The sequence below is a fragment of the Bufo bufo genome, chromosome 4, assembly GCF_905171765.1.
Source record: "Bufo bufo chromosome 4, aBufBuf1.1, whole genome shotgun sequence".
NCBI classification, from domain to species: domain Eukaryota; kingdom Metazoa; phylum Chordata; class Amphibia; order Anura; family Bufonidae; genus Bufo; species Bufo bufo.
The window spans coordinates 219,767,358-219,839,446 of NC_053392.1; the positions used below are offsets into that span (position 1 = coordinate 219,767,358).

The window sequence follows — 72,089 nt, forward strand, 5'->3', positions numbered from 1 at the left end:
TTTTATTCTCTGGTCCGAGGAAGGGTATGAAAGCCTCAAAAGACACTCTGGGTCGTTGGATTAAAACAACCATCTCAGATGGTAAAGAACCGCCTCGGCCGTTGAGGGCTCACTCCACGAGAGCAACTTCTACATCTTGGGCCGAAAGACAGCAGGTTGATCTCCTAGACATCTACAATGCAGCTTCCTGGACTTCATCCTCTACGTTTGTCCATCACTACAGGCTCAGCAATGGACACGAGAACTCAGCCTTCAGCACAGCAGTTTTGTCAGCAGTAAAAGAAAGCTTTCCCCCCCTTTAATTTCTATGTTATATCCCTTCTGTGCTGCTGTAGGACGAAGAAGAAAGTTGGAATTTTACTTACGTAATTATACTTTCTTTGAGTCCGAAGGCAGCACACTAACCCTCCCAATAAATTTTACTTGCATGAGTTGGTCTACGTTATTACTCAATGGATGCAGTGCCTTGACGTCTTATATAGAGTGCCTACGGTATTGCCAATTCTGTTAATTGTTTAATTGTTAGATTTTTCTAGGTGGGCGGTCCTATGATAGAGTGACGGGGACGGGAAATATCCCTTCTGTGCTGCCTTCGGACTCGAAGAAAGTATAATTACGTAAGTAAAATTCCAACTATACTAGTTATTTCTTTTCTTATAATCATTCAGTTTTTATTTATATGAACGCTGTGAAGGTGAATCCTTCATTCAATCCATTGGGACTCATGGTATTCAGCCTCTGAATCCATCTTGCTTCACTCTGTAGGAGTTTTCTATCCAGGTTGCCTCCTCTGGGACCCATGCTTAGTTTTTCTATGCCCCAGAAACGTAGGACTTTTATATTATTGCCATGCATATATTTTACATGCCTGGCAATTGGTGTATCTTTCCCTGTTTCTATAGAGCTCATATGACCAGAGATACGGCGCTTCAATTCCTGGATAGTTTTGCCCACGTACAATTTGGGACATGGGCACGATGCTATGTATATCACTCCTTTAGTCTTACAGGTGATCAATTGTCTAATTGTATATTCCTTTCCATCTGATGGATTTATGAATTTTTTAATGCGTGGGATATATCTACAAAAGGAGCAATCCCCACACGGTGTTGATCCACAATATTTCTCTCTAATTAGTTTTTTTCCAATTCCTTTTTCTTTTAGATGGCTATGTACAAGATGATCTTTTAGATTGGAGCTCCTTCTATATGTCATTGGCATATTCTACAAGCGGACAATGACATCCAGCAAGTACTACCAATGTTTCCTACAGTCACTCACCTACAGAAGGGGAAAGAATATTAGAGAAATGCTAGTGAATACCGTAGTCATTACCAACCTCATAAAAGACAAAAAGAAACCTGGTTAAACCAGAAGGGATCCTATCCCTGCGGTGACTGTATTTTCTGCAATCGAATGGTAGCCACAAAAACGTTCACTAATCCTGTTGATGGAAGAATTTATGAAATCAGAAATTACATTAATTGTAAAACAAGGGGGGTGGTGTATGTCATCCAATGTGACTGCCCCAATAGGCAAAACTATTCAAGAACTAAGTAGGAGAATTTCGAAGCATCTGAGCAGTACCAATACGGGAGAAGATACCAGCGTAGCCAGACATGTGAGAGACAAACATAAGGGAAATAGCAACAATCTGAAATTGGGGAGGGGGGGGGGGGTGTGACCAAAATAAAAAGAGGCCCTCGAAAAGGGGATATAGATAGGAAGCTTCAACAAGAAGAAACAAAATGGATCTACCGCCTGAATAGTCTATCCCCAAGGGGCCTAAACGAAGGTTTCACCTACGCATCCTTCCTGTAACATCACCCTTACTTCTTTTACTTAAAAACGAAGAAATACTTTAACATAACAGGGATCATTAAATTTTAATTATCGGCAACCGCTATATTAATTGGATTAAGGAGACCTTTATATATATATACAAAAAGATCCTAGATATACCAAAGGAACATGGCAATAAAAGCAAATGGAAAGAGACTAAGTCCAAAGACATGCGCTCTAGAGAGAAATGAGGAAAATTAGACTATGTCTCTAGACATGCGCAATCGATATATCTATCTAAAAGAAATAGACTAAGTCCCAAAACATGCGCAAAATGGATAGAAATAAGAGAAATTGGAACTAAGTCTCAAGACATGAGCAACAGTCAGTAATAAGAGCCGGAGATTAAGTCCTTAGAATATGCACTATAATGAAGAACTGATTTTGAGGAGACTAAGGTCTCAAGATATGTGCAATTGATAGGAAGAAGAGATATAGACTAAGCCTCATGACGTGCGCTATAGGTTATAAACATTAAAAATGAGACTAAGTCCCAAAATATGCACAATTTTATATACCCTAAAAGATGAAGCCTAGGTCCCAAGATATGCGCAATGACAGTTACAGTATGAGAAATGGAACTAAGTCACTAGACATGAGCAATAGTTAACAACTTGAGCTGGAGACTAAGTTCTTAGTTACTTACTATTAAAAGTACAGAGAGAAATAAGACTAAGTCTTAGGACATGCGCAATTGATAGGAAGAACAGCTGTAGACTAAGTCTCTAGACATGCGCCATAGATCAGAAATGTGAAAAAAAGAGACTAAGTCCCAAGACATGCGCAATATAAAGTAATGAAGAGCTAGGGACTAAGTTGTAAGACATGCGCAATAGAGAAGAAATGTGACAAATGAGACTAAGTCTCAAGACATGCGCATTGTGAAATCAACAAGAGATGGAGACTAAGTCCCAAGACAAGCGCTACAAAAGAGAACAAAAGTAACTTAGTAGATTAAGTTCTAGCGCATGCGTGGCCACTAGTGATGACATACACAGACTCCTGACGAATATAAGAGGACCGAATAGGTAATAAAATGACGAAAGAGGGGAAACACTCCACTATTACTAATGATATTGGAGGCTCCCATGGATATATGTTCCGATTGGATGAAATAGGGTTTCGGCCCCACTGATGACATGTTAACAGAAGCTATATAAGCTGCCGATAAACGAGGGCGCTCATACACTGCCCTAACCCCTGAAGATGCCGGTACACGGCGAAACATGTCGGGGGGCAGCGTCGCGCAATAGTTTTAATATAGCAAGCACTCAGTTACCGATACTCCTGTATACGAATACCTGACTAGAATGGATAGTATGAGAAGAATTTGAGACTTTATATCCGCTGATATACTGGCAGCGCGCAGCCAGTAGGGAAACTATGTATCCATCCTAGCTATGAGACAATAGTAGGAACATCCACTATTTGGATAGAGTAAACTGAGTGATCAGCTAAAGTTTTAAAATCACTTTTCTAAATGACTGACTAGTAATAGTAAATTAAAATAAAAGCTAAGTTTTAATGTTATAAAGGTGTAGGAACAAGCGGTGTTAAGAATAGGACAGAACTCATAATTTTTGCGGGGTCACGGAACGGAGCAACAGATGCGGAGTGCTGCTGGAGATGCCGTCAAGTCAAAAAGGGTGCACCTGATTGTCCTATGGCCAGGAGTCAGGTGACCAGGAGTCAAAGGCGGGAGGTTCCTAGTGTCCAGGAGAACGATGGTGACCTCGGGGGAGATGTTCCTGGAGCTCCCTCATCGTCTGGGACTGACGAACTCGTGACGTCAATGGGTAAGACTGTTCCTGTTATTGATGGTATAGCAGATAAAGTGACAGCTACCTGCTGGGCCGGGAGGTGTTGAGACACCGGGACTAGAGACTACACCGAAAATGTGCAACATTGTGGTGAATGGCAGTTAAGTCCAAGCGTTGTTGGATGCAAGATGCCAGGTGAGCCTGGTACATGCCAGCTTGGTAGCTGGGGACTATGTGCGGGACAATCATGCGGATAGTAAGGACTATCCGGTGGCTCTCACTGAGTGTGAGACTCCAGTGGGAACTGAGACTTATAACTTTGGAGTTGCAAATACGTTCAAGCAGGATGTCATTTTGGGCTGTGATTTCCTCTTGTTTTGGAAGTTGTGGGGAAAGGAAAACACTTTTGCAGTCAGTGATGAAACTCCTGCAGAACTTGTACCTTTAAGTGAAGTGACCATTAGAGACAGTGGTGCTGACAAGGTGCCAAGTGATTGTTCAGAGTTTGCAGAAATGCATAATAAAAATGTGATGTCATGTGAAATAGATGATGATGATGATGATGATGATGATGATGATGACATGCCTTTTCTCTTGCAGGTTGTTATCAGAGGAGAAATTCCCCCTGTAGGTAAAAATGCATATGATGAAGAAATATTGGTTGATGTTGTGAGCACAGAGGGGAGCGAACCTACTGTGATGAACATGCAGGAAAGTGTGGCAGTGCTAGATGGTGTACCACACGTACCAGAGGTGGATAGGCAGTCTTCACGGGATTCTATGGTTGCGGGGGAGTTGTTCAATGTGGGGTTTTGCTCATCGGTGCCCCTAAAGGTCAGGATTGAAAATTACCCGAGTAGTATATATAACGTATGTGCTATGACCGATAGCAACTCAGAGAGGGAAGCTACCATGTCAAGGTCTTGCAAAATTAAGGTAGTTGTGCTATGGACTATTGATACAAAATGGATACTTGCTTGTTGAGGACTATGTTTAGCTAAGATGGCGGCCAGGCTTTCAGCCAACACCTATAAACTAGAATCTTACTTTGTGTTTTATCATGTGTTTCTTTGTGGTTTCCGTTCAGCTCAAGCAAGCAGTTACAAAGAAAGAAGAAGTAACGGTTTCACCCACGAGCAAGGGGGGAGGGGGGAGGAATTTCCTCTGAGCCGTCAAGGTTACAGAAAAGTATAGAGTTCGTAGCCAATAGAAAAGATATACTCTATCTTTCACCCCCCCCCCACTTCTTCCTGACGTAAAACCTATGTATTGTCTGCTGTTTTCAGAAAAATAAACCAGAGATACTGTTTTAACTCTGTGTGTGAGTTGTCTCAGATTTGATCTCTCCGTGCACGTACATTAATTAATTTGGAGCAGTACATCAACCGAACTGGCAGCTTGGCCAGAACCAGAACAATTTTGGCGCCAATCGTGGGGCTCGAGGATTGGACCCTCTGTTCCCGTACCCCCAGAGACCAGACGAGGAGAGGCGCACTAACGGACACCGGGATCGCAACCCGTGATATGAGGTAAGAAAATTGAGTCATCTTGCCCATAAAGTGTCCCCTGGTGTAGCCTCTTGGTGTTCGTCTGAGGGAGGGGTGCGGAAGCAGTCTGGGACGTCCTCGAGGGCATGAAAGTAAGAACCCCATATGTTTTTTAAAGTCTTGATGTACTGTGTTGTGCCTATAAGTTGTGAAGACCCTGTTGACAAGTATCACTGACTGAGACACGGAGTTCTCCTGTGTGCCTGTATCGGAGTTCAGCCCGGTGTCTGACTCGAATCTCCATAAAGGGGACGATCACAGAAGGGGGGAGAGCGGTTCGCGGTAGCCCATAGTGTGCTGACCGGGACTCAAAGGTCTTCACGTCCAGTGATTACTCTATACAGAGGTCTTTAGGCGGCTTCAGTAGGTACGAGAGATAATGGGAAATGAGGAAAGTGTCCCGAAGGGCTACTGTTTACCTGAACAGTACGTGGCGGACAGGAGAGGCAAACGTTTTATAAAAGGATTAACTAAGTTGGAGAAGAGTTATAGTGTCTGTAAAGGAGGCATCCTTTGTAGTGCCACCTGGCAAGTGTTGTTAAACGAGAAGAGGGGGAAGTTAGAAGATGATAAATTGACAGACATGGTCCGTGTGTGGTTGGACTGTAGTAAAGAATTTGAACAGACCGGGGGGGAACTAAATTTTTATGAGAAAAGACAGAGATATTTCTGTAAGCCTGGTGTTGCATTGATACATGACTTGCCACCACCTTATAATGGCGCCGGGAAGAAAGCAGGTGGGTGGACCTGCAAAACATGTGGTCAACAGAATCCCTCCTCCCATGATACGTGCCTTCCCTGTGGGGTTCCCCACCCACAAAACCACACCTTGGTAACTACTCCCCAGCACGTCCCATCACTTCCCGTGTTAGCTACAGCGCCATCTTGTCCCCAGGCAACGCCCATGAACGGACCTTTAATATCATTCGGTCCGGACCCCCCCGTCACTCCTATGTCACCCTTGCCCCTTCCTACTACCTTGTACCCTATGGTTAACCCGGACGGTACATTCATGCTACCACACTCACCTGCCACCCTTACTCCTATAATGGTAGGAGGGCAACCTGATGAAGCAGAACAGGGGGATGCAGACGGTGCTGCAGAATCCACAATGGGCATACAAAATGCACCGGGTAATATGCAGACTCCTTCGCGGGGTACCCCGACAGACTACGGTGATCCGCCAACTTTATCCCTGGCACCACAGTGGACTGTGCCCATGGTCGTGCGCCCATCACGACGTTCACAAGATTTACAGAGTTACAAAAGAACTTACAGAAAATTGAGCAGGGAAACCTTGAGACACTGAAAGAAGCCCTAGCACTTAACCGGCCACAGGGACCACCAAAATATGTGTCTTTCACCCCACAACAGTTATTCACCATAGTGAATTTACTGCCTGACCCTGAGACCCATCCCATGCCCTTTTTCAGGAAACTGTCCCAAGTGCATCAAACCTATGGGTGCACATGGTCGGACCTGCAAAGTATAGTGGAAAACAAGACAGGTGAATACTCCACACTGATAATGTATCAAATCCACATCCCTGAACTTAAAGGTGCTAACTTTGACCCCCGGGATCATGAGTCTGGAGAATTCTTTATAGAACAACTGCAGAAATGGGCGAAAGCAAGATTAGCAGACCAATCCACGACATTACAGGATATGACACAGGAAAAAGTTGAAACTGTCGAGAAATTTGCTCAGAGGATTAAACAAAATTACAAAGACATGGGTTTTAGTCAGAATGAGCCTGTTCATGTCAGACTCTTGGCCCGCTTGTTTGTCGATGGTCTACGACCAGAGATAAACAAAGCCCTTGTGACCTGTCGCCCCGAGTGGAAATCCTTGACACTAGATATGTTGGAGCAGATTGCAAAGGGTCTAGAGAGTAACACAAAGAAAACCCGTGCTGCTGTGATAGCCGTAATGTCAGGAGAAGATGGTGGAGAACACCCACCCCCTTATGTCTGTTATGGGTGCGGCAAGCCCGGTCACATAAAACGACACTGCCGTAGCAAACATCTGTGGCCAACCAATCAACGGCGACAGGGGGGCACTCAGCCCCCTTCATCGCAATAGGACGCTGGCAAACCAGTGCAGGGAGGGGACATTCCATATATGACAGTCTCTCATAGCCGTAATGTCAGGAGAAGATGGTGGAGAACACCCACCCCCTTATGTCTGTTATGGGTGCGGCAAGCCCGGTCACATAAAACGACACTGCCGTAGCAAACATCTGTGGCCAACCAATCAACGGCGACAGGGGGGCACTCAGCCCCCTTCATCGCAATAGGACGCTGGCAAACCAGTGCAGGGAGGGGACATTCCATATATGACAGTCTCTACCCCTCCTACCGGTCCCACCCCTCGAGTGACTCTCGAGGTTGCAGGGAAGGAACTTTCATTTCTTGTGGACACTGGTGCAGCCCGCAGTGTATTATGTGAGACTGCCGTACCTCATTCTTGGCTCACTGACATTCAATTACCTTGTTCTGGACTAGAGCAGAGGGGGTTGTGCAACATAACTCCGTGACCAAGCCACTCACAGTCACTTCCCCTAGATTCTCCCGGACTAAAACCCCCCAACTCCACCTCCCTGCAGGAGTCATGTCGCAGTTTGTTGTCAGCCAAACATGCCCCTTCAATCTGTTAGGCTCTGATTTTCTTCAGAAAATCCAGGCTAACATACAGTTCAAAGAGGATGGAACAGTCACCCTCGGTACAGCCCTACACCCGGAGGATACTTGCCTCCTTATGGCATTAACCACACTTCAGGACGCTGACTCATATGAACAAGGGGATTCGCTGCAAACCATTTTGCACCTCATCCCCGATACTCTCTGGACCAAAGGACCCCATGATATCGGACGCCTCAATGTCCCACCGGTCACTGTGACCCTGAAGGATCCCAAGGTTCTGCCATACAAAGCGCAATATCCGCTTTCTATCTCACAACAGGATGCTATTACCCTCCAGGTGCAGGCCCTCCTGCAGAATGGGGCAATCAAGATCACTACTTCTCCCTGTAACTCACCCCTTTACCCAGTACGGAAGAAAAGGGAGAAAGGACAGCCTCCAACGTACCGCATGGTGCAGGACCTCCGAGCTGTCAATGAGGCTACTGTTCTTGAGACACCTATTGTCCCCAATCCGCACACACTCCTTGCTGGCATTCCACCCACTGCCACTACTTTCACTGTCATTGATCTGGCCAATGCATTCTTTTCTGTTCCCTTACATGAGAAATGTCAGTTTCTTTTTGCTTTCACACATGCAGGCAAACAGTACACCTGGACTGTTATGCCTCAAGGGGCTCAAAACAGCCCTTCCTGCTTCAGCAAGGCTATGTCCTCTGTTCTGCAACCCTGGCAAGCAGATCACCCGGATGTGGAACTCCTCCAGTATGTGGATGACCTTCTCCTCTGTGCGGTCTCTCCCCAAATCTGCATGACAAAATCTGTCTCACTTCTCCAGTTTTAGCCTCTGCTGGATGTCGAGTCTCACAAGCCAAACTACAACTGTGTCTCCCCAAAGTTGTCTTCCTAGGTCATTGCATCTCTCAAGGTCACAAGCACCTAACTGAGGCGAGGAAGAAGGCTATCTCTGACATCCAACTCCCGGACACTCCTCATCAGCTGCAAACCTTTCTGGGACTCATCTCCTACTGCAGGCCTTGGATATCTGATGCTTCTGTCCTCATGCAGCCCTTATATGACTGTATACCTCGTAATGCTGCTACTCCTTTCCAGATGACAATGGAGGCCGGAGAAGCTTTTCAGTCATTGAAGGCCGCCATTGCATCTGCCCCTGCTCTTGGCATCCCCAACTACAACCTTCCTTTCCGGCTGTATGTCATGGAACGCCAAGGTCACGCCACTGGAGTCCTCACTCAAACTCATGGTGGCCGCAATCGACCCTTGGGTTACTATTCTAAGCGTCTTGACCCGGTAGCCAGAGCTGCCCCTTCCTGTGTCAGAGCTATCCATGCTGCCAGCTCTCTTCTAAACGTCACATCTGACGTTGTGCTGGGTCATCCCCTCACTATTCTGGCTCCCCATGACATTTCTGCCATCCTCCAGCAGACTCAACCTAAACACCTCACTGCACAGCGCCACCTCCGGCTTCAGTGTAGTTTGCTTCTGCCAGATAATGTCACCATTCAGAGGTGCCACATCCTCAATCCTGCTGCACTCCTTCCTCTTCCAAGGGGGGAGTATAATGGAGATTCTGAAGATTTTATTGATCTACATGCTGAAGAGGATCTTCAGGAAGAAGAACTATGGGCCTCAACCGACTCTCTTTACAAGGAACAAGAACATGATTGCATCACAATGATGGAAGCTGAAGTAGGGACACCACCATCAGTCCAAGACACTCCTCTGACAAACCCTCATTGGATTCTCTTTGTGGACGGCTCAAGGTACGCCGATGACAAGGGGAAGTTCCATACAGGCATGGCAGTCACAAGTGAACATGAAGTGCTGTGTGCAAGACAATTGCGCCCAGACCAGTCAGCACAAGAAGCTGAACTCATTGCCCTCACTAAAGCCTGCCTCATGGCAAAAGACTCTACCGCCAATATCTACACAGATTCTAGATATGCCTTTGGAGTGGTTCATGACTTTGGACTAATATGGAAGGCCCGGGATTACATCACAGCTGCAGGAACCCCGATTAAGAATGCTGCAGCAGTAGCAGCACTAATGGCAGCAGTACTCCTGCCCAACCAAGTGGCAGTGATCAAAGTAAAGGGATAACCCCTGTCCTGGTGAGACATACCCAAGCGTGTCTCATCTGTGCAGAGTGTAACCCCGGCAGAACCGAGCCCACTCCCAGAAAATGTCTCCCGAAAGCCTTATATCCCTTTCAGAGGATACAAATCGATCATATCCAGATGCCAATGTGCCAAGGGTTTCAATATGTGCTAGTAGTGATAGACTTGTTCTCTGGGTGGCCAGAAGCCTACCCCGTCCGAAACCAGACAGCAACCACTACTGCAAAAAAACTGATGCAGGAGCTTGTCTGTAGGTTCGGAGTACCTGAGGTCATTGAGAGTGATCAGGGCCCAGCATTCACTGCTAGTCTAACCCAAGAGGTCTGGAAGATGGTAGGGTCACACCTGGCGTATCATACCCCATACAGGCCCCAAAGCAGCGGCAAAGTCGAAAGATTGAACGGGGTGTTAAAATCTAAAATGCTGAAGATGACCAGGGAGACAGGGCTTAATTGGGTTCAGTGTTTGCCTATAACCCTCTTTTCAGTTAGGCATACACCAAGGCCCCCACACAAACTAACCCCATATGAGATCTTATTTGGAACAGGGCCAAGAATGGGACAGTATTTCCCACAACAGTTACAAATGCATTATGAATCTGTTGCAAAATATGTGATAGCCTTGAGCAAGCAATTGTCTAATATACATGCACAAGTTTTCTCTTCCATTCCAGATCCTAACTCCCTGGAGGGAAGCCACACTCTCAAACCTGGAGAGTGGGTGGTGGTCAAGAAACACGTCAGAAGCACCCTCGAACCACGATACGAGGGACCTTACTAGGTGTTGCTGACCACCCCAACCTCTGTGAAACTCGAAGGGAGACCCACCTGGATCCACGCTTCACATTGTAAAAGAGTGAAGGCTGTCCCACCGTCCCAGGAACCATAAGCCATGAGGATTCACATACTGATCATGACTTTGACAGTGGGCATATCTGCAGTATTCACGCCACTGGGTGATGAATGGGACAATTCACTGATACGGCACCATCAAATTTTAGTCCAGGGGTTGAAGGAGACTGAAACTCTGAGAGATTGTTGGATCTGTACCCACAGTCCCGTGAGTTCAACCAGTATGCCTTATTTTGCAATACCCCTGGACCTTTCTGAACTGATTGACCTGTCTAATTCTACCATCTTTCTCACTAGTATACACCAAGTTAAATCCAGTACAAACAAGGACAGGGAAGTAGCCTTACCTGTTGCAGGGTGGGCAGATGCCCCATGGCTCATGATAAACAGATCAGGACCCTCGGTAGATCATAGCTCTACTCCTTGGCGAAAGGGACACAATTAGCCAAACTAATTACCCGATTATTCAATGGCACAGCAGTAGCAGTTCCATTCGACATATATTTAGTTTGTGGACACAAAGCATACAAATGGTTATCCGAGAATGTCACAGGACTGTGCACCATCGCCAGGCTTACTCCTGCTACCTTTATAGTACCACACTCTGAAATTGACATAAATGCAGTACCTAAACACACCTTGTATCGTAGGGCCAAAGATAACACACCCAGACCAAATGGCAAGCCACATGTAGTAGAGATGAGCATTACCAACAAAATTGTTAGTTCCATCTTCATATATCCCATGATAATGCAGATGTGGGATCATCTGGTAGTAGCAACAGACTACCTGGATGACCAAATATGGGAGGTGATGAGACTTATGAATACCTCAAACATTGTGCAAAACCAGTTAATCATCGTCACCAACCAACACACATTAGTTCTAGATTATGTTACAGCTAAAGATGGAGGTATGTGCCAGATTGTGGGACCCTCTTGTTGCCATTACATAGACCCGCAGGGTAATTTGCAAGTTAAGGTGGATATAGAGAAGATGGCGGATTTAAGAGATAAATGGCTGGATGCACATAAAGCTGATAAAGATACATGGTGGTCTGATACCTTCTCTTCCCTTAACCCCAATAACTGGTTCAAAGGTATTGGGGGTTGGTTCATAGGAATTGTCCAAGTAATATTGCAGGTAGCCCTAATAATATTGGTGATATATGTAGTGATTAAGCTCGTTCTTATTTGTGTGACCCGCTTTTCAAAAAGAATGAAGAAAACTGATGAACGACCTATTATGCTCCTCTACGATGAGGAAGGACAGAAGGAAACATCGTTCAACACAGCTCCCCCTCCTCACAATGATGCCTGGCTGAGATAGGGTGAGATGAATCCCAGGGTATTACCACAAGTCTGAGCAACTGGGAGCCTACCTATAAGGGGTAGGTTGTCGCCACTGCGGGTGAAGAGGATACGAATGGTATGCCCAGGGGATTCGCTAGGCGAAGGGAAAGTCTACAATCAAGTTTCCAAGGGGGGACTGTTATGGACTATTGATACAAAATGGATACTTGCTTGTTGAGGACTATGTTTAGCTAAGATGGCGGCCAGGCATTCAGCCAACACCTATAAACTAGAATCTTACTTTGTGTTTTATCATGTGTTTCTTTGTGGTTTCCGTTCAGCTCAAGCAAGCAGTTACAAAGAAAGAAGAAGTAACGGTTTCACCCACGAGCAAGGGGGGAGGGGGGAGGAATTTCCTCTGAGCCGTCAAGGTTACAGAAAAGTATAGAGTTCGTAGCCAATAGAAAAGATATACTCTATCTTTCACCCCCCCCCCTCCCACTTCTTCCTGACATAAAACCTATGTATTGTCTGCTGTTTTCAGAAAAATAAACCAGAGATACTGTTTTAACTCCGTGTGTGAGTTGTCTCAGATTTGATCTCTCCGTGCACGTACATTAATTAATTTGGAGCAGTACATCAACCGAACTGGCAGCTTGGCCAGAACCAGAACAGTTGCTAGTAGCGACCAGGCGACAGTTATACCAGACGTGACAAGAGATAAGTGGGGAGACGTCAGCATAGGGTCTGAGGATTATACCCAGGCAGTGGAAGACTTCCTGGCAGATCTGACCAACCAAAAAGAGCATAAAGAAGAGCATGACCGACTGCTGGGAGAGACTCACTACCAGCTGGGCCTGGCAGGCCAGTATGGCTGCAAACTTGAAGATGTTTTCGCCCGCTCCACACCACAGGTCCTTTTCCTCAAAGAAGAAGAAAGAAGAGAAGCCGGGGTGCGTGAACAAGTGGATTAAGGTGAGTTAAATTCTATTTTTTTTTTTTTAACCCCTCCATCACTATTTTACTTAGCTTTCTGAATTAAGAATGCTATTATTTTCTCTTATAACCATGGGGAACAATATCCTGGGTGACCCTCTAGAGGGAATGCCAGAAGATGAAGAGTCTGATAAGGACCCCAGTATCCTCAGTGCCTCCAACCTTGATGACAAAGAAAAGGAGGAATTGGAAATGCCGGTATGTGATACCATATCTGAGAGGGGTGAGAAAATATTAAAGAGAATGGAGACTTTGACGGAGTGAACCGTCACTGGGGCTCCTGGAGAGGCCCAAGGGCTAGCCTCCTTCACATGGACTATGGCCTCAGAACTATGGAGGCCCTTCTCCTCCCCCCGGCTCATTATTCTACAAAGAGAAAAATGGGTAGCTTCTGCCGGTGAGTGATTACGTTATCCCATTGTGTTGATTAATTGTATCACATGTGTGTTTTCTGCCTGTAACTGCATGTGATTGGTTTATGTAAAAATTGTCTCAGTCTTCCACAAGGTCCTCATGGGGAGTGTCCCTTGCTGGAAGACCTGCATAAAAGGCTGACATGTTGCCCCATTAAAGTGTCCTGTTCTACCCTTCATGAAGTCTAGGCTCATGTTTGGGGGATTGGAGAACTACACTCTGGGGATTGCGATAATCATTATACTCTCCTGCATCGCTTTATGAAGAAAGAGAGGGTCACCCACTGGAACCTGGAAACCTTGTCGTAGGTCCAGGGTGGGTAAAAGACGACGAGATCCCAACCAAACTACGGCAGTCGTGGAGTCAGCAGTGATTACGGTGTCGAGTAAAGTGCTTGGAGCCCTTGGGAAGCACTAGGAGCATCCATCAACAGAGGTACCCAGTAGGGGTGCCAGGAGATCTATTACAGTGGTGGAAGCAGTGGGATGGGGTCCTAGTGCGAGGAGAAGCAGCGCGGAGACACCATTTGTGGATTTATAATTAGGGTAACGCTAGTACTCGTACAGCTCCCCTTGCGACAGCAGCATGGAATCAGCTAGTTCTTGGACAGTGTTCCATGATAAAGAGGAGGATCACCCGGATTACAGGGATGCAGTCCGGAAAGGCGTATGGCACGAGGCCCTGGAGGACGTGCAGTGTCGGCAGGGCGAGAGTCTCCCTAGTGAGGAGCAGAGGTTGCTGTTGAAGCTGCGAATGCCTCTACTGGGAGAGCAGCCCTGAAGGGGTGGGTGTCGGAGCGCGAGACCCTGGTGGCAGGAGACTAGCTGGATGACGCATACCAAGGGAGGACCCACAGTCGGCAGGTGGAGATGGGACCAAGGTCTCTCTACTGGCCCTGCAGGGATGCTGACCCAGATCCCCGGCGGCAGTGTGTCATAAAGGGAGAAGAAACAACCGGTCTCTCTCCCCAGTGGCAGTCTGTGTCTCAGAGAGAAGAGACTGTCGGTCCCTCATCTCAGCAGCAAGCATCACTGGGAGTGGAGATGGTCGCTACCCCTAATCAGCAGCGTTTCAGGGAGAGGAGACAATCGGTCGATCTCCCCAGCAGCAGAGGGCGTTCCAGAGAGAAGAAGTAGCCAACCTCTCTCCCCAGTGGCAGTGTGGTTACCCAGGAGATGGTATGGGGGCATCCCTCTCCTGCAGCAGAGTCAAGAGGACCAGTTGGAGGAGGTTCTGGATTCATCTTGTCCGACTAACACAGGTCCAGACCAGTTGGGGGTCTGGTACCTGGTTAGTCTACTGTTGGGAGGGGAGAAATGTGACGGACTGGACCATCACTGGGGCTGTTGGGACTATGGACCCAGAACTATGGAGATCCCCTCCCCCAGTCTCTTGGGGTTACAAGGAACTATTAACCCTGATTTATGTGTGGAGTATTATAGGCCATGTTAGGTTTTATTAGTTCGGTAGAGTAGTAGAGAAACTGTCTTAGTCTTCCACAAGGTCCCCCATGGGAGTGTCCCTTGCTGGATGACCTGCATAAAAGGGTGACATGTTGCCCCATTAAAGTTTCCTGTTCTATGTTTGGGGACTGGAACTACACTCTGGGGATTGCTATAATCATTATACTCTCCAGAGTATAATCCCTAGCTCTTTTAAGAGCTGTTCCTGTCCCTGCATCACTCTCTGAAGGAAGAGAGGTGTACCCACTGGAACCTGGAAGCCTTGTCGTAGGTCCAGGATGGGTAGAAGACGGTGAAATACCAACCAAGCTGCGGCGGTTCGTAGGGTCGGCAGTGCTTACGGTGTCAAGTGGAGTGCTTGGAGTCCTCGGGAAGCACTAGGAGCATCCATCAACGGAGGTACCCAGTCGGGGTGCCAGGAGATCCGTTACAATTTATATATGTGAAAATAACTCATTTGCACATGTAATGCAGCGGTCACATCCTTTACCTTATTTTTTTGTTCAGCTTTCAGTTTTTTGTCTTGTTGACTTGTTAGTTAAAGATAACTAGAAATCAGTTGAGCAAGTCAGTTTACCATAGATAATAAAATGGGCACCGATCCTGCATAGATAGTGGCAGTATTTCTCAAATCAAGCAGACTAATCATTTACCTTTTATTTGTAGTTCCCTAACAAAAAGTTCAGGGATAAAAGCCAGTGTCCACAATTAAGGGCTATATAATACAGGGCATTGGAAGTTAAACGGTTGATCAGGCCACACAGTTTTGCAGGACTTGATCAACATGGAGCAGTTTGTAATAATAGCCTTATTGGTGGCATTGTGTTCTGCCACAAGCCCGCCATTTCCTAATATAATCGCTCTAGATTGCAATGAAACACTATTTGAAACAGATGTGGCAATGAACCTCATCAACGAACATCGCGATGAGGGGTTTGTGTTAAGACCAGTGCGAGTTAAGTCGGCTGTCCAGCAGGAGGTAAGTGACCATCCTATAGCAATGACATGGTAAAAACAAATTGAATTAGGTTTCATTGTCACATAAACATATCAACATAAAAATACATGGCCAAAGAGGTGAGAAACCATGCCATCTTTGATAAATTTGATAAAATATAATGATTATAATATCCAGTTTATACTACAAATCAAAATTTTTAAGTAGGTTTGTATAGGTTTATAGAGATATACAGAGCTGGATTTGACTTTCTTGTTATAACTGGTTTATATAATTCAGTAAGTTTACCTGCACAGCAAATCACATTGAACTGAAGTCTGCTGTCCGTTTTATTAATATTAAATATAAGGAATAGTAATATATTACCGTTTAATTACAACATAAATGGATATAATAGCAAAAACATGTAGGTTTTTTGTAGGTTTTAGTGGAAACAGAAAATTAATTACAAGTTTCTATGCTATTTTGCACTATGACTGATATAGGAGGACATTAAGGCCTCATGCACACGACCGTTGTGTGCATCCATGTCTGTTGTTCCGTTTTCCGTGATTTTCTGCGGACCCATTGACTTTCAATGGGTCAGTTGAAAACTCGGAAAATGCACCGTTGTTCATCCGCGTCCGTGATCCGTGTTTCCTATCCGTCAAAAAAATATGACCTGTCCTATTTTTTTCACGGACAACGGTTCGCGGACCCATTCAAGTCAATGGGTCAGTGAAAAAACACGGAGGCACACAAGATTGTGATCCGTGTCCGTTTTTTTCCTATCATTTTCAAGGCAAACTTGACTTAGATTATTTTTCACTTTTCTTGTCTGGTGATCCTCCAAAAATCAAGGAAGACACACGGAAAAAAAAACAGAAACGGATCACGGAACAACGGAACCCCGTTTTGCGGACCGTGAAAATATACTGTCGTGTGCATGAGGCCTAAGGAGGAGATTTATCAAGATCGACACTTTCAGTGCTGGTTTTGATATCTCCTGTGCCGTCGGAGGATGCGCCTAACTTACGACGAGGCGCATACCTTGTCATATATAAAATGCATCCTCCGGCAGTCCATATGACTAAACAGAAATCTACGACAGTTCAGAGCTTCCGTAGATTTCTCTAATCATTTGTGCCAGAAAACTGGTGTAAATTAAGTTAAATTTGTTGCTGCTGCTGGTCACACACCCTTCCTGCCCTTGCCACACACCATTTCTGAAAAGTGGAGGAAATGGGAAATGCAGCAATTTTGGAAAAAAGTCACAAATAGTTTGCAACTTTTTAACACCACTTTTCAGGTGGAGAGATGATAAATTCCCCCCTAAGGGCTTGCTGAAATGCAACAGATTGTAGAAATATCTGCAACTGAAAATCTGTCCAATACTTCTGAATGGGGCTTGTAATCACATGCTGCAGACCCCATCCAAACGTATGTATTTCCAGTCACAGAATATGCTGCAACAAATCTGTCATGTGTGAAAAAAACTTTGCTGGTAAGTCTACAATTGACTCAGTCAGCTGATCTTAAAGGGGTTATCCAGGAAAATATTTATGACTTATGCTCAGGATAGGTCATCAGATCTGCAGTGGTGCAACACCCAGGACCCCCACGATCAGCTGTTAGAGGAAGTCCTGAGCGCTGCAGCCTCTTCCTAGGCCAGTGACATCACTGTACATCGGTCACATGGCCTATTTGCAGCTCAGCCACATTCCCCAATGGGGCTGAGCTGCAATACCAAGCACTGCCACTATACGATGTATGGTGCTGTCCTTCGAACGCTGCTGGGAGCCTGCATCACTCACCAGAACTTGGGTAAGCACAGCAGCTACCTAAATCAGCTTATAAGAGGAGATGCCAGGACTTGGACCCCCACTGATGTAATAATGGTGACCCATCCTGAGGATGTCATCGTTATCTTTTCTAGGATAACCCCTTAAAGCCTCATTCACATCGCATTTTTCTATATACTTCAGGGAAAGTATTTTTATTTTTTTTAAACTATAAAAAAGCTCACAACTTTCCATGGGCTAAATATAGGTCTAAAGTGTCTCCTTGTAGCAGGTGTCGACCTGTGCAAACTGTGCAGACCTTTCCCTTATTGGTTATCAAAAAAAGTATGTTACAAAGATTTTCTGTCACCATGAAAGTTAATAAGTTGACTATGGAAACTTATGGCATATATTCGTATACATTTGTATCCTTTTTTTCTCTCTTTTTTAAATTTGTAAATGTACACACAGAAAGAAGGAACAAAAAATATATCTATATATACAAAGAAGGACGTATGTATGTATGTATGTTCCGCGATCACTCAAAAACGCAACCATCGATTTCAACTAAACTTGGTATACACGTCCCTTGCTACTTGGAAAGAAATCTTGTGGGGGTCACAGCTCTCTAGGACGTACCGTTCCTGAGATATTCCCAAAAAATGCAAATATGGCACATCATATGACCTACATTAGCCAATAGAAGCCTGCAGGTCTTTGTCTTCATACCCCAACTGCCATACACACGGTCACATGTCCCTTATCAACCTATAGAAGCTTGCAGGTCCTTAGTCTCCACATACACACAGTTTTACACCAGGTTTCCATAACAACCCAGCCTTTTTTCTTCACTGCTGCAGGTCAGCTTTAAAAGGGCAGGGAGCTGTGGATGACACTGTTAAGGGGGCAGGGTGCTGTGGAGGTGAACAATTCAGGGGGCAGGTAGGGTGGCCATTCAGGCCACCCTCAAAAGATGGACTTAAAAACCCCGCCCCCATGTCATGCTAAGCCACGCCCCAATCCAGTTAGGCCATGCCCTCCCACTCCGCAGCCGACAGGCATTAAAAAGATGAAGGTAAAAATCAACTTCTGTCAGCTGCAGGGGTGGGAGGGACGGTGACTTTCTCCCTGCAGCTCATGCTCAGACAGCACTGTGCTGTTGTCTGAGAGTGATCTGTTCAAAAGGACATCCCTGCATGAGATATTCCCAAAAATGCATTAGCCAATAGAAGCCTGGTCACATGACCCATATCACCCAATAGAAGCTCACAGGCCCTTAGTCTCCACATACACACAGTCGGGAGGGCTGGCAGCATTAGTCCTGGGGGCAAATCCAGTCAAGTGGCCAATTTTAGCCCCACCCATTATTAAAAGCCCCTCCTATATATAATAGGCCACTCCCAACAAACTCTGTACAGCTGAAATTCTATTGTTGCGGCCTGTCTCTGAACATCATACGGATAGGGTAGGGCCTGTCCTGGCTGCACTGCCTGCTTCACATTATACAATAAACAGCAGCAGGCTACAGCCAGGAAGCTCCTCCGCTCTCCTCCCTCCCCAGATCCTGCTCAAGGCTTGTGGTTCCCCCCACCATCTGCCACCCACCCGTGGCCTGCTGCCCACCTTGGCCGTCCTCACCCAGTTCTGAATCCTCCTTCTGCAAATGGCAGGGGGAGGAGCCGGAGCATCTCTTCTCCTACATAGTGCCCCATACCTCTTACATCCAGTGATGTCACCTTTGTTGTAGACGTTCTTGTCACCTGTTGTAGACGTTCTCTTTCATCATCTTCTCCATTCAGACCAGACCGCCATGATGATTTTTCAGCCATCTCCCGTCTCTGCAGAGATTCACAAACTGTCACGGATGGTGTTGCAGAAAACAAGAAGTAACAAATAAAGATCCGACTGACTTGATCCCAAACTAACAAACAAAAGGGTGAGCCCTATTAAAGCCCTAGAGCTCTCCCTGGCTGCTCAGCCCATGCAAAGATCTCAATGATAGAAAGTTGCATGTCCACGTACCTCGACTGAGTGACACCTGCAAACCCTATAATAGTGAGGGGACATGACCACCGGCTCCCTGCACTTAATACGGAGGGAGTCAGGGTCACCTAGAATCAAGCCAACAGGAAAACACAAATACAGAAATAGACTTATCTTGAGGAACCAGCAGTAGCAACTTCAAGCAGTGAACAGAATCCAGGAAGTAGTATAAACCGGAAAGTGAGGCAGTATGGGAGGAGATATATAGGGAGGCAATCACTGCTAATAGATGACAGCTGGGAGAGGGAGAAGAGATGTCAAAGCGAAAGCAAAACAAAAGAACATCATGCAGGAGGTACTGAAGAACGTCTGTCAGAACTTCTCAAAGATCTGGCGGTGACACAAACAGACATTAGTTTCCCACATTTCCAACATCTTCACATCTTCGGAACACCCTTTCCTGCCACCCCCAATACTATACTGCAGAAACAGTCCCCCTGGAAATACTACTACCACACAGATAGTGCCCCCTTCAACAATTATTGGCACACAGTGCTCTAAAAAATAACTGCACCCAGACACTAATAGTATAAAGATAATGTCCCCCAGAAATAATTGTGCTAAGCTAATACTGTGCCAGGATGCCCCCCAAACGAATAGTGCTCCCCAAAATCCCATCAATAGAAATAATTTTCTGCCAGAGCACACTTAGTAGTAATAATGCCCCTATAGTGCCCATACTAGTAATCATGTTCCTCATAGCCCCCCAGTAGTAGTAAAGCTCCGCATAATACCTCCTAGTAGTAATAATTCTCCCTATAATATGACAGTACATGAAATACCCCTGCTTAATGCCCGCAGTTGAGCTAATGTCCCCATAATGTATGCCATTATAAAATACCCCTATATAGTGCCACAGTAAATGCCCTCATAGTGCTCCTCTCCCCCTTCCCCATAGTGTCCCCCATAATATGCCAGTAAAAAAATGCCCCTTCTTAGTGCCCCCAGCAGATGTCCCTAAAGTGCTCCTCTCCCCCATAATGTGCCAGTAAAAAATGCCCCTTCTTAGTGCCACCAGATGCCCCAATAGTGCTCCATTCCCCCATAGTGCACCCAAATAATGCCCCATAGTGCCGCTCTCCCCTTTAGTGCGCTCTCCCCATAATGTGCCAGTAAAAAATGCCCCCTTAGTGCCACCAGATGCCATAGTGCCCCCCATAATGTGCCAATAAAAAAGGTCCCTTTAGAGCCCCCACTTCCCCATAGTGCCCCCAAATACTGCCCCTATAGTGACACCAGATGACCCATAGTGCCGCTCTCCCCTATAGTGCCTCCCATAATGTGCCAATAATAAAAAAGCCCCTTTAGAGCCCCCAGATACCCCCATAGTGCTCCTCTCCCCCATGGTGCCCCCCCATAATGTGCCAGTAAGAAATGCCCCCATAGTGCCTCCCCCCCAAAATGGGCAAGAAAAAAAATGCCCCCAGAATGTCACCCCAATAAAAATGGGGCTGTATGAAATGCCAGCTCCCCCCATAGTGCCAGCTTCCCCCCATAGTGCCAGCTCCCCCCATAGTGCCAGCTCCCCCCATAGTGCCAGCCCCCCTATAGTGCCAACCCCCCATAGTGCCAGCCCCCCCCCCCCCCCCATAGTGCCAGCTCCCCTTATAGTGCCAGCTCCCCCCATAGTGCCAGCTCCCCCGGCAAAGAAAAAAACCCCACTAATACTTACCTACATCAGCAGCGATGCGATGCAGGCCTCTTCCGGCCTGTATCCCTGCTGTGTGCTGCCCGGCTCAGGCGGCGCGATGATAATGACGTCATCGCGCCACCTAAGCCGGCCTCTGATAGGCTGCAGGCATTAGTGCCTGCGGCCTATCAGAAGAACAGGTGAGGAAGACGCCTGTCCCTCCCCTGCCCCACAGCACAACCATCTGTATCACTGTCCTGGGACGGCGATACAGATGAATATGGAGATGAGCGATTCCACAATGAAAGCGCTCATCTCCTACTGCCCGCCGCCACTGCTGCCCGCCGCAATTACATCCAGGGCTGCGCGGCCTGTGCCTCCCTGCCCCCCGTCCCAGCCCGCCCCTGCACACAGTTTTACACCAGGTTTCCATAACAACCCAGCCATTTTTCTTCACTGCTGTACTGCTGTAGGTCAGCTTTAAAGGGGCAGGGTGCTATGGATGACACTGTTAAGGGAGCGGAGTGCTGTGGAGGTCACAGTTCAGGGGCAGGTAGGGTGGCTATTCAGGCCACCCTCAAAAGATGGACTTAAAACCACGCCCCCAGGTCCCACTAAGCCACACCCCCTCCCACTCCACAGCCGACGGGGATTGAAAAAATGAAGGTAAAAATCAACTTCTGTCTTTCTCCTTGCAGCTCATGCTCAGACAGCACAGTGCTGCTGTCTGAGAGTGAGCTGTTCAAAAGAACATCCCTGTGTCCGTCCAGCGACGGTCCAGGTCCGGTGCCGGACGGAGGACAGGGAGTCTGAAACCTGACCTCTGGCCACCCTATAGGCTGGCTGCTGTGGAGGTCACAGTTAAGGGGACAGCCCGCTATGGAGGTCAGTGTTAAGGGGCAGATTGCTGTAGAGGCCACTGTTAAGGGGATTGGGTACTGTGGAGGTCACTAATGAAGGGGCGGCCGCTGTGGAGGTCACTGGTAAGGGGCGGGATGCTGTTGAGGTCACTGCTAAAGGAGTGGGCTGCTGTGGAGGTCACTGATAAGGGGGCGGGCACTGTGGAGGTCTCTGTTTAGGGGACAGGGAACTGTGGAGGTCACAGTTAAGGGGACGGTCTGTTATGGAGGTCAGTGTTAAGGGGAAGATTGCTGAAGAGGCCACTGTTAAGGAGATTGGGTACTGTGGAGGTCACTAATGAAGGGGTGGCCGCTGTGGAGGTCACTGTTTAAGGGGCAGGCTGCTGTGGAGGTCACTGTTAAGGGGGCGGGATGCTGTTGAGGTCACTGTTAAAGGAGCGGGCTGTTGTGGAGTTCACTGATAAGGGATCGGGCACTGTGGAGGTCTCTGTTAAGGGGACAGGGAACTGTGGAGGTCACAGTTAAGGGGACGGTCCGCTATGGAGGTCAGTGTTAAGGGGCAGGGTGCTGTAGAGGTAACTCTTAAGGGGGATACTGTCGATATCTTTTAATGACATACACAAACATTAAATGAAATAGATGAAATATACCCGTGCAAAGCTGGGTCCTTCTGCTAGTAACATATAAAACATATACAAAATTATGTCATAAGTAAACATATATTTGCCTTAGAATATACACTCACAAGCACACTAAAATGTAGTATGAAAGGAACCTTATAGGGTGGCCATTGTAATTAGATATTATCTGGATGGTTTCCCTGATTACAATGGGATCCATTACCAAACTTGTGTTGTATTATACATTTCTCCTATTATGCCTTCTTTTTCTACAAAAGTGACTGACGGGAATGATTGCTATTACAGTTCCCATAGAGGTTGTGACCAAGTCCTGGGAATACTGGTGAACAGCAACCCCTCAGACAATTATAATGGCGGTCATCAGATATAACAAATATAGTTGGAAATCACTGAAAGAAAGAACAACTGAATGAGAGAAAACAACTCAATGACTTCTATTTGTTGCTGTCCTTTTTTATTTTATTTTTTATTCTCTCTTTTTTTTTATTTTTATCATTTTCTAATTTCAGCCAGTGACACAACATGGAGGCTTCATCTACTATATGGATCTGGATGTGGTTGAAACAAAATGCTCTGTCCTGAGTGGGAAATCGTGGAAAGAGTGTAGCATTGATAAAATTTCATTCCATGAAACTGTAAGTAGAGACCACCAGAGAGCCATGCCACTTATCGATAAGCTGATAATAATAAATACCAGCAAACATCTATAATGTCTTGTGTGTTACACAACAGGTGAATGTGCTAGCTAGTAGAAAAATATATAATCTTAGGGTAGCATATGGCATTCTGCCATCTGCCCTAGCTCATTGTCTGTAGTTATGTTTATAATATTCACCATCAATACATCTATTTTACTTGTGCAGTGGGTTAATATTGCTGCTCTACCCTCAGAATAGTTAATCAATATCAGATTGGTGGGGATCTGACTCCCGGCAACCCCACCGATCAGCTGTTTGAAGACTTCCTCTTCAAAATTACAGTACCTGTGTGTCCTGTCTCTTGTAATTACAATACATTCACTGGAATGGGAAGGATCAGTTGTAATTACACTGCACCTCCTGTACAATCGAGACAATGGGCAGGTAATTATGAGGAAGTAGCACTTACATGAGCTCCACTACCTCTTCAAACAGCTGATCAACAGGGTACAGGGAATCAGACGCTTGCAGATCAGATATTGACCTATCCTGAGGATAGGCCATAAGCATTAACCCACCGCAGAACCCCTTTATCCGCTTTCAAATGAGTGGAACAATAAAAAATTGCATGTTTGGAATTTGAGTCTTTGGAGATATCTAGGTGGTAATTTATGGGTGCTATCCATTTTTTATCTTGCCGTGATTTTATTTGGCTTGACAGCAGCTGTCTGACACTGGTTGCTAATGGAAAGTGTACTGTCCACCACTATCTTTTTTTACTAGTAGTTTTACTCAGTAAAGTATTATTTAATTTTAAATAGGACCTGTCACCACTCCTGACGTGCCTGTTTTAATAGCTACTTGCATTCCCCATGTAATACCAATTCTGGAACATCTATTCTTATGGCTCTATGTTGTGCCGTTCTTTTAATATTTCTACTAGAAGTTATGAATGAATTGCTATTAGCCTTCAGTAAGGGTACAGAGGGGTGTTACCAGTTGGGGGGGGTGTACCTGCACAGTCTGAAAATGGAAGCACTGATTGGATAGAGTGAGTCTGTGCAGGTACACCCCCCCCCCCCCCCCCCCCCCCAACTGGTTACCTCCCCTCTGTACCCTTACTGCAGACTGCTGGCTATTTATTCATAACTTCTAATAGAAATAATAAAGGAACGGCACAACATAGAGCCATAAGAAGAGATGTTCCAGAATTGTTATTACATAGGGAATACATGTAGCTATGAAAATAGGCACGTCAGGAGGGGTGACAGGTCCTCTTTAATACAAAACTGTACATGTTGTTTCCTCAGTCCAGGTGCATAACCTTCCATATATCAACATTGAGCTTTTCTTGCCAACTCTCTGTGTAAACACCGAGCTTCTCCATTGTTGTAAACTCATCTCTAAAAATATGCATAGAAAAAAGAATACTTTACAAGCTCTATACTTGTATGCTCCAGGTATATGGTCACTGTAAAGTCATCACTTTCATATCCAAGCCATCGAGAAGTCAGAGTCTCTTGAATTATAATTGCACCCTTGGCACAGGTAAGAGCAACGTATAATGTAGGACGTCGGCTGCTCCTGTCAAATCAATCTGCTCATTCAATGACCCTTTTATTATCAGTTCCTTCTAGGGCAGTTGCTCATATTTGCCCAGACTGCCCCTCTCCAGTCACCGATATCACCCCAGAAATAAAAGCACAGGCTAATCAGATCATCCAGCAGTTTAATGAAGACAGCAATAAGACGCATCATTTCAAAGTGGATGAAATTGAAAGAGTGAGAACACAGGTAAGATGCAGCTATGCATGGAAGCTCCTTACTTGCATGCAGCCTTGTCTATTTCTGACACAATCAATTGAAAAACCAGATCAGGCATTACATTGTGACACAACTAATAAAAAAGTCTAACAGCAGTGAAAGCCCCGATCACAAGAGCTTACAATCTAAACAGCTCAAAAAAATAAAGGGAACACAAAAATAACACATCCTAGATCTGAATTAATTAAATATTCTTCTGAAATACTTTGTTCTTTACATAGTTGAATGTGCTGACAACAAAATCACACAAAAAAAAAAATGGAAATCAAATTTTTTAACCTGTGGAGGTCTGGATTTGGAGTCACCCTCAAAATTAAAGTGGAAAAACACACTACAGGCTGATCCAACTTTGATGTAATGTCCTTAAAACAAGTCAAAATGAGGCTCAGTAGTGTGTGTGGCCTCCACATGCCTGTATGACCTCCCTACAACGCCTGTGCATGCTCCTGATGAGGTGGCGGACGGTCTCCTGAGGGATCTCCTCCCAGACCTGGACTAAAGCATCTGCCAACTCCTGGACAGTCTGTGGTGCAACGTGACGTTGGTGGATATTGGATATTCAGGTCTGGGGAATGGGCGGGCCAGTCCATAGCATCAATGCCTTCGTCTTGCAGGAACTGCTGACACACTCCAGCCACATGAGGTCTAGCATTGTCTTGCATTAGGAGGAACCCAGGGCCAACCGCACCAGCATATGGTCTCACAAGGGGTCTGAGGATCTCATCTCGGTACCTAATGGCAGTCAGGCTACCTCTGTGGAGCACATGGAGGGCTGTGCGGCCCTCCAAAAAAATGCCACCCTACACCATTACTGACCCAATGCCAAACCGGTCATGCTGGAGGATGTTGCAGGCAGCAGAACGTTCTCCACGGCGTCTCCAGACTCTGTCACGTCTGTCACATGTGCTCAGTGTGAACCTGCTTTCATCTGTGAAGAGCACAGGGCGCCAGTGGCGAATTTACCAATCTTGGTGTTTTCTGGCAAATGCCAAACGTCCTGCACGGTGTTGGGCTGTAAGCACAACCCCCACCTGTGGACGTCGGGCCCTCATATCACCCTCATGGAGTCGGTTTCTGACCGTTTGAGCAGACACATGCACAATTGTGGCCTGTTGGAGGTCATTTTGCAGGGCTCTGGCAGTGCTCCTCCTGTTCCTCCTTGCACAAAGGCGGAGGTAGCGGTCCTGCTGCTGGGTTGTTGCCCTCCTACGGCCTCCTCCACGTCTCCTGATGTACTGGCCTGTCTCCTGGTAGTGCCTCCATGCTCTGGACACTACACTGACAGACACAGCAAACCTTCTTGCCACAGCTTGCATTGATGTGCCATCCTGGATAAGCTGCACTACCTGAGCCACTTGTGTGGGTTGTAGACTCCGTTTCATGCTACCACTAGAGTGAAAGCACCGGCAGCATTCAAAAGTGACCAAAACATCAGCCAGGAAGCATAGGAACTGAGAAGTGGTCAGGTCACCACCTGCAGAACCACTCCTTTAATGGGGGTGTCTTGCTAATTGCCTATAATTTCCACCTGTTGTCTATCCCATTTGCACAACATCATGTGAAATTGATTGTCACTCAGTGTTGCTTCCTAAGTGGACAGTTTGATTTCACAGAAGTGTGATTGACTTGGAGTTACATTGTGTTGTTTAAGTGTTCCCTTTATTTTTTTGAGCAGTGTATGAGGATTAGTCCAGCCATCTTTTAGAAAAACGATATACTGGACATAAAGCTGCACAAGCCAGTCTCCAGCCAGTGTCTAGAAGGCACAGATATGAAGGGCCTTAGGGTGCAAGTCATGTGGAGGGTACTGTGTACACTGTAACGTCAATCATTCATGCAGGATATGCGTAGGGCGAACATACTGCATGGGCCCACACTTCAGTGTACACGGCTCACCCCTGTGCAAATACTGCAAGGACCAACATTGCTGCACAGTAAATAATAAGGTAATAATTGCTCTCTGCAAAGATACTTTAGGGTCCTTGCACATGACCGTATGCCCTCTGAAACACGAGTCATAAGATCATATGAGCACGGGACACATTGCTATATGCACTATAATACAAGTTAAACTCTTGGACCAAGCCAAGTTTTTCTTTCCCTGCCTTCCAAAAACCCTAATTGGTTTTATCTTTATGTTTTTTATCTTTTGAGTTTTTTATGAATTGTATTATTTACTGTTTAATATTCCATATAGTACATTGTGTTTTTTTGTTTTTTTTACATAAGTCAGGTGAAATAGAAAAAAAACACAATTGCAGCATTGTTTTTTGGGTTTTCTTTTTTCTTTTCTGCAGCATTCACTATATGGTAAAAAGGACCATAAAAATAACCTTAAAAGGCATCTGTCAGCAGATTTGTACCTATGACACTGGCTGATCTCTTGATGAACGCTTGGCAGCTGAAGGCATCTGTGTTGGTCCCATGTTCATATGTGCCCGCATTCATGAGAAAAATGATGTTTAAATATATGCAAATGGCCTCTGGGACCAACAGGAGTGTTGCCGTTACACCTAGAGTCACTGCTCTCTCTGCAACTTTCATGCCCTCTGCACTTTGATTGGCAGGGCCAGGCATGATGACGTTTACACTGCCTGGTCCTGTCAATCAAAGTGCAGAAGACATGACAGTTACAGAGAGAGCAGAGCCTCTAGGTGTAATGGCAATGCCCCCATTGCTCCTAGAGGCTCATTTGCATATATTGAAACATCATTTTTCTCAGGAATGCGGGCACATATGGGACATGGGACCAAAAGAGATGCCTTCAGCTGCCAAGTGCACATGGAACAGGTCAGCCAGTTTGAAAGGCACAAATCTGCAGACAGATGCTATTTAATCTTCTGGTCAGTACGTTTACAGTAATAACAGTGATAATAATATACATTCAATAGTTTTTGGTATATATCACTACTTTAAAACTTTAAAAGTAATGCTTTGTGTTGGCATATTCTGATTGCTTGTACAATACACTGCAATACTTCTGTATTGAAGGGGATTGTGATCTTACTGGTTCTGCCAGAAGCAGCATTTAATATAAGTGCAGGCTTGGGGGGGTTTTACAAGGCCCCTGACTACTATGACATTTTTAGGTCCAAAATGTAGAGCTCATTTAGTGCTAAGTATACCAGTGCTCCAAATCCCTTGGTTCCCTTTACATGGCCAAATCAAGTTTTTATGTTAAACGTATGTATATAGAATTTTTGGTAAAACAATTTTTTCCCTGTCCCTATCTATATTTTAAAATATTCCTATAATCCTGCAGTTTTCACACTGGCTACAAGGCATAAAATATGTCAAGACTTCCTGTTTGAGAACAGCCACATGGGCCACAGACACAAATAGACTAGAGCTGCTCTCTGTCACTGCCAGACATCTGAGAAGCTTTGACAGATGTTCTTCAGAACCTCCTGCTTGAGGTTCTTTTGTTTTGCTTTCGTTTTGTCATCTCGTTTCCCTCTCTCAGCTGTCATCTAGTTGCACTGATTGCATCCCTTTAAATCCCCTCCCATACTGCATCACTTTGCGGTTTATACAACTTCCTGGAGTGTGTGCATGCTGGATGCTACAACTGATGCTTCTACAGATAAGTCTCTTCATTTATTTGGGTTTTCCTGTTTGCTTGATCCTAGCTGACCCTGACTCCCTCCTTATTAAGTGTAGGGAGCCGGTGGTCGTGTCCCCTCACTATTATAGGGTGTTCAGGTTTCATACAGTCGAGGAACGAGGGTATGCAATTATCTACCATAGAGATTTTTGCATAGACTGAGCAGTAAGGGAGAGAGCTAAGGCGGTTGCAGGGCTTACCCTTTGGTTCCGTAGTTTTGGATCAATTCAGTCGGATCTTCATTTGTGTCTTCTAGTTTTCTGTAACACCTTCCGTGACACTGTCATTGACTTCTATGGGAGAATTTTCTAGGCATGTGACTGTGACAGGAATGTGATAAGCTGTGATCTCACTTGTTGTGAATGGTGGATCCTGTGTTATCTATACTAAGGTGATATGTCATTCTAATCCTGCCTGTGATGATAACGCAACGGCTACTGAAAAGTTACCTGTATTAAGAAGAGGAAGTCTCGACATTAGGCCTAGTGGCCAGTGTGAAAACTGCATGTTTAGATATTTTTAAACAAAAATCAAGAAAAATTCTGAAAATAAATGTTTAACAAAAAAATGTCAACATTTTTTAATAACACACTGCCTAAAGACATAAATATGTCTACCTACAGTCACTGGGAGTTGCTTATAGAACATAGATTTCTACAGCTCAGGAGCAGCTTACTGATTTGGACGTCTGTATTGGAAACCTTAGGTCCCCTATTAAGATATAAAATTATCAGCACAGAATTTTTGATCTACTTAGGCTATTTTCACAAATCTTCTGGCAGGCTGTTTCAGCAGAAGATTTGCCTGCCACAGTTTATTGCATCCAGCATAGCTGGAAAAGGCTGGAGCACCACCAAAACCCATTGACTATAATGGGACCCAACGGGAATTCCGTCATTTTCCAGCAGTAGTGACAGGGAATGTTCCACAGGATTGGCGCATAGCAAATATAGTGGCAATATTCAAAAAAGGGTCCAAAAACAGAGCCCGGAAACTATAGGCCAATGTTTTCTAAGATATGCTATCTTGGAAAACCTCAATGAAAATAAAAAAATAACGCCATATCAGCATGGCTTCATGAGGGATCGGTCATGTCAAACTAATTTAATCAGTTTTTATGAGGAGGTAAGTTCTAGACTTGACCACGGCGAATCAATGGATGTAGTATATCTGGACTTCTCCAAAGCATTTGACACTGTACCGCATAAAAGGTTAGTATATAAAAAGAGAATGCTCAGACTGGGAGAAAATGTCTGTATGTGGGTAAGTACCTGGCTCAGTGATAGAAAACAGAGGGTGGTTATTAATGGTACACACTCAGATTGGGTCACTGTCACTAGTGGGGTACCTCAGGGGTCAGTATTGGGCCCTATTCTCTTCAATATATTTATTAATGATCTTGTAGAAGGCTTGCACAGTAAAATATAAATTTTTGCAGATGACACTAAACTGTGTAAAGTAATTAACACTGAAGAGGACAGTATACTACTACAGAAGGATCTGGATATATTGGAGGCTTGGGCAGAGAAGTGGCAGATGAGGTTTAACACTGACAAATGTAAGGTTATGCACATGGAAAGGAATAATGCAAGTCACCCGTACATACTAAATGGTAAAACACTGGGTAACACTGACATGGAAAAGGACCTAGGAATTTTAGTGGACAGCAAACTAAGCTGTAAAAAACCGTGTCAGGCAGCTGCTGCCAAGGCCAATAAGATAATGGATTGCATTAAAAGGGGCATAGATACCCGTGATGAGAACATAGTCCTACCACTTTACAAATCACTAGTCAGACCACACATGGAGTACTGTGTATATTTATGGTCTCCTGTGAACAAGGCAGACATAGCAGAGCTGGAGAGGGTTCAGAGGAGGGTAACTAAAGTAATAACTGGAATGGGGGGACTACAGTACCCTGAAAGATTATCAACATGATTGGGGTATTCACTTTATAAAAAGGACAACTGAGGGGAGATCCAATTACTATGTATAAATATATCAGGGGTAAGTACAGAGATCTCCTCCATCATCTATTTATCCCCAGGACTGTGACTGTGACGAGGGGACATCCTCTGCGTCTGGAGGACAGAAGGTTTGTACACAAACATGGAAGAGGATTTTTTCTGGTAAGAGCAGTGAGACTATGGAACTCTCTGCCTGAGGACGTGGTGATGGTGAGTTCACTAAAAGAGTTCAAGAGGGGCTTGGATGAATTTCTGAGCTATAGCTACTAGAGAGAGGTCGTTGATGCAGGGAGTTATTCTGATTGCCTGATTGGAGTCGGCAAGGAATTTTTTTCCCCTTAAAGAGGACCTTTCACCGATTATGACAATGTGAACTAAGTATACAGACATGGAAAGCGGCGCCCGGGGATCTCCCTGCACTTACTATTATCCCTGGGTTCCGATCCGTTCTCCCGCTATGCCCTCCGGTATCTCCGGTCACAAAGTTATGGTAGGCGGAGTCTGCCCTTGTTCTGCTGTAGTGCTGGCCAATCTTAGCATAGAGCTCACAGCCTGGGAGGTTATTTTCTCCCAGGCTGTGAGCTCTGCAATGCGATTGGCCAGCGCTACGGCAGAACAAGGGCAGACTCCGCCTACCATAACTTAGTGACTGAAATCTCTGCCTACTATAACTTAGTGAGCGAAGATACCGGAGGGCATAGCGGGAGAACGGAGCGGCTCCCAGTGATAATAGTAAGTGCAGTGAGATCCCCGGGCGCCGCTCTCCATGTCTGTATACTTAGTTCACATTGTCATAATCAGTGAAAGGTCCTCTTTAAGTAGGGAAAATTGGCTTCTACCTCACAGGTTTATTTTTGCCTTCCTCTGGATCAACTTGGAGGATGACAGGCCGAACTGGATGGACAAATTTCTTTTTTCGTCCTTATATACTATGTTACTAGTGCTAGCATTCTGCCCAACAAAAACTGGTGCTTGCAGTATTTGGCTATGCTAGTGTATAACTAGCCTTAGATTGAAACCAGAAGCATTCCCAATTATAAAAATGATGGCAAGTGCTCTGGTTGTATCTTTAGTTTCCTTACCAGCTTGGTATAGAAAAAGAGAGATGATAGTAGAACTGTCAATGGACCATTTCTTACTAGTATGATACAGTAAATCCATAACAGTATATGTGAAAGAAACAGCGTTGAACATAAATACATACATACATATAGCTAACTGCTCAATATAAAGAAAACAAAAACACAATAGACAATAAAGAATAAAGGACAACTCCATTATGACTGCTTTTTATATAATGTAGTCATTTTTTTTCTTTTCTAGTATGTGTTTGGACAATCGTATTTCTTTGAATTCATCATAAAGGAAACAGAGTGTTTGAGAACACAAGCTGATGTAAATCTTGATGATTGCGTGTTCCGTGCAGACAAGGATGCAGTAAGTTGTATTATTTCATATTCTTTTGATCCTTTATATATTTGCAGCTTTATATTTTACTAATGTACTATCACAAAATACTGTAAGGGCTTGTTCACATGTCAGTAAATCACGGTTCTGTGCTGTCTATGTTCTCCACATGAGGGGGCATTAGACATACTGAAAGGGGTTGGTACAAATTACCACATCACCATTCATTCTTTTCTTGTTGTCTCTAATAAATGAAAGACTCCAAATGAATCATGACACGCACCTGATCGGTGAGATTTAAAAGAGTTTTCAGAGAATTATTTTTACTGATGACCTATCCTCTGGGGAAAAAAAAGCTATTCTACCAGGGTTTTTATTTACAACGTTCGATGTGTGATAAAACTAACCAGTTACTTTCATTCTGCAGGTCAGAATGAACCCGGTGTTTTTCTTGCATTTTGATACTGGTAAAATAGTAAATACCTTGGAAAAAAATCAGTTTTATTTTTCATCACCATATTCTAACACCTAAAACTGAATTGGCCACTTTTTATTCCGTTTCGCAGTTTGCCATATGGGGAAAATATTTTTATAGTATGGGTGTTTTCACACGTGGTGATACCCATGATGTGCTTTTTTTTATTTTGGGGAAATTGAGGTGATTTGAATTTTTCTATTTTTTTCATTTTTTTAAGTTAAAAACTTTATTTTTTTTACACTTTTTTATAGTTCCCATAGATAAATATAACAAGTAGTCATTAGATTGATATTGTTATAGACTTTAACGCATTAGCATTGGAGTCTATGAGAAATTTACTAGATTCCTGTGGAGATGGAGCCCTGGTACAGACAGGGGCTTCATAGGAAACACTATGCAGCTGCCTCCTGTCATTCTCTATGACAGAGGCTGCTTCATACAAGTTCCGGCTCCTCTGATTGCTGACGGAGGGAGCATACCCGGAAGCGTGTGCTATCGGGTTTGCACATGCTCAAATGCCGTGGTCAGGTTTGACTTAAAGAGGACCTTTCACCGATCCTGACATTGTGAACTAAGTATCATGACATATACAGCGGCGCCCAGGGATCTCACTGCACTTACTATTATCCCTGGGCGCCGCTCCGTTCTCCAGTTATGTCCTCCGGTATGTTCGGGGACTTGGTTATAGTTCTGCTGGGCGCTTCCTACTCCTAGGCTGTACCGCTGGCCAATCGCAGCACAGAGCTCACAGCCTAGGAGAAAAAAACCTCCCAGGCTGTGAGCTTTGCGCTGCGATTGGCCAGCGCTACAGCCTAGGAGAAGGAGACGCCGGCAGAACAAGGGCAGACTCCGACTACTATAACCAAGTCCCCGAACATACCGGAGGACATAATGGGAGAACGGAGCGGCGCCCAGGGATAATAGTAAGTGCAGTGAGATCCCTGGGCGCCGCTGTATGTCATGATACTTAGTTCACAATGTCCGGATCGTTGAAAGGTCCTCCTTAAAATTCACCATATGTCTACTTTATGTTATCGTCATTTTGGTAATGGTTTTTTAATTTTCTTTACAACTTAGGCCCCTTTGTCACGGGCGAGTTTTCCGCCCGGGTGAAATGTGTGACGTGAACACATTGCACCCGCACTGAATCCTGACCCATTCATTTCAATGGGGCTGTGTACATGAGCGATGTTTTTCATGCATCACTTGTGCGTGGCGTGAAAATCGCAGCATGTTCTGAATCCGGCACACTCGTCTGCAAGGGGCCTTAGAATTTTAGAAGCAATTTTTTTAATTCTCAAGAAAATTTCTAAAATCAATTCAGTTTTGAAGTCACTTTGAGGAGCTTACATAATAGAAACCACCCATAAATGAACTATACCCCTCAAGTGATTCAAAACTAATTTTAGAATTGTTACTCCACAGGAATTAAAGTAAAATGGAGGTGAAATTTTCAAATTTCCCTTATTTTTGCAGATAATCCATTTATTCCTGTAACACATCAAGGGTTAACAGCAAAACAAACCTCAACATTTATTACCCTGATTCTGTAGTTTACAGAAACATTCCATATCTGGTCATAAACTGCTATATGGGCACATAACAGTGCTCAGAAGTCAAGGAGTGCCATATGGTTTTTGGATTGCAGGTTGTGCTGGAATGGTCTTTGGGCGTCATGTTACACAAACCATGTTGACTCTGAGGTACCCATAAAGTGGGAACCCCCAAAAAGTGACCACATTTTGGAAACTACACCACCCAAGGAATTTTTAAGGGGCGTAGTAAGTACTTTGACCCAACAAGCGCTTCATAGAATTTATAAAACTCTGTGAAAATGTAAAAAAATACATTATTTTTATAAGAAAATGGGCCCAAACTTTCTTTTTCACAAGGGATAACAGGAGAAAATCACTCCACAATTTGCATCCCATTTTCTACTGAATACAGAAACACCCGATATGTGGTCTAAAACTGCAGTTTGGGGATATGCCAGGGTTCAGTAGGGAAGGAGCCGCATGAAATTAAATTGCTTAAATGTTTTTTAAGAGCCATACCTTTTTTATTATTTTGTTGACTGAGCTGTGTGGGTGCTTATTTTGGCTGGACAAGCTGTTGTTTTTATTGGCACTATTTTGGGGTACATTTGGCTTCCTGATCTTTTTTTTTATCTCATTTTTTGGGAGGTGAAGTGGGAAAAAATGTAAATGTTGTCAATGTTTTTTACTTTTATTTATTACTTTTATTTTTTATGAGGTTCACTATGTGATACATATGATATGATAACTTTATTCTGCAGGTTGATATGATTATGGCGATGCCAAAGGTGTATAGTTTTTTTCATGTTTTACTATTTTTCATAATAGAAACATAGAATGTGTCGGCAGATAAGAACCATTTGGCCCATCTAGTCTGCCCAATATACTGAATACTATGGATAGCCCCCGGCCCTATCTTATATGAAGGATGGCCTTATGCCTATCCCATGCATGCTTAAACTCCTTCACTGTATTTGCAGCTACCACTTCTGCAGGAAGGCTATTCCATGCATCCACTACTCTCTCAGTAAAGTAATACTTCCTGATATTACTTTTAAACTTTGGCCCCTCTAATTTAAAACGATGTCCTCTTGTAGCAGTATAAAAGCACTTTTTATTAAAAATATTTTGTATTTTGCATCACCATATGCTAACATCCATAAAATTTATATTTTTCTGCCAATATAGATGTCTAGGGACTTGCCATTTGCAGCACAGACTATATTTTTATTGGTACTATTTGGGGGTACATAAGACTTTTTGCTGACTTGATATTATGTTTTTGCTAGGCCAAGGGCACAAAAAAAGCTGCTTTGTCCCCAGACAGTTGATACGGACGTGGCGATAACAAATATGTCAATTTTTTTGTTTTACTCAATAAGAGTACTTTTGAAAAAAAAATTCTTAGAGCCATATTTTTTTTTAGATTACAATGGTCTTGTGTGAGGTCTCTTTTTTTTAACGTTTTTATCGGTACCATTTTGAGGTACATATGACTTTTTGATCGTTTGATATGTTTTTTGGGAAGTGAGGTGACTAAAAATAGCTGTTTCAGCATAATTTTGCAATACAATAAATGTAAAATTTTTAAATAACTTGATTACGGGAAAAGGGCACTTTTTTACACCTGAAAATGTAATTTTTATAAAAACCTTTTTTTTTTACACTTTGTGTCCCCCATAAGGTCATACAAGACCTTTAGGGACATTTAACATAACATTTTTTTACTGTTGATTTCTCCTGTAACTAGGGTTGAGGTTGTGCAGTGGCACGGTACAGATTTACTGCAGAGCCGATTGAGGTCTAGGAGAAGGCCTGGCAGCTCCTGCAGTCTCTGGGCCCGGTGGTCACATAATCGCTAGGGCCAGAACAGGATGCAGCATCTTGTTTCCTATCTGTAGACACAGTGCTTGTTCAGTGCTGGTTCTATGGCACTATACTGCAGATGTTGTACCGTGCCAAAACATTAGAAGCTCCTTTAAAATGACTTTTTTATAATGACAGTGAGGAATATGGAGTATGATTTCATTTCTGCCATATGCTCCAGGAGTGGGCAGAGGAAATCAAACTCCACAAGGGGGCCCTGCTTCAAAGTGCAGCCAGATAGCAGAAGTCAGAGAACTCCACAGGAGGTCCTGGACAAGCAGGCCACTTGCGTACAATTTCACACCTCCATTCAGAAAGCACGGATCTTGCAGGAAAACTTCCCTGCAGAAGGTCTAGGCCATTCCACAGTTCAATCAAAAATTAACAGACATCATGGCCGGGCGATTCATTATGTGACGAATACCGCACCTCGCTGCCGCCGGACGTAAAATACGTAGAGCCAGTGAGATACGGTATACTGGTTACCAAGGCGTGACGTTACACCGTCCCTGAGGAGCAGGTAAGGTCAGCTTGGTACAATGTTCACAGACTCCTCCTGTCCACATGGACACAGAGAGGCAACAAGCTGAGGGACCCTTTTCACTGCCCCAGTGAAACAGTGCTTCCTCCACCCGGGAAGACTGCCACCAGCTTCTCGTTTGATATAAGCCCGGTCCGTTAACGGGGTTATATAGGGTGAGAAACCAACACGCAGTAGCGTATAACTAGGCCGAAACACGGACATGGGGATTCGTGATCGAGATACCAGAACAGCACAAGATTAAGTTATATATTGGGTGGTGGTGCTTTGGGTGATTATGAATAATGGGTTTCTGTAAGGCTTGGCTGTAGTCACAATGACCCTTTAAGCTTTTCATCTTGGGGAAATTTGGACATTTTAAGCTTTTGGGGATTTCAACATTTTTTTATAAATATTACTAAATGTAGCTTAAATGAATACCTATATTTATACATTTTTTATGAAAGCAAAAAGGAAAAAAAATGTGTGTACGTTTGTATATTGCACACACACAAAGTCCGCTATACTATTGCTAAAACTAATACATTTTTTTATGAACGAAAAACGGTCAGCTAATGGCTTATGTAAAGGTCTTATCTGTGATGTTCTGAACTCATAAACACTCATTCTAGCTAAACTCTTAGCAAACTAATAAGAATATGGCTTATACTGTAGAGTGTTTATATGAGGTCAGGAGATCACAATAAGCCCTCTACATGAGCTGTCATATCACCTGACAGAACTCAGGAAAGATAGTCTCAAATGATGTTTGACCGCATGTATCGTTAAAACTGCTGACAAATTTTAATAAAGACCAATGAGTAAAATGAAATCATTTTATGTGACCATTGGCTGCCGCAGGTAGACGTAGCCTGTGTGAGCCAGGCAGCAGATGGCTGTTTAGCTTATCCTTACACACATGCAACCAATGTGAAGGGAAGGATGACTCTCTAAAACCATTCAGGGTTAAACGAAACTTAGGGGGACGTTTATGAAGACTGGCGATTTAGATGCTGGGCCGTTGTCCCTTCTGCAATGGCGGTTCATAACGTAGGCAGACTTTATACTTGTCTAAATCTAAATCAGCTCCCTTGCTGGTGTACATTTAGACCATTTTCTACATTAAAACAGACGTAGAAAATGATAAATGAGACGGGCCAGCTGGTCCGCCCTTTTACCCGCCCACGCCATGCCCCCTTTTTTAGACCTGTTGTGAGCAGGGAAAAAGTCGCAGATTGCAGAACAAATAACCTTTGCACCGCAATCTGTGACAGATTATATGCCAAAAGTGGCATATATTTGTTCCTAAATGACCCCCTTAGAGTTTATTCACACACAAGTGAAAGTGTGCCTCAAAATTTGAACATCATTCCATTATTAAGTCCAAATAACACCACCACTCAGGAAAGTGGAAAGGGATTCTATGGGTATTCATAAAATAAAATTACAAAAAATACTTTAATATTACTATATTATAAGTATATTCCTAAATACATTTCATTAGTTATAATGACTCATTTTCTCTAGGGAGCAATCATCGGGGGAAATAACATGGCCACCGTCCTATTAGTGCACACAAAACCTGTCGCACAGGTGGACAAGTTACTTCACAACACTAAGGTAAAGAGCTGCCTCATCCTCCTCTCCTACTTGTCATAATCCTGAATACAGCTGATGAGATCTACAGCTAAATCTCTGTAGGATTGGAGTTCATGAGGAGACATGAAGTACAGAGAGGAGGGTGGGGATGTGACTAATGAGCAGCAGCACTTGTATGCAGTCTCTGTTACCACAGACCCACATTACCACAGTCTGTCCTGTCCAACCCTCTCTGTACAAACAATAAAACTGGGAAATAGTGGCATTATACCTACTATAAATGGAAAAAAAATACAAGCTCTTTGCGCACATTTTTGATCAAACGTGTGTAGGGCCCATCTACCAGGTGTCAAGGTGGCTTCTGCAGATGGGTCCCTAACACTAACAGAACTGCCTATCCTGGCCTTGACTAAGCCTACAATATTCAGGGCAGTGTAGGAACCAGCTACATATATACTCTGCTCAGAAGCCCTAGGCAGATGAGCGGGTAGTGCTCAATCTAAAAGAGGCAGCTACCCTCAATATATACTACACTATACTAGCATCCTCTCTGTACTTCATATCTCCTCACGAACTCCATTCCTGCAGAGATTCAGCAGAAGATCTTATCAGCAGAGAGGAGGTTGAGGCAGTTATTTAGCTCAGTGTTGTGAAGTAACTTGTACTCCTGTGTGATTAGGACAAGTAATATTTAAGTATTTTCAATAAATTTATTTTATGAATTAACGGAGAACCCATTTAAGGGCTTGTGGAATAGAAATGTATTGAAATGATTGCCAGCCTTCCCTCTATGACTGTGTATACCAATACACTGATAGGACCACCTCCTAGACTTCAAAGCTCAGAATGAGCTGGAATTTATATGACTGAATTAGGCCTCATGCACACGACAAAAAAACGGACACACTGTCAGTTTTTCATGGCCATTTTGCATCAGTGTGTGCATCCATTTTCTGGCTGTGTGTCCGTTTTTAATGTCCGTTTTGCATCAGTTTTTTATGTCCGTCATTGCGCTCTCCCACATGGTTACATCACCACGCAGATCGCAGGTCCTTCTGTAGGTCCTGCTCAATGAAGAGAGAAGAGACTGCCGCACCGCGAGCAAGTGGATGAGGTGAGGTTTTGTTTTTTTAACCCCTAAATGGCCTGTGTATTCGTTTTTAACGGCTGTTAGACGGGTACATTCCTGTCAATTGGCCGTTAAAAACAGTCCCATTGATTTCAATGTGGTCCATCCGGCCGTGAAAACGGCAAAAAATAGAACATGTCCTATTTTTGGACGAACGCTATTCACTGGCTGTTAAAAAAAAAAACGGCCATGTGAATAGCCCCATAGACTATCACTGGTGCTAAAAATGGCCGTGTGCATGTAGCCTAACAAGTTATACTGTGTGCTGTTCCAGCCTTTATTCTTCTATTTTACTAATTGCTGTGTTTGCATTATCTTATCATTTACTATGTTGTGTAACGCTGACACCCTGTGGTTATTCTTATAATATATCTTATAGTGTGTTATGTAAATTTCCATTGCATTGCTCTCCTCCCTCTTTTGTGACATCACATCCTCTGTAAGGTCCTTCGTCCTTCCTCTTTGTTGCAGACTTCAAGCTGGTGAGAGCAATTCTTTTTGACCTCTAATATCCTCTAGCATACCCTGATTCTCTGCAGTTGTTTTCAAGGCAAATCAATAAATTATCAAAGCTTCACCATTGTATTCTCCTCACTGGATTATCACATGCAACTGGTGCCTATATCTGGAGATATTAGTGAGTTCAGATATCTACCATTGCTTGTACAGGGGCTATCACTCACAACCAATCAGGGGATTTTCTCTAACGTACATCTGTGGCAGAATAGTCAAAAAGAAGCTTTAATCTACAGTCTTGCATGTCTACACACAGTCTGCCAGCGAGTTTAGAGCTGTCCGCCATCTTACACACACGTGGCTTCATAAGCACAGTGCACAAGCTGGAATACCCTCTTAAAGAGACAGTACGGCTTAAATAGGAATAACATGTCCACAAGAGGCTTAGTAGATCTCTCAGTAACTGAACATACAGAAAGTCACCCTGCTCCCAAAAACTCAGATATGCAGGAAGCAGAGTCCATGTTAACTGAACAACAAGCAGTACGATCTAAACGTGTTATCAAGCCAACACAAAAGATTAGAGAGAACTTTGAGACGACCAAAGAAGAGTTCAGTGACAATTTAAACAATTTATGGCAGAGAACTGAACACTATATAGCAGCTCTTTTACGATATAACAACGACCCAACAAAGTTAACCACAACGTTGAATCGCTTAACTAACGCCTATGTCCGCTATCAGCGACTCTCTGCTAAGTACATCACTTTCCTGAGCGACTCTGATTTTGACGAAGCCTCAGAGGAGCTGAGTGAGAGAAAGAATCTCCTTGAAGAGAAGGATGCCCTAGTACAAGATGCTAAGAGCAAGGCAGAACTCCGCATCGCACATTTACAGGAGGCGAGATCCCATCGATCAACTTCAAGTAAACATACCCTTTTATCTTCCAAAACCTCTCGTTCCGGAAGGTCAGCCTTGCATGACAAGCTTATAGAAGTCCGGGCAGAAGCAGAGGAAGCTAGCGTAAGAAGTTCCTTTGCTAAGAAGGAGGCGGAGATTACGAAGAAGAAAGCAGAAATGGAGGCTAAGATAGCAGAAATGGAGGCTGAGACAGAAGCCCAGCTAAAGATCCTCCAGACAGATAGGGAAGAAGCAGCTATCTTAACTAAACTAAAGGTCCTCGAGCAAGCATTAGGCCAAGGTACCGACCCAGACTGTTTCGTTCCAGGAGAAGAGGAAGACCCAGCCGACCGCACTGCCAGGTATGTGCTAAGGCAACCATCGCCTACTCCTCCTGCTAAATCGCATGCACCAACGCCACTTCTAACTCACCAACTGGGCGAACCCACAGAGTACAAGAAATCGTTACACCCCAGTAATAAGGTAATATCTAGCACCAAGCGGGCTGACCATCCAGAGACTAAACCGCAGCTTAATCCTTATGCCACATCATTCCATCCTGATCAATCTCAACCTTATCTGCCAGAGCCCCTACATGCTCTAGAGCAGGGGTACTCAACTGGCGGACCGCGGTCCAAATACGGACCGCGGCCGCCAGTTGCCCGGACCCCGGCCATCCTTCAGAGCGCTGCTCCTCTCCTGCACACTGTGCCGTGCAGGAGGAGGAGCTTACCGGCGCACTTCCACCTGTCCCACAGCGCAGTGAGACAGGGCTTCCTCCACATGTAGCGCTCCTCCTCCTGCACACTCTGGCAGCTCTGCTCAATACAGCGGCGGGCACAGGAGCTGATGTTCTCAGCAGCGCAGGAGGAGTCTCTCCCTCCCCCCTGTCCCCGCCGCTGCCAATAAGAAGAGGCAGGAGGAGGAGGGGAGGGGCTGTGGCCACTGCGCCACCAATGAAGAAAACTGACCTGTAATACAAATACAGGAGGCGGGTGCTGGAATCAAATAGCCGGCACCCGACCTCTGTGACAGGGAGCTGCGATCAGCTGCAGTTGAGTTAACCCTTCAGGTGCGGTACCTGAGGGGTTAATTGTAGCTGATCGCAGCCCCCTGTCACAGAGGTCGGGTGCCGGCTATTTGATTCCGGCACCCGCCTCCTGTATTTGTATAAGAAACATTGGTGGCGCAGTGCGCCCCCCCCCCCCCTAGTATAAGAAACGTTGGTGGCACAGTGCGCCCCCCCCCCTAGTATAAGAAACATTGGTGGCGCAGTGCGCCCCCCCCCCCCCTTCCCCATTATAATAAACATTGGTGGCTCAGTGGGAAGTGCCAATGAGGGTTAAAAATAATAAAAGAAAATTAACTCACCTCCTCCAGTTGATCGCGTAACTGCCGGTCTCCAGTTCTTACTTCTTTCTTCAGGACCTGTGGTGACGTCACTGAGCTCATCACATGGCCCATTTCCATGGTGATGGATCATGTGATGAGCTCAGTGATGTCACCACAGGTCCTGAAGAAAGAAGTAAGAACTGGAGACCGGCAGTTACGCGATCAACTGGAGGAGGTGAGTAAATTATTTTTTAACCCTCATTGGCACTGCCCACTGCGCCACCAATGTTTATTATATTGGGGGGGGCGCACTGCGCCACCAATGTTTATTATACTGGGGTGATGGGGGGGCGCACTGCGCCACCAATGTTTATTATACTGGGGTGATGGGGGGGCGCACTGCGCCACCAATGTTTATTATTTTGAGGGGGGGCGCACTGCGCCACCAATGTTTATTATTTTGAGGGGGGGGCGCACTGCGCCACCAATGTTTATTATATTGGGGGGAGCACTGCGCCACCAATGTTTATTATATTGGGGGGCACACTGCGCCACCAATGTTTATTATATTGGGGGGCACACTGCGCCACCAATGTTTATTATATTGGGGGGCACACTGCGCCACCAATGTTTATTATATTGAGGGGGGGCGCACTGCGCCACCAATGTTTATTGTGATGGGGGGGCACACTGCGCCACCAATGTTTATTATACTGGGGTGATGGGGGGGCGCACTGCGCCACCAATGTTTATTATTTTGAGGGGGGGGCGCACTGCGCCACCAATGTTTATTATATCGGGGTGATGGGGGGGGCGCACTGCGCCACCAATGTTTATTATTTTGAGGGGGGCGCACTGCGCCACCAATGTTTATTATATTGAGGGGGCCGCCAGACGAAAAAGTCGGACATGTAGTACTTTTAGTCTGGCGGCCTCTCACCGTGCTGCGCCGTAACTCTGCCCCCATCCCCATTATAGTCGATGGGCACAGAGCAGCGGCACGGCGAAGTAGTGGCAAGATGGATCTGACAGGGTGAGCAGCCTGTCGGATCCATCCTGCTGCAAGTGTGAAAGTACCCTTACTAATGAGCGCTTCCATCATGGAACGCCCATTAGTACAGCCTTTACCTCCACCGCTACTTGTGCTAGTAAAAAAATATATATATTACGGTACCACCACCTCCATTTGCTCACGCTGCGGAGAACACTCCCTGCTGACCAGAAGCTCAGGACAGGACCTACAAGACGCCATCACGTTGGAGCACCGGTCCTGAGCGTGCAGTCAGCAGCGAATGTTCACCGCAGCCAGGTGAATGCAAATTATTATTTTTTTTTTGCAAAAGCAGAGAAGGGGGGCACTAATGGGGGCAATACTCTTACTGGGGGCACTAATGGGGACATTATTCTTACTGGGGCACTAATGTGGCCATTACTAATTCTGGGACTTACCCGGGGCGCTCCACTATAACGTCAGAGCGCCCCACGCGCATGTATCACATGATCGCATGGCATCTTTACTGTTGGCGTTCAGCTCGGACCTTCACCTGACTGCAGACCCTGGTATGTGGACCTTTAATAAAACTAGTTGAGTACCCCTGCTCTAGAGACATCACAATGCAATACAGCAATATGGAATGGGAGATCAGACATGTCAGACTTTGCCAGATACATGATGCGCAGGGAGCTGATTAACATTAGTCTCTCAAGGTTTGATGACCGTGCCGAAAACTACAGGGCCTGGAAATCGACCTTTAAAGCAGTAATCGGTGATATAAACCTCACTGCCATGGAGGAACTTGACTTGCTCATCAAATGGTTAGGCCCAGAATCTGCAGAACGCATAAAGACATTAAGAATGGTTCATGCAGGCCACTCAGAGGAAGGTCTCGCTGCAGCATGGGAGAGACTTGAACAGACCTATGGCAGTCCAGAAGCTATAGAAAGTGCCTTATTCAGGAGACTTCAAGCCTTCCCAAGGATAACTGGCAAAGACAATCGCAAACTCCAGGATCTGAGCGACCTACTAAAAGAACTTGAATTGGCAAAAATGGACCCACGTCTGCCAGGACTGAGTTACATTGATACCGTCCATGGCGTCAATCCAATAGTGTCGAAACTACCACATGGCATGCAAGAGAAATGGGCAGACCAGGGCTCCAGATACAAGAGAGAACACAATGTGTCTTTTCCCTCTTTCTCTTATTTTACCAGATTCATCAGTGACCAAGCTCGAAACAAGAATGACCCCAGCTTTGACTTCACTGAATCCACTCTACCTGCTTCATCCTCATGTTCAAGGTATGACAACACCACAAATAAACGTAGAGACTTAAGGGGGACAGTATCCGTTAGGAAAACCAATGTTCCACTCATTTCAACCTGCACTACTAGGAAGGAATACCCTGTCCTCAAAGAAAAGGATCCTAACCGCATGTGCCCCATCCATAAAAGACCTCATCCTTTAAAGGAGTGTCATGTGCTCAGGGCAAAGACCTTGCAAGAACGCAGAGAGATACTCAAAGAGCTTGGAGTGTGTTACAAGTGTTGTGCCTTATCTAATCATATGGCGAAAGACTGTAAGGTTATTATCAAGTGTGCAGAATGCAGCAGTGACAAGCCCGTTACAGCAACGCATCCTACCTTGCCTTCAGACAACGCACCATCTCAAGCTGCGACCAATGCCGTCGCACTTCATGGCGGGGAGCCACCAGCTCAATAATTAGCTACAACTACTATTTCCTCTTCCTGTATGGCGATATGTGGCAAGGAGGCTGATTCTAAGTGCTGTGCAAAGGTGTGTTTGGTCAACGTCTACCCAGAAGGGCAATCTGAAAGGGCCATCAGTATGTACGCAATTATTGATGAACAAAGCAATAGGTCTCTGGCAAAACCTAAATTCTTTGAGATTTTCGGCATAGCAGGAGAAGCAACACCATATACCCTCAACACTTGTTCTGGTCGTGTAGAGACTTATGGCAGAAGAGCCACTGGATACCTTATCTCCTCCATTAAAGGGAACGTTCATATACCCTTGCCAACATTAATTGAATGCGACCAAATACCAGATGAAAGAGATGAAATTCCTACTCCAGAAGCTGCATATCATCATTCCCACTTGAAACATCTAGCTAGTGAGATTCCCCCTATGGACATGAATGCTGACATCCTACTTCTGCTTGGGAGAGACATTCTGAGGGTCCACAAGGTGTGTCAACAATGCAACGGTCCTGATAATGCCCCATATGCACAGAGACTCGATTTAGGCTGGGTTAGGCTACTTTCACACTAGCATTCGGAGCGGATCCGTCTGATGTTTCATCAGACGGATCCGCTCCGATAATGCAGACGTTCGCATCCGTTCAGAACGGATGCGTCTGCATTAAAACTTAGAAAATTTTCTAAGTGTGAAAGTTGTCTGAGCGGATCCGTTCAGACTTTACATTGAAAGTCAATGGGGAACGGATCCGCTTGAAGATTGAGCCATATAGTGTCATCTTCAAGCGGATCCGTCCCCATTGACTTACATTGTAAGTCTGGACGGATCCGCTCGCCTCCGCACGGCCAGGCGGACACCCGAACGCTGCAAGCAGCGTTCAGGTGTCCGCTCACTGAGCGGAGCGGAGGCTGAGCGCTGGCAGGCGGATGCATTCTCAGTGGATCCGCCTCCACTGAGAATGCATTGGGGCCAGACGGATGCGTTCGGGGCCGCTCGTGAGCCCCTTCAAACGGTGCGCACGAGCGGACACCCGAACGCTAGTGTGAAAGTAGCCTAAACGTGGGCGATGTATGTATAAATAAGAGCCACAAACCATCTCAAGTGAACTCCTTCAAAACCTTTGTGCTCAACAATGGTCGCACATCTCATTTTAAGCCATGTGTTCATCATTATGAGGTGAAGGAAAGGCTTCCTAATCTCTTAAAGACACCAGACATCATTCCTACCAGTTATGACAACTTAGGAATAACTGTGTTTTGTACAACACCAGACGACGACAAACTGGCCTTGTCCATGGATGACAAAGAGTTTATTAAAATAATGGACGATGAATTCTTCAAAGATGCATCTAACCACTGGGTTGCACCTTTACCTTTCCGTGCTGTAAGAGCCAGACTCCCTGACAACCGGGAACAAGCACTCTCCAGATTCATCTCCTTGCAACGTACGTTAAAAAACAAACCAGAAATGAAAAGTCATTTTGTGGCCTTCATGGAAAAGATATTTCGCAATGATCATGTAGAGCCGGCTCCACCCTTACAAGAGCATGAAGAATGCTGGGACCTTCCATCCTTTGGGGTATATCACCCACGGAAGCCAAACCAAATAAGAGTGGTATTCGACTCAAGTGCCAAACATAACGGCGTATCTTTGAACGACGTCCTTCTCACCGGTCCGAACCTGACCAATAATCTGGTGGGGGTGCTCATGAGATTCAGAAAGGAGCCAGTAGCCATTACTGCTGACATTGAACAAATGTTCCATTGCTTTATCGTGCGGCAAGATCATAGAAACTACCTCAGGTTTCTTTGGCACAGAGACAATGACACCAGCAAAGAAATGGTTGAGTGCCGCATGAAGGTGCACGTGTTTGGTAACAGTCCTTCACCTGCTGTTGCTACATATGGCCTACGTAGGGCTGCCTTAGATGGTGAGTCAGAATTTGGGGAACATGCCAGAAACTTTGTCGTGAGAGACTTCTATGTGGACGACGCACTTAAATCCTTCCCTACAGCGGAGGAGGCCATAGATCTGCTCAAAAGGACACAAGGTATGCTTTCAAAGTCTCGACTAAGGTTACATAAGATAGCCTCTAACTGTGCTGCCGTAATGAAAGCCTTCCAGCCCAGCGATCATGCCACAGAATTCAGAGATTTGAATCTAGGGATAGACAATCCACCAGTACAGAGAAGTCTGGGACTGAGGTGGGACTTAGCAAATGACTCCCTTGGATTTCAAGTTAACTGTGCAGATAAACCATTTACTAAACGGGGAGTTCTCTCAGTGGCGAACAGCCTATATGATCCCCTGGGATTTGTGGCACCTTTGACTGTACAAGGCAAATTTCTGTTAAGACAGTTCTCAGAGTCTGTATCTGACTGGGATGCTCCACTGCCCTCTGACAAACAACAAAAGTGGGAGTTGTGGAAGGAATGCTTGCATGCATTAGACAGTATTCACATACCAAGGTGTTACACTCCAACATCCCTTACAGCCACTCGGAGGAGAGAAATCCACATCTTCTCAGATGCGTCTACTGAAGCCATCGCAGCTGTTGCTTATTTAAAGGTAATAGACTATTCCAATTAAGCACATGTTGGATTTCTGTTTGGAAAGGCAAAATTAGCTCCAAAACCTGAGCACACCATTCCTAGACTCGAACTTTGTGGGACTGTGCTAACCGTAGAGATTGCGGACTTTATACAACGTGAGCTGGATATTCAGGTGGATGACATTAAATTTTACACAGACAGTCAGTAAGGTTGTCCTGGGTTACATCTACAACCAGTCAAAACGCTTCTACGTTTATGTCAGTAACCGCATTGAAAGGGTTAGAAGATCCTCTAAACCTGAACAGTGGCACTATGTTCCATCTCATCTCAATCCCGCAGATTGCGCCACCAGACCGGCATCTGGTAGAGTCTTTGCAACTTCTTCTTGGTTGACAGGTCCAGCGTTTCTGCTGAACCATAATGAAAAAATGGACCCTTATGAAGATCCAGAGATTCGGCCTGAAGTTAGTACCTTCGTCACCAAGTCTGAAAGGAGGGCTGGCTTGGGCTGTCATCGCTTTGAACGCTTCTCTAGATGGTCAAGACTCATTCACATCATTGCAAGGTCAGTCCACATTGTTCATTGTTTTCATGCTGAGAAGCATAACACTGACTGTCGCAGTTGGCACCTGTGCCATAAACCTCTCACGGCAGAAGACATTATTCTGAGTGAATTGCTTGTTATACGTAACGTACAGCAGAGTGCCTTTAAAATGGAACTGAAATGTATACATGACAAGCAAGATATACCAAAAGGCAGCCCCATTGTCAACTTGAAACCAGTAATTGATGATCGTGGCATGCTGAGAGTTGGTGGTCGCCTAAACAAGGCTAAGCTAGAGATTTCAGAAATGAATCCCCTCATTATTCCTGCCAAACACCACATTACTACACTGCTGATACGGCATTATCATGAAAAAGTCCAGAATCAAGGCCGGCATTTCACTGAGGGCGCTTTAAGAGCCGCAGGTCTTTGGATAGTCGGAGCAAAAAGACAGGTTGCTCATATTATTCACCATTGCATTAAATGTCGCAAGGCGAGAGGAAAATTACAACATCAACAAATGTCTGATTTGCCAGTTGATAGGACAAGCACCGAACCACCGTTCACTTATGTTGGTCTGGACGTCTTTGGGCCATGGACAGTCACTGCACGTAAGACCAGAGGTGGTCATTCAGAAAGCAAACGATGGGCAGTGTTGTTTACATGCTTAAGTGTACGTGCTATACACATTGAAACAATAGAATCCATGAACGCTTCTAGCTTCATCAATGCTTTAAGACGATTCCTCGCCATCAGAGGACCAGTAAAGCAAATAAGATCTTACTGTGGAACCAACTTCATAGGAGCCTGTCGAGAGTTGCAAATTGACTCTAAACTAGTTCAAGACTACTTAGCCAATAATGGTTGTACATGGATCTTTAACCCCCCGCATGCCTCTCATATGGGCGGTTCATGGGAAAGAATGATAGGCATCACCCGCAAAATATTGGACTGTATGCTGATGGACTCAAACCTCTCAAGGCTCACCCATGAGACTTTGACTACCTTCCTGGCTGAGGTTTCCGCTATTGTCAACTCAAGACCTCTTGTACCTGTATCTATGGATCCAGAATCCCCTGCTATTCTCACTCCAGCAATTTTTCTCACTCAGAAGTTTGGATCTGTTCCTAATCCACCTGAAGAGTCTTCTTCTAGTAACATATATCTGAAACAGTGGAAGCACGTTCAACATCTGGCCAACTGTTTCTGGAGCAGTTGGAAAAAAGATTACTTAACGCTTCTGCAAGCACGTAGAAAGTGGCAACAGGTCAAACCAAACTTACAGATAGGAGATCTTGTACTCATGAAAGACCAGAAGGTGGAAAGAAACTCGTGGCCCATGGGACTCATCTCAAAAGTCTTCATCAGTGAAGATGGCAAAGTTCGCAAGGTGGGAGTCACCATCGCAAAACAAGGCCATCCCAAATTCTTTATCAGGCCTGCATCTGAGATTGTTCTCCTCTTACCCGTAGAGGAATGATTCTTTTACTTGAGGAACTTTATTCCTGGGAACCAGAAGACTCAAGGCGTTGGACTGTTCCAGTCCACCATTTCCAGTGTGTTCTTTTTGTTTGTTTTTTGTCTTTCAGGTTCCAACATTTCATGGACATTTTGTAGTTGCATATATAGTGAAATCCAAGGATTTCAGACGGGGAGTGTGCTGTTCCAGCCTTTATTCTTCTCTTTTACTAATTGCTGTGTTTGCCTTATCTTATCATTTACTATGTTGTGTAACGCTACCACCCTGTGGTTATTCTTATAATATATCTTATAGTGTGTTATGTAAATTTCCATTGCATTGCTCTCCTCCCTCTTTTGTGACATCACATCCTCTGTAAGGTCCTTCGTCCTTCCTCTTTGTTGCAGACTTCAAGCTGGTGAGAGCAATTCTTTTTGACCTCTAATATCCTCTAGCATACCCTGATTCTCTGCATTTGTTTTCAAGGAAAATCAATAAATTATCAAAGCTCCACCATTGTATTCTCCTCACTGGATTATCACATGCAACTGTGGCAGAATATACTGAATATTTTCCCATAAAACTACATGTCAATCTGCTCAGCTTCTCCTGCTCTATAACATGATACCTTCAGCTCAGACACCATGTTTAACATGACAGGTTCCCTTTAAACATCACCTTGAATTTATGGCTTCTGGGGAAAAAAATAATTATTTGACCGCACCAACATATGGGGGTCAGTCTGCTATAGGTTTCAGCATGGTATGTTTGTCAGATAGTAGAGTTATAAGACAAAAAAAGAGATTGTTAGCTGCAAATACCAAAGTAATAAACAGCAGACATAACTGAGGTGTTCCCTTTCCACAGCATGTTGGTTTCTGCACAGGAGGTGTTTACCACACACCTGGAATGCAAGAAAAGTATTACGTGTCCTGTGACATCTACAACCCAAGGGTAAGCTGAGTACATGCTTCAAATTGATAATCAGTCACATTTTGAACTAGACATGTGTTGTTGTTTTTTTTACTCGGGAAGCCTTTCACTCAGAATAGTAGAGAAATACACTTGCATACACATGAGACAGCGATCATAGCCGCCAATGACTCGTCAGTGGAATTGTTCATGCGAATGATCCAATCACCAATGTGCCAGACTAAAGAGTCGATTTCTAAAGAAAAAAATGAGTTCCTGGGCCTTAAGTTCAATGGTAAGTGATTGGCCAAACGATTGCTCTTGCTGATATTTCAAACAAGGGTCAGTCAAAATTAGCAATTGCAACTGACATCTCATGGTATTGGCAGATTCAATGCACATAGTAAAGTTGTGTGTTATATGGCAGCATTATGCCTTACATTATGGGATTCATAAGCCTTCTGTATGCTGCAGTATGGTGTCTTCCCTAGAAGCAGAGAGTGCCATACTTTTGTTTTATTTCCAAATTTTCTAATTTATGAGAAAATAACCTAAATCCTCCCAGCCACTCCATTCATTCTCTATGGAGCTGCTCGGCTGTCTCTGACAGTCCCAGAAAGTCCATAGAATGAATGGAGTGGCACTCCATTGGGATCAGAGGTGGTCCCAGCTGTTGGAACCCTACAAATCAGTTAGCTATCCCCTATTCTGTCATATCCAGGGGATAGGGGATAACATTTAATAACCAGAATAAATGGAAATGACGTTTAATCTCAGAAATATGTGTAACAAATCCGTAGCATGTGAATATAGCATTAGGCCACTTTCACAGTGTTTCACATTTTCTGAGCTAAACCCTTGCTGACTAATGTTTTTATCAAAATCAGCATGTCTGAGTATAGTGTTTTTTCTGTTTTTTGTCTCCATAGCAAAATGAAAACACCATAAAACATCTCAAACTTTTGGTGTAATGAGGAGTTTATATGACTATGTGTTTTCAAATGCTGAAAAAAAAAACTGTGTGTAATAGGCCTAACGATTGGTGTAAGGCTACTTTCACACTTGCGTTGTTGTTTTCCGGTATTGAGATACGGCAGAGGATCTCAATACCACGAGAAAAAAAAATTCTGTTTAGTCCTCATGCATTCTGAATAGAAAGAGATCTGTTCAGTATGCATCACGATCTCTTCTGTTCAGGCAGCATTCCGTTTTGTGACCGGACACAAAACCGCTGCAAAATGCAATTTTGTGTCCGGTCATAAAAAATGGAAAAAATGGATCCAGAACTGAAAACAATGAAAGTCAATGGTGACAGATCCGTGTTTTTTTTGTCTAAAAAACGGATCCGTCACCCATTGACTTTCAATATATTTAGTGACGGATCCATTTTTTTCCATTTGATTTCACACAACCACATCCTAATGCCTCATTCACACGTCAGTGTTCGGTCAGTGATTTCCATCAGTGATTGTGAGCCAAAAGCAGGTGCGACTCTAAACACAGAACAGGAGCAGATCTTTCCCTTATACCTTATGTCTGTGGAGGCTCCACTCCTGGTTTTGGTTCACAATCACTGATGGAAATCACTGACCAAACACTGACGTGTGAATAAAGCTTAAAAGAAAGGATGCATCATGATGTGCAAAATCAAAATGGATACGTTTAATTCACCTATTGAGATCCTCTGCCGGATCTCAATACCGGAATTAACAACGCTCGTCTGAAAGTAGCCTAATCACAGTATAATGTAAAGTTATGTAAGTTTCTAACAAACCTTGTCTTTGAATTACGTACCTTTTCAAGAACCCTGATTGTTGTCAGTTACTCGTTCACAAACAGAGGCTAAAAACTTGTCCTGTTCTGACTCAGGGTCAGAGACTGTTAGAAGAGAGTTCTCAAACTTTAAGGCTAGGTCTACACGACGACATTTGTCGTGCAACAGATAGGGCACAACTACACTGCAACATTTGTAGCGCAACATTTTGTTGAACCAATGTCGCGCAACAATTTTTATAATGGCAGTCTATGGTGTCGCACTGCAACATGCAACATGCTGCGACTACGACGCAACAGTCGCAGAAAATCCATTTGAGAAATCCAGTTGCGTTGCAGTCGCAGCATGTTGCATGTTGCAGTGCGACACCATAGATTGCCATTATAAAAATTGGCGCGCGACATTAGTGCAACAAAATGTCGCGTGACAAATCTCGTCGTGTAGACCTAGCCTAATAAGCTGTGCACCTATGTCAGTTGGACATGATCTTAGCAGATCTTTGCCTCAAGATGTCAATGAGAATGTTTCCATTCACTGACAACAACTAGATGGTTTTTAAATTGTAAGGAATTGGTAGACAAATGTGGTAATTTATCAAACTGATGTAAAGTAGAACAGGCTTAGTTGCCCATAGCAACCAATCAGATTCCATCTATAATTTTTGACAGCTCCTTTGGAAAATGATATGTGGAATCTGATTGGTTGCTATGCACAACTAAGCCAGTTCTACTTTACACCAGTTTGATAAATGACCCCAAAATATTTTAGTTTCCCATGACTTTTTATTATACAGCAATTTATCTATAATGGATTAAAACTAGAAAATTACTAAAGGGGGTCCTGATCGGCAAGGGTGCCAGGAGTTGAACCACCACTGATCACATAATGATGACCTTTCCTTAGGATAAGCCATCTATATTAAACTCGCGGAAAATCCCTTTAAATTAATTTTATCTATTTGTTTAGTATAATATAGTTTTTTTTAATAAACAAAAGCCTGAATATGATTTTTCTTTTCAGGTTGATAAAGACTATGATGATCATAGACATCAGCTTTGTGGTCATGGACCAGATAGATCAAATAATAAACAAGGAGAAGAAAAGACCACAGTCCCAGGCGTAGATGTAGCAGAAGAAATGCAAAAAGATGCTGGGGAGTCAGGAAAAGGCAAAGAGGCACCTGGCAATTGTGAGCATGGGCGATGCCCACTCCACAGGGGTCATAAGCATCATCGTTGCCGACATGATTACCATCATCATTATCCTCACCATCATAATCATTCTCACCATCATGACCATCCTCACCATCATGACCATCCTCACCACCACCGTCATCATCATCATGATCACCACAATCATACTGCATCTAAGGATGGCAGCTCATCTGAAGAACATTCTGATAAAAAACCTTTTGAAAAAAGATCAAAAGGTTCAGTTGAGATTTACTATCTTTCTGCTGTGGGAGACTGTGCACCACATCCTACCATTGTCCACCAACCTCAAAAATATGAAAAGCCTGGGAAGCATGGAAAGTTTGATAATATTGAATTTCCAAGTGAACAATCAAAACTGAAAACATGTCCAGGTGAACCAATGGTAGAATTACCACAAATTGTTCAAGATTGTCTTTTTAAATAATATAGAGCAACAGCATTTGTCTACTATATATGTTAAAAAGAGCAACAATAAACATTTATGAAACAAAAAATAGCAGTATTTGTCACCTTCAATGCATGTCATAAAGGAAAAATCTGAAAAAGACTTAAAGATTCACTACCTTTTCACACAACTCTGCATAAATTAATAGTACAAGCAAGTATAAGAAACTTTATAATGTATCTTATCAAACAAAAATGCCTTGTTCTAGAGTCATCAGCTGCCCCCTTCCTTTCTAAAATAACTTTGACCAGAAGCAGACTAGGAATTTTACGTGGTCCTGAAAAAAACTAAAAGTGGCCAACACAAGTACGTGGGGCCAACAGAATAACATAGTAATGCACAAAATACTGCCTCAGCAGAACCAAATATCACAGTACAGAACAATATACTGCCCCAGTAGAACCAAATACCACAGTTCAGAACATATTTGACACTGTTTCCATGCAGAAACTGTGGGAGGTAAGCTGCACAGAAATTGGACCCTTTGAATCCACATGTGGACCTGCTACTGTTGTGCGAATATGCAGCAAAATTTCAAAGGTCAATCTTTGACAACCAGTCTGACTGTGGAATATGTGCTACACCGTGGACTGACTGCAGCAGTTACAGCATACGCTGCATAGTAGATGTAAAAACATACTGCATCTGCTGTAAATGCAGCGGTCAGTCCACAGTGTAGCACAGATTCCACATTTAGGCTGGGTTCACACATGACGGAATGGCTACGGATTTGCCGTCACAGATTTTTGCAGTGTCGAACATTTCCAGCAAAGTGAATGCGATTTTAAGAAATGTTATCCCCACGCTACATACAAAAATCATAGCGTAAACTGACCTGTGGTGCAAATTGTAAATCTGCAGCATGTCAATTTATGCTGCAGTTCTCCCCAGCAAATTCCACCCTTTGCAATGGAGAGTGGCAAAAAAACCTGCACTGGAACTAGCACTTTGAATGAAACAGGAAGCACACCTCCATTCAAAGTGTAATGTTGGGTTACTACTAGGGTTGAGCGAACCCGAACTGTAAAGTTCGGGTTCGTACCGAACTTTAAGATTTTTGGACCCCGGACCCGAACCCGAACATTTCAGTAAAAGTTTGAATTCGGTGTTCTGCGATTTCTCTGCGCTTTTTGAAAGGCTGCAGAGCAGCCAATCAACAAGCGTTTAACTGTCTGACCTTAGAAGCCATCACAGCCATGCTCACTAATGGCATGGCTGTGATTGGCCAGTGCAGCATGTGACCCAGGCTCTATATAAGCTGGAGTCACATAGCGCTGCACGTCACTCTGCTGTTACAAGTGTAGGGAGAGGATGCTGCTGGACTGGTGATTTCTGGGAGAGAATAGGAGAGAATCTAACTCAGCGATCTACATACAATTAGTTGTGTGGGTGCAGGGCACAATCTTTTTTCCCTGCCCTGATCCCATTGACCAAAAAAAAACTACTTTTATCCGTTTGTTACTTAGGTGGGCGGCGGCGGCGGCCATTTTATGCAAGCTCAGTGCACCAGCACTGCATCTGAGCTTTTGTGACATTCTAATCCAAGCTTGAAAAATTGCACTAATAATCTGGTTGTAAAAAAAATCACCCTTTTTTGGCAATATACAACATCTGGTGCATTTGCAGGATTAGTCAGTGTGCAATTTTAGCTAGAAATACAGGCATAATTTTCTGGGTTTTTTAAAACGCCCTTTTTGTGCAAAATACACTATTTTACATCCTTAGCTGCATCTGGACGTGTGAAATTTAAACGTTATATACAGCTTTCATATTCTGTTAGTAAAAAAACACTTTTTTGGCAATATACAACATCTGGATTAGTCAGTGTGCAATTTAAGCTAGAAATACAGCCATAATTTTCTGGGTTTTTAAAAACACACTTTTTGGCCAAAATACACCAATTTTACAGCCCTTCGAGCATGAGCACGTGTGAAATTCAAGGGATATATACTGCTGTCATATTCAGTTATTAAACAAACACCCATTAGGGCAAAAAAAGTTTATTTGGCAGGCTTTGCTGCATACGTCATTGTAAAATACACCCTTTAAATACAGCGGTTCTATTCAGATATTTGAAATACCGCCATTTTGTGCACAAATCTTTAATTGCGGCCTAGTGTGGGTCAGGCCGTGTGAGATACACCCTATATATACAGGGCTTATATTCTTCTATTAAAAAAACAACCTTTCTGGGGCAAAATACACAATTTTTCAGGCCTTGCAGCATCAAGATGTTTGAAATTCCAGGGTTATATACTGCTGTCATGCCCTGCTATTTTATATACCCTAAAAGATGAAGCCTAGGTCCCAAGATATGCGCAATGACAGTTACAGTATGTGAAATGTAACTAAGTCACTAGACATGAGCAATAGTTAACAACTTGAGCTGGAGACTAAGTCCTTAGTTACTTACTATTAAAAGTACAGAGAGAAATAAGACTAAGTCTTAGGACATGCGCAATTGATAGGAAGAACAGCTGTAGACTAAGTCTCTAGACATGCGCCATAGATCAGAAATGTGAAAAAAAGAGACTAAGTCCCAAGACATGCACAATATAAAGTAATGAAGAGCTGGGGACTAAGTTGTAAGACATGCGCAATAGAGAAGAAATGTGACAAATAACTAAGTCTCAAGACATGCACATTTTGAAATCAACAAGAGATGGAGACTAAGTCCCAAGACAAGCGCTACAAAAGAGAACAAAAGTAATTTAGTAGATTAAGTTCTAGCGCATGCGCGGCCACTAGTGATGACATACACAGACTCCTGACGAATAGAAGAGGACCGAATAGGTAATAAAATGACGAAAGAGGGGAAACACTCCACTATTAGCAATTATATTGGAGGCTCCCATGGATATATGTTCCGATTGGATGAAATAGGGTTTCGGCCACACTGATGACATGTTAACAGAAGCTATATAAGTTGCTGATAAACGAGCGTGCTCATACACTGCCCTAACCCCTGAAGATGCTGGTACACATGGCGAAACATGTCGGGGGGCAGCGTCGCGCAATAGTTTTAATATAGCAAGCACTCAGTTACCGATACTCATGTATACGAATACCTGACTAGAATGGATAGTATGAGAAGAATTTGAGACTTTGTATCCGCTGATATTGTAACAGGGTTCCGAAGGTGCACTCGGTCCCCCATTAGCCGCAGACCTGCTGCTTAGCTTCGGGAGCGAGGATCTGTGTTTGACCTCGTTCCCAGGGCGGCTTTACTAGCTGGGTGGCTCCCTGCTCCTAAGTCTGCCTTGAGCGCCGAGCTGATCACTCGGTGCTCGACTGATTGGTCTGTCGGTCATGTGACGCTGGCCACGTCACATGACCCTCACTCCCCACTATAAATACAGGCAGCCTGCTGGCCACAGGTTGCCTGTTAATTTAGGATCCACCTGTGATTTGTCTTTCCTGGCGTACTTACCTCCTGCTGAATTCCTGACGATCCTCTGCCTGCTCCTTGTGTACTTTACTGCTCTCCTGGTATTCTGACCCCGGCCTCCTCCTGACGACCCTCTGCTGACTCCTTTGGTACTTCACGTCTCTCCTGGTATTTATGACCCCGGCTTCTCCTGACAATTCTCTGCTTGCTCCATTTGTACTTTGTAGCTTTCCTGGTATTGGCTCGGTCCGTTCACGTTCTGTTGTTTGTCTGTCTGTCATCCCTGCACTTATTCCAAGCTAGTGTCACGACCATGGTCATGGTCGTGACTCCTGTATCCGCATGCTATTGCCTGCAGTCTGGTTTGGTTGTTCAACCACAGGTGAGGGCCGCTAGTATGTTGCCTCACTTGTGGTTGCCGCTGGCAACATGTAGTTAATTCGCAGTTTTGCAGCCTGAGCTGGTGCTGGGGAGCTTGCTGCAATGTGCATGCGGTTGCACCTGGCAACCTATCTTTGTTATGTGTGTCTTTTGTATGTCTGGTGTGCACAGGGTTTTAGTTATGTGTGCACTTTCTCCTTTAAGTGGCTGTCTTCCCTTCCCTGGTGTGAGAAGGGTTAATTCCCTTCTGTGTGTGTGTGAACACTGGGTGTGTCTGTGTGGGTGTGGCCACTTTGGGCTATATAGCCTCAGTTGAGACCTGATGTCTGAGGGGTACTCCAGCCTTGTTTGTAAGCTGGAGGCACCCTCCTGGTCCTTTATACCATCTGCCAGTGAGGGCCACCCTTGTGGTCATAAATGTTGCTATGTGATGTTAAGTTTATGTTTATGTGGTGTCTGTTATTATTGCAGCTATGGTTCTGGCTTCCTGTGTGTTTATGTGTGCTGTGTCCTTTTATGTCTGTGTGTGGACTTCAGCACTTGTGTCCAGGGTTCCAGTCAGTGTGTCTGTGGCAGGTAGGGGTGGAAGTCTTTCACTCTCCTGCCATATCTATAGTCTGTTTATGTTTATATCCCCTTGCAGCTCGGCCAGTTTAGACTCCTGTTTCTCCGCATCCAGGAGGAACAGGTGGTCTACCCAGCTCCTAGTTCAGGGATCGGCGGAGGGTCAGTAGGGATCCTAGGTTCCGGAGCATGAGCCCTCCTACCATCAAGGTCGGCTCATGCAGCTAGGAGTCAGGGTCAGATTAGGGATGCGTTAGGAGGTGACCTTTCCCTAATTCTGTGGTCCTGGCCAAGCAGCGACCTACTATCTCCTGACATCACACGGCTGAGGGTTTTCCCCATCCGCAGCCGTGACAGCTAGGGATTGCCGTCCAGTTGTCCCCTGTCATTAGGATTTGCGAGGCAAGTAGGCAGGGCCAGGGGTAAGGGTGGAGCGCAGTGATCACTTCCCTCCCCCCTGTGTGTGTGTGTACGCGACCGTTACAGATTAACAGGCCCAATAACCACTGTATAATGAATCCTCTGGTGACCCTGACTGACCATGTCTCTAATCTGACGCAGATGGTGCAGGAATTAGGGGGAAAAATGAGTTCTTTTGAGTTAGGGCAAAGTTCTTCCACTCCTCAGGCCTCCAGTCCGCATTTTGAGCCCCAGATTAAGCTCCCAGAACCCTTTTCTGGAGACCGGAAGAAGTTTCTCTCTTTTAAGGAGAATTGCAAACTTTACTTCCGTTTGCGCCCCGTGTCCTCTGGCCCCGAGAGTCAACGCGTGGGCATTATCATTTCCCGACTACAGGGTGATCCCCAGGACTGGGCGTTCTCTTTACCTGCTGGCGCCAGTTGTTTATCTTCTGTGGAGGGGTTCTTTCAGGCCCTGGGTACCAGTGGCGACTCTAGGAACAATATATAGGGGGGGCACAAAGATACCACAGTCAAAAATGGGGGGGCAAAAACAAATTAAGTATATATAAATAAGATTACAAAATACCAGAGAATTGCGGTATGCAGGGATACATTTATACTAAAACTATTTACTTACAAAAGAAGCCATTCAGTCGCTTGCTGTGCCGTCCTCTGCTTGCTTCTGCGGATTCTTTCCCCTTCTTTCTGTCTCTCATCAGTGCGCAGGCGCACTGTTATGGTTGATCTGTGGAAGACACACTGTTATGGGGGCATCTGTGGATGACACTTATTATGCCTCTCATTAGCCCCCATTATGCCTCTCATCACTCCCATATCAGCCCCCATGCCTCTCATCATTAGCCCCCCAAATGCCTCTCATTAGCCCCCATATCAGCCCTTATGCCTCATTAGCCCCCATATGCTGCCTCTCATCATTAGCCCCCATATGCTGCCTATCATTAGCCCCCATATGCCTCTCATCATTAGCCCTCATATGCCTCTCATCATTAGCTCCCATAGGCTGCCTCTCATCATTAGCCCCCCAAATGCCTCTCATCATTAGCCCCCATATGCCTCTCATCATTAGCCCCCATAGGCTGCCTCTCATCATTAGCCCCCCAAATGCCTCTCATCATTAGCCCCCTTATGCCTCTCATCATTAGCCCCCATATGCCTCTCATCATTAGCCCCCATATGCCTCTCATCATTAGCCCCCATATGCCTCTCATCAATAGCCCCCATATGCCTCTCATCATTAGCCCCATATGCCTCTCATCATTAGCCCCCCAAATGCCTCTCATCATTAGCCCCCTTATGCCTCTCATCCTTAGCCCCATATGCCTCTCATCATTAGCCCCCCAAATGCCTCTCATCATTAGCCCCCTTATGCCTTTCATCATTAGCCCCATATGCCTCTCATCATTAGCCCCCCAAATGCCTCTCATTGTTAGCCCCCATATGCCTCTCATCATTAGCCCCCATATGCCTCTCATCATTAGCCCCCATATGCCTCTCATCATTAGCCCCCATATGCCTCTCATCATTAGCCCCATATGCCTCTCATCAATAGCCCCCATATGCCTCTCATCATTAGCCCCATATGCCTCTCATCATTAGCCCCCCAAATGCCTCTCATCATTAGCCCCCTTATGCCTCTCATCATTAGCCCCATATGCCTCTCATCATTAGCCCCCCAAATGCCTCTCATCATTAGCCCCCTTATGCCTTTCATCATTAGCCCCATATGCCTCTCATCATTAGCCCCCCAAATGCCTCTCATCATTAGCCCCCTTATGCCTTTCATCATTAGCCCCCATATGCCTCTCATTGTTAGCCCCCATATGCCTCTCATCATTAGCCCCCATATGCCTCTCATCATTAGCCCCCATATGCCTCTCATCATTAGCCCCCATATGCCTCTCATCATTAGCCCCCCAAATGCCTCTCATCATTAGCCCCCTTATGCCTCTCATCATTAGCCCCCTTATGCCTCTCATCATTAGCCCCCATATGCCTCTCATCATTAGCCCCATATGCCTCTCATCTTTAGCCCCCATATGCCTCTCATCATTAGCCCCCATATGCCTCTCATCATTAGCCCCCATATGCCTCTCATCATTAGCCCCATATGCCTCTCATCATTAGCCCCCCAAATGCCTCTCATCATTAGCCCCCTTATGCCTTTCATCATTAGCCCCATATGCCTCTCATCATTAGCCCCCCAAATGCCTCTCATCATTAGCCCCCTTATGCCTCTCATCATTAGCCCCCTTATGCCTCTCATCATTAGCCCCCTTATGCCTCTCATCATTAGCCCCCTTATGCCTCTCATCATTAGCCCCCTTATGCCTCTCATCATTAGCCCCCTTATGCCTCTCATCATTAGCCCCCTTATGCCTCTCATCATTAGCCCCCTTATGCCTCTCATCATTAGCCCCCTTATGCCTCTCATCATTAGCCCCCATATGCCTCTCATCATAACCCCCCATATGCCTCTCATCATTAGCCCCCATATGCCTCTCATCATTAGCCCCCATATGCCTCTCATCATTAGCCCCTATATGCCTCTCATCATTAGCCCCCATTATGCCTCTCATCATTAGCCCCCATATGCCTCTCATCATTAGCCCCCTTATGCCCCCAGCAGCCACATATTTTATAAAATAAAAAAACACTTACCTCTCCTGCTCCTGGACGCCGCCTGCCTCTCCTCAGTCGACTGTGCTCTGATCTGGCGCGCACAGCGTGAGGTCACAGAGCGCCCTCACGCTGTGCGCAGCCCTGCACAGCCGACAGCCGACCAGGAAGTGGTAAGTACAGAGCAATCACCACTTCCTGGTCTTTCGGTTCTAATGAGCGCTACCATAATGGAAGCGCTCATTAGTATTCACCTGGGGGAATCAGCGGGGGGGCAACCGGGGGGGGGCAAAGGACAACATAGGGGGGGCGATTGCCCCCCCCTAGCGACGCCACTGCTGGGTACCCTCTATGATGAACCAGACAGGGCTCTAGTAGCCGAGACGGCTCTAAAGGCACTGGTCCAGGGCAATCTACCTGCGGAGGATTATTGCACGCAATTCAGAAGGTGGTGTGTCCCCTCAGGATGGAACGAACCAGCCCTGAAGAGTCAGTTCAGGTCAGGTCTGTCTGATAATTTAAAGGATCTTCTGGTCAGTTATCAACTTCCAGAGACACCCTTGTTGTCCGACTTAAACGACGGGTTAGAGAGAGACGACAGGAACAACAGTTCTCTTCCCAGATGGTGGTCCAGCCAGAGGCCTATCCCAGAGACAATGCTGAGGTCTCCACCGAGGAATCCATGCAGGTTGGCATGACCCGAGGGAATCTTCGCCGCAGACGTGGAGAATGCTTTTACTGTAGAGATCCTGACAATTGGATCAACAAGCTTTTGGTACCCATTACGATTTCTCTGGGAGTAGATAAATGGCCGGGTAAGGCCTTTATTGATTCTGGCTCAGCGGCTAGCTATATTGACTCGGAGTATGCTGTAAGATTGGGTATTCCTATGTTTGCCTTACCAACTCCTATCCATGTCATGGCTATTGATGCTACTCCTCTTATTGGTGGTACGGTGAGCTCATGTACCGCGGAGATTTCTCTAACCGTGGGTGTGTGCCACTCAGAGAGATGTTCCCTTTTAGTCCTGGAGAACCTACAGGCTGAGGTAGTACTAGGGTTGCCTTGGCTCTGACTACATAACCCCACTATAGATTGGTCCAATGGGGAGTTGGTGAGATGGGGGCCTAAGTGTGACTCGTGCTTGTCCGTGGTACAGGCTGGGGTCTCAGTAAAGTCTGATACTTTACCCACTGTTGTTAGGGAATATTCTGATGTATTCTCATCACCTACCCCGGAGGTTCTACCCCCCCATAGACCTTATGATTGCACCATAGAGCTAGTAGAGGGGGCCAAGTTTCCTAAGGGACGAATTTATAATCTTTCTAAGCCCGAACGCAAGGCCATGGAAGATTATATTAAGGAGAACCTTGGTAAAGGGCATATTAGACCTTCTGTTACTCCTATGGGGGCGGGGTTTTTCTTTGTTAAGAAAAAAGATGGTGGTTTTAGGCCATGTATAGATTACCGGAGATTAAATAAAATCACTGTCCAGAATAGATACTCCCTCCCATTGATTATGGATTTATTTAACCAGGTTCTGGGGGCAACCTGGTTTTCCAAAATTGACCTGAAAGGGGCATACAATCTAATCCGAATCAAGGAGGGGGACGAATGGAAGACGGCGTTCAATACTCCGGTAGGACACTTTGAATATCAGGTGATGCCTTTTGGACTCAGCAATGCCCCAGTTGTGTTCCAAAACTTAATGAATGAAATTCTTATGGAGTTCTTAGGTAAATTTGTTATTGTCTATCTTCACGACATTTTGATATTCTCTCCTGACTTCGAATCCCATGTGTCTCATGTTAAACAAGTATTAGAGGTGTTGAGGGAGAATCAGCTATCCGCTAAGCAAGAGAAATGTGTCTTTGGTGTACAGGAGATTCTGTTTCTAGGGCATGTTCTGACTCCTCACGCCTTCAAGATGGATCCTGGTAAGGTACTAGCAATTAAGGAATGGGTAAGACCTTCATCCTTAAAGGCCTTACAACAGTTCCTAGGTTTCGCCAATTACTATCATAAATTTATTATGAATTTTTCCGTAATTGCTAAACCGTTCACCGACCTTACTAAGAAAGGGGCGGATTTGGAGAATTGGTCTACTGAGGCCATTTCTTAATTTGAAAAATTAAAAAAGGCATTTAGTAGCGCTCCCATTCTGATCCAGCCTGATCAGGAGAAACCTTTTATTGTGGAGGTGGATGCGTCCGAGGACGGCGCAGGGGCAGTCTTTTCACAAGGTCCTGCTAGCCTCACTAACCTAAGACCATGTGCCTTCTTCTCCAGGAAATTCTCTCCCACGGAGAGAAACTACGACATAGGGAATAGGGAGCTGCTGGCCATTAAATGGGTATTTGAGGAGTGGAGGCATTTTCTGGAGGGGGCAAGGCATTGTGTAACTGTTGTCACTGACCATAAAAACCTTATGTTTCTCGAGTCTGCTAAGAGGTTGAATCCCCGTCAAGCCAGATGGGCTCTTTTTTTTACTCGTTTTGATTTTTCCATTACGTTCAGGCCGGGAAGTAAAAATGTGAAGGCGGACGCATTATCTCGGAGCTTCCATGCTTTTCAACCTACTGAGGTACCACCTGAATCCATCCTACCAGCAAAAATCTTCATTGCAGCTCTTACCCAGGATATCTCGGCTCGCATTGGGTCTGAACAACATCTGGCACCGGTATCCACCCCAACAGATAAGTTGTTTGTTCCCGTACAATTTCGTCTCCAGCTGTTGGGTGAGTGTCACGATTCTGCCTTTTGTGGACATTCGGGTGTTGAGGGCACTAAGGATCTGGTTTCTAGATCTTATTGGTGGCCCACTCTAACTAGGGATGTCAAGTCCTACGTGTCAGCCTGTGAGGTTTGTGCCAGGTCCAAGACACCTAGGACTCGCCCTGCTGGTAACCTACGACCCCTACCCATTCCCAGTAGACCCTGGTCCCATATCTCAATGGACTTTATAACTGACCTACCGCCGGCGGAGGGTAAGACTGTAGTTTGGGTAGTGGTCGATAGGTTTAGCAAGATGGTCTATTTCATTCCCCTGTCTAAACTCCCGAATGCCAAAACCCTGGCGTCTATTTTTGTGAAAGAAATTGTTCGATTGCATGGTATCCCGGAAAATATTGTTTCTGACAGGGGTGTGCAGTTTGTGTCCAAATTCTGGAGGGCCTTCTGTCAAAAATGTAAAATTTCGTTGTCTTTTTCCTCTGCCTACCACCCTGAGAGTAATGGGCAGACTGAACGCCTTAATCAGTCTGTGGAACAATTCTTGAGGTTGTATGTTGCTGATGACCAGCAATTATGGGTGAAATTTCTTCCATTGGCTGAATTTGCTTTGAATAACCGTGTCAATTCTTCTGCTGGGGTTTCACCTTTCTTTTGTAACCATGGTTTCCATCCCCATTTTCATTCTGGGTCATCCGTCTCCTCCTCTAACCCTGAGGCGGATAGGCTCTCCTCTGAACTGTGCACAGTTTGGGCCCGGGTTCAATCGAACTTAGAAAAGGCTCAAAGTTCTCAGAAACTCAAGGCCTTTAGGAGACGTTCAAGGGGGTGAATTTTCAGGTTGGGGATAAGGTATGGTTGTCCTCCAAGAATCTCTCTCTTAAGGTAGATTCCAAAAAGTTTGCTCCTCGTTTTATTGGACCATATAAGATCACGGAGGTGATTAACCCGGTATCATTTAGGTTGGAGCTGCCCGAGTCATTCCACATTCATAATGTGTTCCATAAATCTCTACTTAAAAAATATTTTGAACCGGTAGTACCATAGAAAGCCTCGCCTCCGCCGGTTCTTGTTAATGATGCTGTCGAGTATGTGGTGTCTAAAATAGTGGATGTCAGGAAGGTGCATTCCTTGCAGTACCTGATTCACTGGAAGGGGTATGGACCTGAAGAGAGATCTTGGGTACCTGCCAGGGAGGTTCATGCTCCTAGACTTGTTCGAAAATTTCATTTAGAACACCCTGAAAGGCCATCGCCTGAAGTCTTGGGTCCGGTGGCCCCTCGTAAAAGGGGGGGTACTGTAACGGGGTTCCGAAGGTGCACTCGGTCCCCCATTAGCCGCAGACCTGCTGCTTAGCTTCGGGATCGAGGATCTGTGTTTGACCTCGTTCCCAGGGCGGCTTTACTAGCTGGGTGGCTCCCTGCTCCTAAGTCTGCCTTGAGCGCCGAGCTGATCACTCTGTGCTCGACTGGTTGGTCTGTCGGTCATGTAACGCTGGCCACGTCACATGAACCTCACTCCCCACTATAAATACAGGCAGCCTGCTGGCCACAGGTTGCCTGTTAATTTAGGTTCCACCTGTGGTTTTGACTTTCCTGGCGTACTTACCTCCTGCTGAATTCCTGACGATCCTCTGCCTGCTCCTTGTGTACTTTGCTGCTCTCCTGGTATTCTGACCCCAGCCTCCTCCTGATGATCCTCTGCTGACTCCTTTGGTACTACACGACTCTCCTGGTATTTATGACCCCGGCTTCTCCTGACAATTCTCTGCTTGCTCCATTTGTACTTTGTAGCTTTTCCTGGTATTGACTCGGTCCGTTCTCGTTCTGTTGTTTGTCTGTCTGTCATCCCTGCACTTAGTCCAAGCTAGGGATTGCCGTCCAGTTGTCCCCTGTCATTAGGACTCGCGAGGCAAGTAGGCAGGGACAAGGGTAAGGGTGGAGCGCAGTGGTCACTTCCCTCCCCCCTGTGTGTGTGTGTACGCGACCGTTACAGTGGTCCAGTCACAGAGTGATGACGGTGGCAAACGCTTGAGAAGTCAACACAGGGGCCCAGTCAGGGTGTTGAGAGTGGCAATTGCATGAGAAGTCAACATAGTTGTCAGTCACAGAATGGTGAGGGTGGCAAAGGCATGAGGAGTTAACATAATGGCCCAGTTACAAATTGGTGATGGTGGAAAACGCATTAAGAGTCAACATAGTGGTCAGTCACAGAGTGGTGAGCTGGCAAACGCATGAGAATTCAACATAGTGGTCAGTCACAGAATGGTGAGGGTGGCAAACGCATGAGGAGTTAAAATAATGGCCCAGTTACAAAGTGCTGATGGTGTCAAAGGCATGAGGAGTAAACATAGTGGTCAGTCACAGAGTGGTGAGCTGGAAAACGCATTAGGAGTCAACATAGTGGTCAGTCACAGAGTGGTGAGGGTGGCAAACCCATGAGAAGTCAACACAGTGGCCCAGTCACACAATTGTGAGGGTGGCAAACGCATGAGGAGTTAAAATAATGGCCAAGTTACAAAGTGGTGATGGTGGCAAACACATGAGGATTCAACATAGTGGTCAGTCACAGAGTAGTGAGGGTGGCAAACGCATGAGAATTCAACACAGTGGCCCAGTCACACAGTAGTGAGGGTGGCAAACGCATGAGGAGTAAACACAGTGGCCTACTCACAGAGTGGTGAGGTGGCAACCGCATGAGGAGTCAACATAGTGGTCAGTCACAGAGTGGTGAGGGTGGCAAAAACACGGGGAGTCAACATAGTGGCCCATTCACAGAGTGGTGAAGGATTAAACATAGTGGTGAGTCACAGAGTGGTGAGGATGGCAAACGCATGAGGAGTCAGTATAGTGGCCCATTTACAGAGTGGTGATGGAGTCAACATAGTGGTCATTTACAGAGTGGTGAGGTGGCAACTGCATGAGGAATGAACATAGTTGCCCAGTCACAGAGTGTTGAGGGTGTCACGTACCGGGGATCGAATGCTGCCCTCCGGGACGTCTTGGAAACAGGACACAGGCAAAACAGACCAGGGGACCAACAGAGTATTTTATTACACATTTAAGAAAAGAACATGACAGTGCAATATATGCCGGTACACTTGGCCCCTACCTGCAAGGAACCAGGCTGGTGCAAGAACAAGCGGAATAGACAACATAACTTGAACTGGAGCAAACACAGGACATGGAACAGACAAGACGAACAGGAACCAGCACAGAAACAGAGGCCTGGACCCCAAGCGGAATGTAAGCATGGCGGTGTCAGGCAGAGCTGCACACAGACAAGAGATCCTCCCTCCGGAGAACCCAGGGACCCTCTCACGAAGGCAGGACAAACACAGGAACAGAAGCAGTAATGCACTGCAGGACAGAAAAGGAACATACTAGAATCAGAAGCAGTAGGCACTGCCAGGCTATACAAGGAACAGAATCAGAAGCAGTTTAGCACTGCCAGGCTATCAGACACATTTAGAGCACTGCTAGGCTAGACATGGAGCAGAGTGGAACCAGACACAGAGCAGGTACAGAAGAACAGGCAAGGCATGGACTAGGATATGAACATGATTACTGAACAGGTACAGAAGATCAGACAATGCAATAATATCAACAATGCATTACCAGGCGACACCACAAACAAGGGCAGATGGCAAAACCCCCTGGGTAAGCAGCAAGGGGCTACACCCAGTAAGGCACAGGACAGAATATAGACTGTCCTCTTGTGTGAGCAGTAAGGTGCTACACACAGGAAGACACAAGATACTGACCTCAAGCCACACAGCTCACAGATAGATATACCTGATAAGCCACACCCAGGCCCAAACCAGGAAATGTTAACCCCATCAGAACCAGGATTAACAAGAAGCACAGAACATACAATCACAAGGGAATCCAAACTCAGTCCCTGTTCGCACTCCACCGCAGTCAGCATGCAGTCCCAAGCAACCAGCATACACAGGTTACAGCCTGCAGCCAGTCTATGTGTCCAAAACTGTAACAGTGAACTGCACTGGGTGGCAAACACATGAGGAATCAACATAGTGTTCAGTCCCAGAGTGGTGAGGATGGCAAACGCATGAGGAGTCAACATACATAGTGGCTCAAATACAGAGTGGTAAGGGTGGCAATCGCATTAGTAGTCAACATTCTGGTCAGTCACAAAGTGGAGAGGTGGCAACCGCATGAGGAGTCAACATAGTGGCCCAGTCACACAGAGAGTTGAAGGTGGCAAACGCATGAGGAGTCAATATAGTGGTTAATCATAGAGTGTTGAGGGTGGCAAAAGCATGAGGAGTCAACACAGTGGCCCAGTCACAGGGTGGTGAGGGTGGCAAACGCATGAGGATTCAACATAGTGGTCAATCACAAAGTGGTGAAGTGGCAACCACATTAGGAGTCAACATAGTGGCCCAGTAACAGAGTGGTGAGAGTGGCAAATGAAAGAGGAATCAACATAGTGGTCAGTCACAGAGTGTTGAGAGTGGCAAACGCATGAGGAGTCAATATAGTGGCCCAGTCAGAGAGTGTTGAGAGAGTCAACATAGTGGTTAGTCACAGAGTGGTGAGGGTGGCAATTGCATGAGCAGTCAACATAGTGGTCAGTCACAAAGTGGTGAGGTGGCAACCGATTTAGGAGTCAACATAGTTGCCCATTCACAGAGTGGTGAGGGTGGCAAATGCATGAGGAGCCAATATAGTGGTCAGTCACAAAGTGGTTAGGGTGACAAACACATGAGGAGTCAACACAGTGGCCCAGTCACAGAGTGGCGAGGGTGGCAACTGCATGCGAAGTCAACATAGTGGCCCAGTCACAGAGTAGTGAGGGTGGCAAACGCATGAGGAGTCAACACAGTGGACCAGTCATAAGGTGGGGAGCAACAGCAGTGACAGTAACAGCACAACATTGTAGGTGGCAGTAGGAGAATATAGCAGCAGAGGCAGCCAGTGTGTGGCTTCAGGCGGATGGAAGCATCAGAATAGTGGCTGAAGCAGGTGGCCAGAAAAAACTTGTCTCTTTTCACAAAGTTTGGGTGTTGCACCCAGAATGACATAGTTGCTGTAGTTGCTGCATCAGGCTGTTCCACTACATTAGTGCCAGGGATTTCCCAGGCCATTTTATGGTGAAGCTGCATGTGTTGACACAGGTTCATGGTGCTGCTGCCACTGCCTCCGCAAACCCGTGCACCGAACAGGTAGTCTCCTGCATAGCAGACAGTCTTCCCCGGGCATGTTAGGCTTCAGACCTCACACTGCTGCCATCCTGCAAACCTACGTCCACGCTACCACCTTGCTGGCTCAGTCGCTGCCTCTCGAGCAAGCTGCCACCCTCTTCTCCTGATGAAGATGAAGCCCCCTCTTTACCCGGCTCTCACGTGCGATCAATACATAATCTTTATCGGCTATTGTCTGCATGTCACTGATGTCACCCTCACCAGTCTTAGGGCCATGTGCCTGACCGCTTCCATCACCATCTCCCACCGACTCTCATCATCGCTACTTGCCTGCCTACCGGAGGAAGCAGCGGATCTCTCCTCCAGATCTTGGCTGGGAAGTAGCTGCTGACTGCCCTCAAGAAGCTTATCCTTGCTGAAAAGTGGAGCTGACGGCATGCAATACTTCTTGAGCAGAAATAACCAAATATCAAAAAGGCAGGTTCAGGACAGGTGGGGGCACAGAGCTTGTTCCCGGGCCATGCCAACTGAGCGTGGTGTCAGAGAAACCCACAGTATGTCCAACACACATGTGACAGGTCCTTCTAAGAGAACAGGCAGTGGCCAAAATGTTTCTGGAGCTGGCAGAAGTAGCAGCAGATGACTAAGAACTGTATAGTTCGAAACGCGTAAATTTGTGAGAGTGAAGAGGGGTGCCACTGTATATGTTTATACAATTTTGGTGTAATAAAGACCGGGACCTACAAAACTTTACCACGAGTCTGGAGCCTCTATTTTTTCACTTCATGATGTCTGGACTGGCTTGGGTCTGCTCCGTGCACAGAGTCACAGCATGAAATCGGGTGAGCTAGATAACTTACTATTTCTACTTTAGACACAAAGCGTAGTCTGAATACAGTCCAATAGTCAGAGCAGGCTGTGTACCTGCGTATTCCAATATTCCAAATAGTGATTCCAAGGTCAGGGCAGGCAGAGTTTGTGCGTAATCCAGGTCACATTTTCAAGGTCGGGGCAGGCAGCAAGGAGCAGAATCAGAAGACAGACAGGGTTCGGTACATGAAAATTCAGATGAGATCACCTCCACTGGGTACTAACAAGTAGAAACCTTAAAGCTCAGGCGAGGAGGTGGATCCAGAGCCCAGCTAAATAGGATGCCGATAAGCAACTTAAACAGCACCTCCACAGGGGCAAGAGAAAGGGATTAACTCTCCTAGTGCTGAAAGGAGTTCACTTAACGCGGATGCGGTGCGATTTTCACGCATGGTTGCTAGGAGATGATCGGGATGGGGACCCGATCATTATTATTTTCCCTTATAACATGGTTATAAGGGAAAATAATAGCATTCTTAATACAGAATGCTTAGTAAAATAGGGCTGGAGGGGTTAAAAAAAATTAAAAATTATTTAACTCACCTTAATCCACTTGTTCGCGCAACCCGGCTTTTCTTCGTTCTTCTTCTTTGCTGTGCAGGAGGAAAAGGACCTGTGGTGACGCCACTGCGCTCATTACATGGTCCGTCACATGATCCATCACCATGGTCATGGATCATGTGATGGACCATGTGATGAGCGCAGTGATGTCATCAAAGGTCCTTTACCCAAGTCCTGAAGAAAGAAGAAAGAGAAGCCGGGCTGCGCGAACAAGTGGATTAAGGTGAGTTAAAAAATTATTATTTTTTTTAACCCCTCCAGCCCTATTTTACTAAGCATTCTGTATTAAGAATGCTATTATTTTCCCTTATAACCATGTTATAAGGGAAAATAATACAATCTACACAACACCTAACCCAAACCCGAACTTCTGTGAAGAAGTTCGGGTTTGGGTACCAAACATGCCGATTTTTCTCACACGCGTTCAAAACGCATTAAAATGTTTGCATTAGCGCTGAAAAATTGCGCATTTTCCCGCGACGCACCCGCATCTTATCCGGCCCGTGTAAAAGAGGCCTAAAGAAGAATGAGGAGTCCTGGAAGTGATGATTTGCCCCCCGTAGAGCCCTGATCTCAACATCATATAGTCTGTCTGGGATTACATGAAGAGGACCAAAAGATTTGAGAAAGCCTACATGCACAGAAGATCTGTGGTTAGCTCTCCAAGATGCCTGGAACAACCTCCCTGCAGAGGCCCTTCTCTTTTGTTCATTCACTTTGCATTTTGATAATTGATAAAAATAGACTAACACTTCTTTTTTTCAAAGCATCCTTCCTTTACAAGATTTTTCCACACCTGCCTAAAGGCCCCTTTACATTGCTCAGTTGAACAGACGATTGTCAGGAAGGAAGTGTGCCTTCCTGCAATCGTTTGCTCGTCAATGAAGGAGACTGCTGCACTTACATGCAATGATCTCCCTCGTGGTATTTTGAAAGGAGCGATAGCTACTGTAATGCCATTTCCGGTCCCCATACAGAATCATTGTTTGCCGGCAGCAGAGTGCTATTTAGACGTCACGATCTGTTTCTAGCAAGCGATGATTTAGGTGACCACACAAACTTTCTTATTACCTGATAATCAAACGTTTTGTTCGTTCATTGATAATTGTCTGGACCTTTACACCGGCAGATCATCGCTAAAGAGCATTCATAAGAACGTTTGCTAATGATTATCTGCCTGATGCTCAGGCAATGAAAATACTTTTGCACAGTACTGTACACACACACATATATAATACAGCATATACCACTACACCAGGTAGCTAAGGCAGCCCTTTGTAGTACATGACGTAGTTCAGGAAACACAGAAGTGGGGGGGGGGGGGGGGGGGGGCGGACAAACACAGTAAGACTTGGCATTGATTGTCCTTATTAGCTTCTCCTCCACAGTGTGACTGCCACACACTGAACTCCTGTGATCTGTCAAGTCCTGACCAGGGGTGTAACTAGAGTCCTATGGACAAATATTGGACCTGGGCCCTCCTTTCCTATAAAACCCATTAGCATTGCTAGGATCTACAAAGTTAAGTGTTCCCCTTTCCAAGATTTTTTTTCTTACTATATATGATAATGCACCTCTAATTCATACAGTCATACTGTTAACAAATAAATACACTCTTTAAGTAACAAATGTTTTTTTTTACACATTTATTTTCCTGCCCAAGCCTAAAATGCAGTCTAGCAGGT

At 45.2% G+C, this 72,089-nt stretch overlaps 2 protein-coding genes across 3 annotated transcripts in view; one reads left to right on the forward strand and one right to left on the reverse strand.

Moving 5' to 3' along the window:
* The first annotated feature begins 15,659 nt into the window (after positions 1-15,659).
* Positions 15,660-53,754, forward strand: LOC120997927 (fetuin-B-like). 2 transcript variants are annotated; one of them, XM_040428296.1, is made up of 8 exons: positions 15,661-15,921; positions 23,344-23,469; positions 24,933-25,020; positions 25,100-25,266; positions 32,191-32,304; positions 50,228-50,314; positions 53,067-53,290; positions 53,459-53,754. In XM_040428296.1, the coding sequence occupies exons 1-8, from the start codon at positions 15,727-15,729 to the stop codon at positions 53,682-53,684; spliced, it is 1,227 nt and encodes a 408-aa protein (XP_040284230.1). In that variant the 5' UTR covers positions 15,661-15,726; the 3' UTR covers positions 53,685-53,754. The 2 variants fall into 2 exon arrangements, with proteins under 2 accessions (XP_040284231.1, XP_040284230.1); XM_040428297.1 differs by lacking the exon at positions 50,228-50,314 and having other exon boundaries at positions 15,660-15,921.
* Positions 53,755-72,035: 18,281 nt separating this feature from the next.
* LOC120997933 (fetuin-B-like) overlaps positions 72,036-72,089 on the reverse strand; it is a 14,737-nt gene continuing 14,683 nt past the window's right edge. Inside the window, exon 7 of the mRNA XM_040428304.1 lies at positions 72,036-72,089. This exon is cut by the window's right edge and continues 606 nt beyond it. The gene's annotated coding sequence lies outside the window, so the exon portion shown is untranslated.

What these genes read in the sequence shown, in the direction of transcription:
- LOC120997927 (XM_040428296.1), top strand. Translation starts at nt 15,727, where the DNA reads ATGGAGCAGTTTGTAATAATAGCCTTATTGGTGGCATTGTGTTCTGCC. An exon ending in AGTCGGCTGTCCAGCAGGAG is followed by an intron (nt 15,922 to 23,343) that starts GTAAGTGACCAT and finishes TTCTAATTTCAG; the next exon opens with CCAGTGACACAACATGGAGG. An exon ending in TCCGTGCAGACAAGGATGCA is followed by an intron (nt 32,305 to 50,227) that starts GTAAGTTGTATT and finishes CCCTTTCCACAG; the next exon opens with CATGTTGGTTTCTGCACAGG.